The sequence below is a fragment of the Amia ocellicauda genome, chromosome 3 (genome assembly GCF_036373705.1).
Source record: "Amia ocellicauda isolate fAmiCal2 chromosome 3, fAmiCal2.hap1, whole genome shotgun sequence".
Taxonomy (NCBI): domain Eukaryota; kingdom Metazoa; phylum Chordata; class Actinopteri; order Amiiformes; family Amiidae; genus Amia; species Amia ocellicauda.
In genome coordinates this window covers 25,375,518-25,446,875 of record NC_089852.1, presented here as the reverse complement: position 1 = coordinate 25,446,875, position 71,358 = coordinate 25,375,518, and the positions used below count along the sequence as shown (strand labels likewise).

The window sequence follows — 71,358 nt, the reverse complement described above, 5'->3', positions numbered from 1 at the left end:
CGCATAAACTGTCCAGGAATGCGGAGATGTCTGTGAGAAGTGGCAGTGAAGAAGTGCATTGACCAATTTCCTCTAACCTGCTCCTCTCATTGGATATGTTACCTAAATGTGTAATCATAAGTAACTTTTTGATGCGATAGATTTCTATTTTTTCATGAAGGTTACAGATTTCAACCGGGGGAAAAAGTGGAAAATCCGGAATTTTCTTTCCCAAGGCCTGGGATTAACGATGACTAAGTAGAAGTGAGTCATACCTTCACGCACCAGAATATGTTCCAATGATCCCCACTGCTAACAGTGTGGCCACTAGAAAATCATCCAGGTGTGTGCCATGACACAGGTGTGATTCCCAGATAAGACGTGTAGGATTCTTTTAGATTGCATCAGAAGCAAGGGCCCCTGTGGCTGTAGTCTGGTCAGCCAGAGGGAGACTGTCATCAATAAAAAACATCAGATGTGTCAAATCCCCAAACCCCCACCCCCATTGTATCTGCATGGAGAAGTGTTCAGATAAATAAACCTGTAAGGTAATCATTTATAGGATGTAATTTGCCAGGATAAGGTCACAGAATCGGTCCGTACCTTTATCTGAATATTACTGGAAAACCTACTGTTGTAACAGGAGTTGGCTAATCCAGGACTCTCAAGACAGGATAGGGGGCTGGGGGAGCAGTGGAGACTAAAACAGAGCCATGATTTCTAGCTGAACTGAAATGCTGAAGATCTCACACTGGTCCAGTTATCTTCCTCTACTGAGATTATACCAAATGAGTCTAGAACTGCTACTGCATTACGATTGGGAAAATGGTGAATATGCTTTATTGCCCTTTGATCTCATATGATGTTGTCTTCTTTGCAATTGTTCAAAAGGAAAACAAACCCAAAAGTTACACACACACACACAGTGAAATCCCAGTCTTTTCCCTGCTTGCTTTCATTTTTGCTTTTCCTCCTTTCTATGCAATATAATAATTACAATCAGAATCACTTCCTTCCATTTACTCTTCTAATGAATATAGTGTTTGATCTAAAATGTCATTCAGTGAATGTTGCATAACTCTAGAAATTGAATGTTTTCCCAATATGCCAATTTCAAAGTAGCTTTCAGCCGCTTTGATTACACAGAATTTGTTTCTGATATAATTGTATTATTACTTGTTCTGGAAGGCTTAGCTTTAAAATAAATCCCATATAACTGAACCTGGAAAAGAGGCCGAAGAAGGGTGGTGGAGATGGATATGGAGATCGAAGGGTCAGTAAAGGGAGTGGAAGAAGGGATATTGCTTCAAGATGATCCAGATCCACCATACAATAACTGGTGATAACATGAGATAACTGAGGAAATTCCAGAATGAAAGGACAAAATGCAGGGATTGTTGCAAGCTGTAGAGAAGGCAAAGGTTTAGGGGTCCAAGCACTCATCCCTGGGGAACGCCTGAAGAGAAAGCATGAGGCAAAGAGAGACTTGGACCGAGTGGTCAGAGAAATAGGTGGCAAACCAGGTGAGAGCAGATTCCTGAGTGTGAGAAAGCATCTGCAGAGTTATGGGCCATATGATAGTCTATGATGTCAGAGACCCTGCCCAAATAGAGGCAAATCTGAACCCAAAATTGCATGAAAATGCCTGACTATACTCGAAAAATTGATTATGTTTTTATGTATTTATGTATTTCTTTATTATAATCCCCCTGAATAAATTCTAATTACACAAGCAGTTTTCTCAATAGTAATGACATATACATTTACAACATACACATCATTCACAATCTATCTGAATAGATGTAGTATCAGAATCAATGTGAAAATTCCCAAATGACTCAGACCGGTGTATTTCATAATAGGATCGCTTATAAATATTCAAGAAGGGTTCTCTCCTGCATTAACACTCTGTTTACTGCCTGTCGCTAACACATTTAACAGAACACCCCAAATCCAAAACTGCTGCGATCATGTACTCTGTATTCAGTAAGTGCCGTTGTTTGTTGTTTATTTATTGAATTTTCCAAACCAAACTCTGTGATTATTATTTGTTCCAATGTTTTGCTGTTGTTGATGTGTTTCTCTCTGATACCAATGTTCTGCTTTATTACTTAAGTCAATTCCGACTTCTTGCGACTTGTAAAGAACTCTCTCTACAGGGAACATTCCTGACGTTGGGCACTAGACCGTTAGATATTGGCTAAAGGAACAGCTCCCAACAACTTGCAGCAACTAGTATTAGTACTAGTAGCAGTAATAGTATATCCAATGGATTGATTTATTGATCACACGTCACACATTCATTTTTGGTGACCACTGTGCACTAAACAAGTGCCTTGGGGAAAGGGTTTTGGGAAGTGCAGTGTGTCTTGTTCTTACTGTAATGCAATGGGCTGCAAGCTCTGCTCCAAAGATTTCAGCAGTTTGCCTGTTAAAAATACGCTTTCTCTGACTGCTCTGGCATACTTTGAGTCTTAAGAGGCATTACTCCTCCTCTATCTCTCTAAGTGAGTCTGAGGAATGCTCACCTAAACTGGGATTGCCTGGCTGTGCGCTGTTCTGGCTGCGCAGACTTCAGAAGGCAACTGTTCCCAGGGATCAGTGCTAACGCCGGTGCTGAAAGGAGCCGGTGCTGCTGCGGGAGCGGCTCATCTCTGCCCGGGTGTGTGCGCGTTTCTCTGCGCTTTGGACGACCCTCAGTGACCGTGTTTCCTCCCGCAGGACTGGCCCTGCACCTCTACATGGCGCAGCTGGTCCACCTTGCTGCCCTGCCGGAGTACTCGGGGGAGGTGGGCAACTTGAAGGAAGACCCGCAGTTCCTGAAGGTGCTCAAGAGCAGCCAGAAACTGGTCAAAAAGATCTTAAATGACATCCCCCAGGTGCATGAGTCACTGGTGAGTATTGGAAAAACACATGTACATACAACTAATGAAGTGCACTTCTGTCTCTGCCGGTTTACTATGGTATATGGAGTATGTCAGGGCAGTTTTTTCAATATGACCAGGAGTCTCGTTTAAAACAGGAAACGAGAGTCTTCGATCACAGGGTTAAATCTATTTAAAAAATCCCGTTCAGCGTAGGCATTTCGAAATATGTGTTGCTTTCCGACATCTGTAGTGATGATCGGGATGGTCCTGTCCCCGTTGCTGAAATCCAGACTACATGACGACCTGCCGTCCAGCTCAGGAGCGGCGGATGTGCCAGTTTACAGCTTACTCATGATGACTGCGATGCTATGGAACATGTGCTTTTTAAAACTTTTCTTGGAGTCCCAGATACGTTCTTCGAAATTCAAGTACCTGTAGTAAACCTGTAGTAAACCTGTAGTAGCGTCTTCAGCCAGTTTATTCCACAGACATTACATTCAAGCACATTAGCAAGGCTCGGATCAGTCATTTTCATGTCGGCGTTTTTCTTTGATTATTATAAGAATAAAATATTTGCACTGGTACTGACCCATGGCCAACCGCAATGTTGATATGTGAACAAGGGGCTTTTATGTATCGCACAGTTCATTGCTGCTTTCCCCAGAAATGTAATTTTCTGTGCTAGCTATGCAAAGCTAAATTCTTTTCACTACTTTAATTGGTAATTCAACCTTTCATCTTCCTTTGTCCCTGGACTAATGGGTTGCAGCAGCGTGGAGAGGGCAGTTGAGGTGAAATACACTACATGAACTAGTGCAAAGCAACAAATGAGATGCATGTATTAACAATTACATATACTTGTGTGTGGGTGTGTGAGACTACTTCTGTATCTGATTCTGACTCCCGAGACAGAAAACCTGATCCTTTGGGGTTAAAAGCTGTATGGTAGCTCTATGTAAACAGACAAGCTTTGGCATGCAGCTGCCCAGAGTGGAGAATCTGGGCAGGCCTCTTTGCAGATAGGCATTCACAGCCTGGGGCCAAACAGAGTGCGCAGCCAGGGCAGATTGTGTGCAGCCGCATTGACATTCAGTCTGAGAGGGGGCTTCGAGAATCTGCAAAGAGTTCTTTAACTCTTTTCTCTCTGGCAGGCAGACAGGGGAGCAGCATCTCTGTTTAATGTACTGGGAGCCCGTGAGCAGGACACGGGACGTCTCTGTCAAAGCTATGCAAGCCCTGTCCACTTTTGGTGTCAATGACCAATGCAAGGATGTCGTTGGCCCCTAGTTTGTTCCATGCAGAGTTTATCCATTACTGATAATATACCAGGCTCTGATCAGGCAGGGGCGCCCAGTGAGCCAGACCCTGCAAGTTTCATTGGATTGGTCTTTCCTATCCAGCAGTCGCTAAAGACTAGGTAGAGATAGTCATAGGGTCCAATTAGAAAATATTAATATTAATATTATATTAAGCACAAGGAGGAACTAAACACAGAAGCACTGTGGCACGCAGGGACTGAACTCTGGGAAATACACTAAGGGATTGTGCCAATTGCAACTTGACATTGTGCTATATTAATTGTGGCAAACTAAATGATGTATTGGTTTACATCGTATAGAACTGTGCTCTTTTTTTCATTATTATATTCTTGATTCCGCAAATTCAGACTGCCGGCAAAATGCCTTTGTAATACATAGTCAACATTATTTCTCTACAGGGATTTTTTTTAGTTTTCCCTCCTCAGTTGCATAATCTTCCTTTTGTCTAGTCATTGTATGGTGGTTTTAGTGATGTTGGCATGAATCTAAAAATATCTGCCCTCAGTCAAAATGAGAATTTCATATTGTTTTCTGGGGATTTCGGAATGACACAGTAGATACCTCTACTCACGGGTTTCTGCTTTCCTAAAGAGCCTGCGCTGCATTCAGTGGTTTCTGTTTTGCTCAACAATTCAGAGAACTGGGCGCGCTCCCACCACAGAACAACTGTTGGCATGGAGCTAAGTTCTGACCGCACTCTTAATAGGCCTTGATAAGTATTTCCTTTTCTCCTCAGCAGCCCTGCTCTGTGGCATGTTCACATGACTGCCCTTTCTCACCCTTTCTTCCTGCCCCCACAGGCTCTCCCGAACTATCAGTCCAATGACCTCCTGTTAATGGTGGCCACACTGGAGATCCCCATGGTGCCCATCTTGACGTCCTTGTCAGCTGATTTCACTCTGGTGAGTACAAAGCCCGTAGCCGTAATGCTGTCATGTGACTGTGGCCGTGTCACATGTGGGAGTACCCATAACATCACCATGAGGGTGTGTGTGGCTGTGCATGTATGCGTGGACAAAATCGGGATGAAAACCAATTAACAAGATCTGTTATAGTGCTCAAGGATAAGGCTTTGTAGGATCTCTTATTCAAAAATAACCTTTGCAATGGAAATGGGGACCCCCCAACCCAACACTGTTCTCTGTAAAGTGGTCCTGACAGCCTCCATGTCGCTCCCCACAGGAAATGAGCCTGATCCGGATTTTAGAGGGCCTGCAGATATTCAAGGACTTGCTGTCAATCATCCGGCATCATACCACCCCTCCAGAGAAACTGGACATCCTATTGGCAGACATCAATGACCTGCTTTCCCAGATCTACAAGGTAGGGGGCGCTCTGCTACACTTTCAGTATAATCAGATGAGCGGAAAATTTGATAGTCACTCCTGGTCATGGAAAGCCACACAGTCCTGCTGCCTTCAAGGGCAACTTGGACTGGAGCCTGGAGCTCTCTGTGACCAGGAGAGTGCATGTCACTTTATTTGTATGGAGGATAATGCAAAGAATTTCAAAATAGACAGCCCCAAACCCAACAGTCTTCAGTAGTGCTGATTGTGTCTTATTGTTGGCAGATGTTTGAGCTGGTTCAGTTGGACAGCAGTGTGCGGTACACAGGCTCGGGTCTGGCATCGCGACTGGTAGGTGATTTTCAGAAGAGGGTCGCAGCCCACATCATCCTCACCAACATGCAGGACTTTGCTGAGTCCATGCACCGCAGCCTGCGCTTCATGAGAAGCTAGGAAGATCAGGACTTCACCCCCCACACACACATATCAAAGGAATGATTCACCATTGAAGTAGAATTGACCACGGCACAGGTCAGTACCGGCAGGAGCAAGCAGGTCTTGGTCCCACCTGTGCCATCATAGTTGGAGAGTGTTTCAGTAATGGGGGTTGAAAAGAGGGGGGAAATAATTGGACAATCAAAACAAAAATAAAATACAATATCCCATCCGAAGGTGCCAGTTAAGAAGTAAAATAGATACGTAAAAAAGGATGGAAAGAACAAGGGGTCCTGTGACCACGAACACTCAAAGTTTCTGCTCTCATCACAAACCTGCAAGACATCCCTTCTATTCTTCTAAAGTGAACAGGCAGGTTTGAGAAAAAAATTCCTTTGTCCAAATACTTGCTTGCATAGTGTGGAAGAAGAACAATCTTCAATCAGGTTGGAACGTTAGTTGCAATGCCTTTAATACACGCAGCGTGGAGAGGAACAGTGAATCCAGAAGATTCCAAAGTCGCTTTGCCTTCATTTTAAAAGTCACAGGCTTTTATACACAAAGATCTGCTTATAATCAGAAAGTCATTACTATATTATCTTAGAGAGTTAGCTAAGCAGACTATATATCATTATAGGACAGAGTTCATAGATCAACACATGGATTTAGGGAACAGGCACTTAAATCATCATGTTTGACATTGTCTCCATGATTCTCATCGTAAATAACAAACAGAAATCAAACTACCTTCTGGCCCAGCCCCATACGCAACAAACTGCGATGCACTGTGTGTTCTGACACCTTTCTATCAGAACCAGCATGAACTTTTTCAGCAATTTGATCTGTTGGATCGGACCACACGGGCCAGCCTTCGTTCCCCACGTGCATCAGTGAGCCTTGGCCGCCCATGACCCTGTCACCGGTTCACTGCTTTTCTTCCTTGGACCACTTTTGATAAGTACTGACCACTGCAGACCGGGAACACCCCACAAGTGCTGCAGTTTTGGAGATGCTCTGACCTAGTCGTCTAGCCATCACAATGTGGCCCTTGTCAAAGTCGCTCAGATCCTTACGCTTGCCCATTTTTCCTGCTTCTAACACAACAACTTTGAAGACAAAATGTTCACTTGCTGCCTAATATATCCCACCCACTGACAGGTGCCATGATAACGAGATTATCAGTGTTATTCACTTCACCTGTCAGTGGTCATAATGTTATGGCTGATCGGTGTGTATGTATTTATTCATTAATATTTATTTATTTTAATTTATATGTATTTATTTGTATTTATATGTAGTATTTTTATTTATATGTATGTATTTATTTATATGTATATGTATTTATTTATTTTAATATGTAATATACCAGGAAATGCATAATTCCAAACCAATGTAGTTTCCTAGGTCATAAATTCAGAGAGACCTATGAAACCTGCATTTGGAGTGTACCCCTGAATATTTGAACTGATATATATGTCTGTATTGTTTTGTTTCAATGACTCTTTAGATTGGCCAAATGTAATACTACATTAACTAAAACTCAACTGCTTGATCATTTTAGGTCAATTTTATATCTATGTATACCAAAACTATACTGTTGTGTTAATTGTAAATTGAATCAATTGAATGTTAATGTAATATTAAATTGGGCAACACAATCCAAAGTGTTGAATTTGATCAACTTTGGCTCTGATGATTCACACTTTCCTTGAAAGTGTCTGATCCCTTTGGTTTGCTCACTCTCTCACTCTTACCCTAGCTGTAACCAGGATCTGGGGAAGTATTTCCTTTGCTTTTGACTGGCCACCTGCCAGACTCTGTGACTGCAAATGTGCCACCAGTGTATGAGATATTTTAAGATCCATGAACACATCTATTGATTTCTATGGAAACCCACTTAATTTCCATTGCATAGCAATGTATATAACTGCATCAGACACAGCAACCTCTAGTGCAGCTAGATAAAATACTTGCAAGGACAAGGAGGTAGCCTGCCTACAATTCAGAATAGTGCTTAAACTTTTATTACTGTCATGTTTGAAAATAGGTTTGCCCAAAGTGCCTGCCTTATTCCATTGTGCCTGGAAGTGTCTGGATATTTTAGTGCATAGATTAGTGTGCATTTAATATAAGTGTAAAGTCCCATGGGTGTTATAACCTGTCAGTAGTATCTACTGTAGATGTATTCCAGTGTGCGGTGCCCCGAAGGCTGTAATAACCTGAAGATGTGCTGACAGATTATTTGAAACACTGTGGAATGATTATGAATGCATGTCTTTGTGTGTGAGTGCAGACAGAGAAGCAGACAGTATGAAATAATATAGGATACATACATCATGGATAATTATTTATTTTTATGTTTTTATTTATATTATTTATATTTTATGGTAATGCTGATATAGTACAAAGCATATATTTTGAAATACACCTTTGTGCTTGATTGTCCACTGTGACTACCGCTTCTAAAAAAAAAGTCCATGTATGTGTTATATATATAATGAAGAAAGTTCTGTGAAATCTTTCTATCAGTGTTGATGCTGTTTAAATGTATTATCGGGTCCATCTCAGTGTCAGTTATATGATCAGCAGTTTGTTCAGGTGCAGTATTTAAGAATCGACTATGTTCTTTTGTGTTTTTATGGTAGTATACTAACTGGAGAAACTTGAATTTTTTTTCTAATTTTGAATTGTGATTATGTTAAGTTAAATGTAAGTATTGGACTTGTCCTCTTTTTCACTGACATATCCTGATGCCCTGTACCATGTCCTAATATATATATAATGTTTTATAGTAAATAAAAAAAGAAAAACAACTCCTCTTTGTTGGATTGATTTGTGGCTCACGAGTCTGAAATTAAGAACATTTATGGTTTGGGTCACATGAACCCAACAGCAACAAATTTAAAAGCAATTAGGGCCATGATCTCAAGAAACGTGTGCTTCTCTTTAATCCCATGTGTACTCTTCAGTGTTGTGTTGTTTGCCAAGTGTTTGGTATCCCATGAAATCTACGACTCTCAGGTTTCTAACAATGTGAAGTATTATCTGATGTGAAACATTTGGTTTTTATACTCCCTTCCCACATTTACGCTACCACGTGTTTGCTTCTACTAAAATGACCATCCACATTTTGGTAGAAGCAACACACACCCGTAGAGAGCTCAAAATGTCAAGATGGAAAACAGTTTACTGTTTACAGTGTACTAATACACAACAAACATCAAATAATATATGCTGGATTAATCGTTAGTTTGTTCTGAACAAAACAAGCCTATTTGCAAGGAAATTTGATCGAAACTGAGTGATCTGTGACCGTCTGAATGAGACACCCCCCCAACCCCACACCAATCCCCCACCATATTTTTGTATTAATGGAACTCCCCATTTCTTGGTCTTCGGCTTATAGCCACTTACGTTTCCAAGGGAAGAGATGTGAATTAACAGTATTGTCTCTTAGCGGTTCTTAGCAATCCCTAAAAATGCAATCAAAAAAATTAGAAAAAGGAAAACAATTCCAATCAATTTCAGAATTTCTTCTTCTTTTGAGAATACATTGAGAAAAACAACAACATCCAAACAAGTCCAAAATAATAAGAAAAACAATATATATATATATATATATATATATATATATATATATATATACACACTCACCTAAAGGATTATTAGGAACACCATACTAATACTGTGTTTGACCCCCTTTCGCCTTCAGAACTGCCTTAATTCTACGTGGCATTGATTCAACAAGGTGCTGAAAGCATTCTTTAGAAATGTTGGCCCATATTGATAGGATAGCATCTTGCAGTTGATGGAGATTTGTGGGATGCACATCCAGGGCACGAAGCTCCCGTTCCACCACATCCCAAAGATGCTCTATTGGGTTGAGATCTGGTGACTGTGGGGGCCAGTTTAGTACAGTGAACTCATTGTCATGTTCAAGAAACCAATTTGAAATGATTCGACCTTTGTGACATGGTGCATTATCCTGCTGGAAGTAGCCATCAGAGGATGGGTACATGGTGGTCATAAAGGGATGGACATGGTCAGAAACAATGCTCAGGTAGGCCGTGGCATTTAAACGATGCCCAATTGGCACTAAGGGGCCTAAAGTGTGCCAAGAAAACATCCCCCACACCATTACACCACCACCACCAGCCTGCACAGTGGTAACAAGGCATGATGGATCCATGTTCTCATTCTGTTTACGCCAAATTCTGACTCTACCATCTGAATGTCTCAACAGAAATCGAGACTCATCAGACCAGGCAACATTTTTCCAGTCTTCAACTGTCCAATTTTGGTGAGCTTGTGCAAATTGTAGCCTCTTTTTCCTATTTGTAGTGGAGATGAGTGGTACCCGGTGGGGTCTTCTGCTGTTGTAGCCCATCCGCCTCAAGGTACGTGTTGTGGCTTCACAAATGCTTTGCTGCATACCTCGGTTGTAACGAGTGGTTATTTCAGTCAAAGTTGCTCTTCTATCAGCTTGAATCAGTCGGCCCATTCTCCTCTGACCTCTAGCATCAACAAGGCATTTTCGCCCACAGGACTGCCGCATACTGGATGTTTTTCCCTTTTCACACCATTCTTTGTAAACCCTAGAAATGGTTGTGCGTGAAAATCCCAGTAACTGAGCAGATTGTGAAATACTCAGACCGGCCCGTCTGGCACCAACAACCATGCCACGCTCAAAATGGCTTAAATCACCTTTCTTTCCCATTCAGACATTCAGTTTGGAGTTCAGGAGATTGTCTTGACCAGGACCACACCCCTAAATGCATTGAAGCAACTGCCATGTGATTGGTTGGTTAGATAATTGCATTAATGAGAAATTGAACAGGTGTTCCTAATAATCCTTTAGGTGAGTGTATATATATATATATATATATATATATATATATATATATATATTCATACAGATCATAAAAATGACAAATGAACTCCCAGAGCAACAACTTTAGCCATTTAACAAGGCTATACCTCCATAAAAACAAGTTTGTTTCTGAATTATAATGGTATTTCATGCTGTGGGATTCAGGGAGAAGGCGAAGAAGAAAATATAAATACAAAAGAAACACAGAACCTAAATTTCCCCTCCCTTTTATACACAGCAGTGTCAAACCTAAATCAATGAATTAATTAGTAACCAACCTTATATCAAGCTAAATCAATTTAGAAAATCTAAAATCACCACATTCACATCCAATAATCACATAAATCTGTAAATGAGAAGCCATTATACATTTCCATCAGTTAAAGCTATTTAACAATAAGCATAACAATTGTGGCCAGAATGTAACAATTATAATAGAGTTACATTAAGATTGAGTTATTTATCCAATGTAATGTAAATGTATTTTCAAGCTAAGATTTGAGTATTTTACTATACATATTCCCCATATACATAAGGAATTAAGCATTTTTAATAAACATATTTTTAGCAACACATTACAGGAAGCATTATTAAGTAATATGTCATAATTGATTCTAGCTTTGTATGACAGAAACTTACCTAATAAGTAATGAGAATAAAGCATTAGTCTGTACAATAAGTTAGAGGCAGAATTGCATTGGGCTGGTAAAGGAGATGTCATAGGAAAAATGTAGACAAGTCGAAACACCTGTAGTAAACTTGATCATTAATGATGTAGTTGTTCCTTCAGATTCAGTCTGATTGCATACACCTCGTAGTGCAAGGAAAATTGAGCAAATACTGGGATCGTAAGGAGGTTTAAGACCACATACATAACAATGAAAGCAGCTTTTTAAATGTAACCAAGTAAGAACATAAGAACATAAGAAAGTTTACAAATGAGAGGAGGCCATTCAACCCATTCAATTTGCCTTTTTTATTGCTTCCCCACATTGTTTGGATGGAGAAAGTGAGGAGTCCACATAGACTCCTAGGTCTTTCTCATGCGTTACTTCATCTAGATCTGTACCTCCCATTGTGTAATTATAGTGGACAGTTGTATTACCTGTATGTAATACCTTGCACTTGTCCACATTGAATTTCATCTGCCAGGTGTTGGCCCACAACTGAATATTATCCAAGTCCCTTTGAATAACCTGTGCTGCTGAGATTGTATCTGCTGAGCCACCTATTTGAGTATCATCTGCAAATTTGACAAGTTTGCTAACTATCCCAGAGTCCAGATCATTAATATAGATTAGAAAAAGCAAAGGCCCTAGTACTGATCCCTGTGGAACTCCACTAACAACCTCACTGCAGTTAGAAGCGACTCTTCTAATCAACACCCTCTCCTTCCTATACATCAACCAGTTCATAATCCATCTACTTACATTACCCTGAATGCCTACAGCTTCCAATTTGAGGATCAGTCTTTGGTGTGGAACCTTATCAAAAGCTTTTTGAAAATCTAAGTATATCATATCATATGCTTTCACGTGATCTACAGCTGCAGTTGCATGTTCAAAGAACTCTAATAGATTAGTAAGACATGATCTGCCTCGTCTAAACCCATGTTGACTATCTCCAAGAATATGGTTTTCATTAAGATGCTCCTCTATTTTCTGTCTAATCATTTTTTCCAACATTTTACAAGTGATGCAGGTGAGACTGATTGGTCTGTAATTTCCTGGCTCAGTTTTGTCCCCTTTCTTGTGGATTGGATGACATTTGCTGTCTTCAGTCAGTTGGCACATCCCCTGTTCTAAGTGTCATTTGGAATATTTGAGTTAGCGGCCTATACATAATTTCCCTCATTTCTTTAAGTACTGCTGGAAATATACCATCTGGCCCAGGTGATTTGTTTGTTTCTAATTCTGCTAGTCCCTTTAGTACTTCCTGCTCATTTATCCTGATCTCTGTTAGGGTTTGACTGGACTGATTGTTAACCTGTGGCATGTCATCTGTCTTTTCTTTTGTAAAAACCTCTGTGAAATACTCATTTAGAACATTTGCCACATCTTGTTCATTTTCCAAAAGACTCCCATGTTTGCCCTTTATCTGTTTCACTTCCTCCTTTATTGACCTCTTGCTGTTGTAGTATTGAAAAAAGCTCTTTGCATTGGTTTTAGCTCCAAGAGCTATGTTTCTTTCTATTTCCCTCTTTGCTTTCCTGATCCCTTTCTTAAGACCTCTTTGCAGCTCAACATGTTCTATGTATTTTGTTTTGTCTCCATCCCTTTTGTATGCGCTATACAACATTTTCTTTCTCTTGATATTTTGTGCATACTTCTATTAGACCATTTTGGCCAATGTTTTTTGGTCCTCAGTTTGCTAAGTTTTGGTACAAATTGCTCCTGAGTAGTATATTCTTAAAATATACCCATCCATTTTCAACTGACTCTGTATCCAATGTGCTTCAGTCTAACTCTTCTAAGCACCACCTCATACCTTCAAGGTTTGCTTTTCTAAAATCGTAGACCATTGTTTTGGACTTGGACCTTATTTTTTGAAAGAATGCCTCAAAGCTAACCATATTGTGATCACAGTTTGCCATTGGTTCTCTAACTAGTGTCCCTCTGACTCTATCCAGGTCATTTGAAAAGATCAAGTCAATGCATGCGCTCTCCCTGGTTGGTTCCCTGACAAATTGAGTTAGAAAGCAGTCATTTACCATCTCAACCATTTCTATTCCTGCTTCTGTAGTTCCAACTGGGCTTTCCCAGTCTAAGTTTGGGAATTGAAATCCCCCAGTATTCAATGTCTTTAAAAAAAATAAGGTTTATAATATTGTATTAATAACTTCAAAGGTGGTTTTAGCTTGATTTATTATAAGTTATTCTTTAGGTTGAAAGTGGCAAATCTTTTTGTTATTGTCTATGTCTTGTGTCATATACACACAGTGACCTCATGGTCTTGCATGTCTTGGGGGTTTTGTGAGATGTTTTTTCTTTCACTTTGTACTGAAAAGGGAGATTTATTTAAACAGTGAGTATCACCATGAATGGAAGAGGAGGCTGTGGTTCTGAGTTTCTAGCATGGTGTAGTCAGGTGGTAAAAGACTGAAAACATTGTGTGAGTGGGTAGACTTCTTGTTTACTCTGTATGACACTGGTTAATCATACTCACGCAAGGAGCTGTGAGGTAGATGGACAGTGAGTGACTGGAGAATAAATTGCCTTGTAAAGAAGCCCAGCGTCGTGAAAGATGGTGACTCATAGGTTGTTTAAAGGAGTGAGGTCAGGTGGCCATTGGTTATGGAGAATTAGAGAACACACAAAGGTAGGGGAATGGGAGGGGGAATACTTTAAAGACCTCATGACAATGATAAAGAAATTCCTCCTTACAGAGTTTAATCACCTGGCTATGACTCTCTAGTTCAATGGAATATGACTGAGGATGTCATTTCAAGGAACAGGACTCCATCAGGATTAATAAGTATTAATTCTAATAGATTTTGAAATTTGTTTCAAAGGTACTTCAAGCATCAGATGATAATGATGAGCCTATGTGGTTTTCCTCTTTGATGACAATGTTGACATTGTTCTCTGGAGGCACTGGGACAGGAAGTTTGTTTTTTGACTTTATTATTTATTTCTTCCCTCCAACTCTCCCATCTGGTATTTCCCCGGTCACATCCTCTCCCTTGCTGCCCAGTCACAGTTATTTCACTGGCTGGCAACTGGAAGTGGAAAAACTCTTTACATATTTCAAGTGGTGCAACAAAACCAAAAGCATGCACTTAGCTCCATGTTTAGAAGAGAAGGATATGGCAATAAACACAATGCAAGCATGAGAAAGGCCTGGCCAAGGCTGTGAACTAGAGTCATGTCCTCTTGTTGGCAGCTTATTGCACCACCACTTGAATGCAAATCAACAGAATGACACAATGACGTCATTTCCTCTGCTTTGATGTCACAGCACAACCCCCTTTGCCTGCTCTGTGAAATCGGCAAAAGCCCAGGATTTAAACATACGCAACATCCAAATAGTGAATAGGTAAATTGGGAAAAAAAAAAAAAAGTGTATTCCTTCCTTTTGTAGCAATACAAAAGAGTCCCAGATCACTGCTCGAGCTGGCCTGAACACGTCTCCGGCCCTTTCATCCAGATGTGGTTCACGCTCTCATAAGAATTCCTTGTAAAGATGCCAATTCTACAGATTCTAAATCTTGAAATACAAAGAGGGAAAAAAAAAAAAAGCTGCAGGGGCTCCTTTCTCGATTTGCTTAATCTCTTTTCCCCAAATTTATTATTAAACCATGTTATTAAGCTCTGGTACTTGCATGTCGGTTCAAATTTGTAAGCTCTTAATAAGCTTCTGCTTTGTAATTTTGAATAAACTATGGAGGCCTGCTTTAAGCTGAATATCTCACCGCATTGCTAGGGTGGAGAAAAAAAAGTCATAAAACATTAACTCCTTTTACATGAAACCCTGTTGAAATCCAAATCGAACACATTCAAATTGCAGAGTAATCAGATTCTGAAATAAGGTGATGTAAACTGCTGCAGTCAAAATGAGAAATCAGGTTTCCTTCCTTAATCAGATTTGCAGATGTGGGTTACCCAATTCAAATACTTTTCAAATCTGATCTCCCGTTTCCAGTGGGATTTTGTGACACAGCTTTACATCATGCCAAATAAACATGTGGATTCTGTTAATTAAATATTAATTTGCAGATGAGTTTCACTCAAAGCATGTGGTGGGAAGTCACAGAATTAAGCAAACCAAACAGAAGCAAATCCAGCTGTTTTTCCTGAATTAACTAACCCGAAATCAACTCCTAGTTTGGGGCCTTTATTTATTTATTGAAATCCTTTAAAGTAGGCATTCTCTCCTGATCCTAAAGAAAAACAGTCTTCTGTTCTTTGGGGTTTTGTTTTCTGCCCAAGCTTTTTTCACATGAACCGATCATGGATTTATCTGGAGTATGTGAGCACCCTTTTGAGGTCTGTAGACATCACAAATTTTCATGTACCATTGAAACCTGCACTCTCCTGAATCTGGAGCAAAACAGCTTCCGCTAGCCACACAATTATACACAATTGTCAGCACTCAACCTCTGTTGACTTTGTTCCATCTTTTTTTATATATAAAATATTTTTTTAATATAAAGTATTGATTATATAAAAAGAAACCAGCCTGAAGAAACAGTTATCAAGTGGTTTTCCAAAAAAATGTTGAGTGGCAGCTGATAGGCCTTGAGGTGAGATTCAGGGAAGAGTTTCTGCTTGTTGACATTGATGCCTTTACCCCAAGAGCTTCATATGCCAGGGCTCTGGCACAGGTTCGAGATCTGTTTCTACCCAGCTGCTGTTTGTTAAGTGTTCACAGCCCCGGAGGATCCTGCTTGTTTAAAAAGATGCTTTCAGCCCGTGCCTTTCCTGCTGCAGGCATTTATGTCCATTATAATGAAATATGCCATAATTATCTGAATGTAAATTTGCTTCCTCAGAATAAATGTTAACCTTGTAAATGTCTCAACACCCTTCTAATGAAATTCCTCAACTCAGTCTTCATTTGTTATTCTACATTGATATCTTTTTTGTTTTATGCAATTGCTTTACAATGTTTAACTCTTAACCACTCCTTGTTTATAAAGGGAGTTTATATTGCAATTCTGTCTGTATATCAGGTAGTTTAGATGGAGGCAGTCAGCCAAAGAAAACAGATATAATAATCAGAAGAACAAGAAGCACGTTCCTGATCAGACCGCAGCACAGCACACAACACTGGCACATTAAACAGGAAAAAGGAAAAAACTTGCTTTTCCAAGGGAACATTTATACAATGCCTTCTTTTATTCGTAATATTTGTGCTTTGAGGTAAAAGCAAGTCTGTACAACATAGGTGAATATTCTTCTCAATAAATGTAAAAAAAATAAAAATAAATAAAAACTTCCCTCCCTTCTTTTTCTTACAAAAATGCTGATTACCCCAGCGTGGGGCTTTTCATACCAAGACACCCAGGGTGTCACCCCCTGTAGTTCAGGCCAGGTGCCTACAGGGCAGCGATGGCCTTTGCTGCCACTCTTCTCCCCAGCGGCAGGCTGAGGTCGGTGATCGCCAATACCACCTTGGGTTTTGCCAGTGCGGGCAACTTCACCAGCTCGGCCACCTGCCAACACACAGAAAAACACCCACAGCGTCAGCAAAGGCAACACAGGAACACTTGCAAGCTAGAGCCAGATAGACAAGGGGATGGGATGGGACCCCAGCCTCACCATGGTGAAGGGCATGAACTGCAGGATGCTGCCGCGGCTGCCCTGCTCCAGACACTCCACACACTCCTCCATGAAGCTCTGCACGAACTGGGTGTGCGGCCCAGCCGTCTTCGAGCCCAGGATGGACGACACCAACAGGAATAGGTTGGCTGTGTGGAGAGAGGGAGAAAGGCAAGTGGAAAGAGCGGTGAGAACGGCATTTACTTATTTTGTGGAAATACAGACACTCATGGGCATCAATAGCGATGGAACACTCTCACCAGACTGTGACGCTGGGACATACAAACCACATGGCGAATGACCCAAAACATGCTAGACACGTGGATATGACCAAACCCCCCAACAAAAGAGCATTCAGACAGACGATGCATACCCAGCACTCGGTTGAGGGGGTCTCTCATGTTGACTGTGTGGAGCTGGGAGGCCGACAGGGAACTGCTCATGGAACGGTCACCTGCACAGACACAGAGGTCAAAGGTCATTGGAGTAAGGGGTTAGGGGGCTCCGTGAGGTGGAGTGCAAGAGGGGGGCTGGGAGTGGGGTAGTTTTATAAGAGAAAGATTCCGGATTGGTTAGGCAGAAGTAAAACAATGGGAGTGGACCACCAGTTTAGGCCTGAATGGAAACATACAGGAGAGCATAGGGACAGAATGACAAGATAATGGGGATTAAAGGTGAAAACAGTGACCTCAGACAACATCTGTCAAAATGCTTCTTTCCATTGTTGTTGGCGGAAGACTGATGGTGAGAGGGGTTATCTTGGCTCATTATTGACTTACAATTGCAGAACAAAAAAAAAACACAGTACCCCAACTTCCTCAACATTACACATTCCCTTCCCTGATAACCTCTCTCTCTCAGGGTGTGTGTGAAGACTGAAAGTATGGGCTTTTCTGAGGCCCTGCCTAGCATAATTGTGTACAATTCTTTCCAGTGTGATGCAACAAACACACAAAGCACATTTCCATTTCCTCTGTGCACCAGGTTGCTCAAGACTGCAGTGTGTAATTACGCAATTTTTCGATTGTGTATCTTTAGGTTCCATGAAATTAAGTTCAAACGGAAACACAGGACTACACCCCAATAGGTGTAGAGTAACCTTAATAATTATGCATGTATTTTTAATTTAATATTTACTTAATCTCTTGCCCCGCTGCGTGTGCAGAATGAATCAGGTAGCCACAGTGAGCATCTACACGTGTAAAAAAAAAAACACTTTTGTTCATTTGAGTTCTTAAATTAGCACTCACCTGGGCTGGACAGGATGACCGGGTCATCCTCATTGGAGCTCAGCAAACGCATCAGCTTGGAGGGTTGGGTGTCATCCAGTGGGAAAAGACTGTTATAATCCTGCAGCCAATGAGAGCAGGACTGTCAGCCATACAAATCCCATTAGAACTACAGTGAGGGAAAAAAGTATTTGATCCCCTGCTGATTTTGTACGTTTGCCACTGACAAAGAAATGATCAGTCTGTAATTTTAATGGTAGGTGTATTTTAAGTGAGAGACAGAATAACAACAAAAAAATCCAGAAAAACGCATTTCAGAAAAGTTATAAATTGATTTGCATGTTAATGAGTGAAATAAGTATTTGATCCCCTATCAATCAGCAAGATTTCTGGCTCCCAGGTGTCTTTTATACAGGTAACGAGCTGAGATTAGGAGCACTCTCTTAAAGGGAGTGCTCCTAATCTCAGCTCGTTACCTGTATAAAAGACACCTGTCCACAGAAGCAATCAATCAATCAGATTCCAAACTCTCCACCATGGCCAAGACCAAAGAGCTGTCCAAGGATGTCAGGGACAAGATTGTAGACCTACACAAGGCTGGAATGGGCTACAAGACCATCGCCAAACAGCTTGGTGAGAAGGTGACAACAGTTGGTGCGATTATTCGAGATGGAAGAAACACAAAATAACTGTCAGTCTCCCTTGGTCTGGGGCTCCATGCAAGATCTCACCTTGTGGAGTTTCAGTGATCATGAGAACGGTGAGCAATCAGCCCAGAACTACACGGGAGGATCTTGTTAATGATCTCAAGGCAGCTGGGACCATAGTCACCAAGAAAACAACTGGTAACGCACTACGCCGTGAAGGACTTAAATCCTGCAGCGCCCGCAAGGTCCCCCTGCTCAAGAAAGCACATGTACAGGCCCGTCTGAAGTTTGCCAATGAACATCTGAATGATTCAGAGGAGAACTGGGTGAAAGTGTTGTGGTCAGATGAGACCAAAATTGAGCTCTTTGGCATCAACTCATCTTTGTGTTTGGAGGAGGAGGAATGACCCCAAGAACACCATCCCCACCGTCAAACATGGAGGTGGAAACATTATGCTTTGGGGGTGTTTTTCTGCTAAGGGGACAGGACAACTGCACCGCATGAAAGGGACGATGGACGGGGACATGTACCATCAAATCTTGGGTGAGAACCTCCTTCCCTCAGCCAGGGCATTGAAAATGGGTCGTGGATGGGTATTCCAGCATGACAATGACCCAAAACACACAGCCAAGGCAACAAAGGAGTGGCTCAAGAAGAAGCACATTAAGGTCCTGGAGTGGCCTAGCCAGTCTCCAGACCATAATCCCATAGAAAATCTGTGGAGGGAGCTGAAGGTTCGAGTTGCCAAACGTCAGCCTCGAAACCTTAATGAAATGGAGAGGATCTGCAAAGAGGAGTGGGACAAAATCCCTCCTGAGATGTGTGCAAACCTGGTGGCCAACTACAAGAAACGTCTGACCTCTGTGATCGCCAACAAGGGTTTTGCCACCAAGTACTAAGTCGAAGGGGTCAAATACTTATTTCCCTCATTAACATGCAAATCAATTTATAACTTTTTTGAAATGCATTTTTCTGGATTTTTGTTGTTGTTATTCTGTCTCTCACTGTTAAAATACACCTACCATTAAAATTATAGACTGATCATTTCTTTGTCAGTGGGCAAACGTACAAAATCAGCAGGGGATCAAATACTTTTTTCCCTCACTGTACATAATAAAACACCAGCAAACCCTGAAATTTTTGGGGATGATTACAAGGCTTCCACCAAACCCCGCTTACATTTTTAAGCTGTTCTGCACAACAGATCACAATACACAATAATAAAGAAGAAGCCAGCATTTCCGGAAAGCAATAAGTTGGCGTCTAATACTGTGGGCTAGTTTTTCGGTTTCCAAACTCAGAGTCACTGTCCTCTCCCATCAGCACTGTGTGAAGGAGCATTGAGTGCAGTGTGTGTGTGTGTGTGTGTCAGGATGACTTACCTCAATGTCCTCGCGCTGTCTCTTGCGTTGGCGGGCAGAGGCCTGACCTTTGTTGTGCGAGGAGTAGGAGCTGAGCGCACACCACACAGACAGCCTGTACACAGACAGACCGAGTGAGCTACAACATGGCCGGCCCAGTCTGACTCTGGGGTACTGTATCCCAGCCCGGCACAGAACGGCTTTGCTCAATCCGTAACATTACATTCGGTTACAGTAATGGATATTGATCAATTAAGTCTATTATAGAACAACAACAAAAATACCTTAAACAATATGTCCTTTACGGTGAAAATACGTTTGATTTGGCAATTTCAATGTAGCATATTTGATAGTTGATCCTTTCTTATGTATCATTATTGCTTATGTGTTAATGATTAAGCTGTGACTTGAAACCCCAAACAAACAATAGCAGCTTTCTTAAGACTAGAAGAATATACTTTTCTACTGAGAAATATGTCCCTGTTTCTTGTGTGTCTGTGTGGACCGTGTTGCAATTTGACTGGCTGCCAGATTATGCTCAAGTGTGTGTCTGCCAGGAAATGAGCCTCTTAGCTCTTGCCTTGCCTTCTCAGGGTGTGTCTGTGCCTGCGCACGAGTGCCTGGGTCAGGGCTTACTTGGCGAGCGCCTTGCCAGGCGGGTCTGCCAGGCTGTGCCAGTGCCCCGAGTCGGTGAGCAGGTTGGGCAGGATGTGGCCAAGCAGGGTGAGGGTGATCTGTGGGGTGTCCAGGCAGAAGATGCTGTAGAGGAGCTCCACCGCGCGCTTCGCCCGCTCCTGACGCGTCTCCTTCAGCAGCTCCTAACACAAAGAATACACAAAACAAGGACACATTTCGGTATTTTGGCAAGCCTCCCTCCAGCAGCAATGAACTGCATTAGAGGCCATGTGCAATGTGGTGCTCGGCTGCAAAGGGCACAGTGTACATAAAGCAGGTTTAAGAAGAACTAACCTCATAAAACAACCAAAGTTTACGCTCCTCACTTGTTTTAAACCTTAAATGTTCCTTGCATTGAAGACAGCAGTTATATTTAGAATCAAGTTATTCCGTATTCTGGGGGGGGAGTTTCTTTAACCGGCAAATGATCTCAGCCACGACGACAACTTCTAGGCTGAGCAAGGCCCCGCCCGTGTGCCAGTGCACTGACCTTGACCAGGTTGTTGGTGAACCAGAAGACGCCTCCCATGTGCAGGAGGCTCTCAAAGAGGTGCAGGGCCTGGCTGTCCACCCAGCCGCGCTGCAGCACCGCCGCAAACTGCCGGCTCAGGGCGGTGCGGATTGGCTCACGGGTGGCCAGGAGGTTCCGGTATGGAACGGGCTCCACACCTTCCATGGGAGGGCGCAGCACCATCCCTGTCTGCTGGAACACGTCCGCACACATGTGCTCCAAGATTGAGCTCATGATCACAACGCTGGGGGGAGAGGGAGAGGGGAGGCGGAGAAGGGGCGGCAGTTTAATGGATGGATGGAAGGAAAAGACTTAAAAGCAGAGGTGAAAATTTGGGGGAGAGGAAAGAGAGGCCAAACTGCTAACCTGGAAACACAGAGAAGGGGATGGGCCAAACACACAAACATACTGGTACAGGGGGAAAGCTGGAGAGGGCAGAGGAAGTGACAAGAGATATCATGTCAGAAGTCTTCCAGAGCGACGGCACCCCCTCACCGCTCATTGTAGAACTGCAGGGTGTTCTCCCCATACAGAGGCGTCGTGAGCTGCCGGATCATGGTCTGGGGCTTCTCCCGCTCGTCCAGCCCAAGCATGCGTACGTGGGCCACCAGCCAGGCCACGGCACAGATCGCCATGCTGCACACCTTGCCCTTGATGTTGTCTGTGATCTTCTGCTCAGACAGAGAGAGAGTGACAGAAAAGGAGTGAGAACGTGTGAGAGAAAGAGTGTGTGAGAAAGAAATTCTAAGAAACACACTCCCTCCATCTCTCTCGCATACATAGCCACATATCTTGACTACCACCCTGGGTAGAGCGCTGATAAGACACGCCCCGCAGATCAGACAGGCAAGCATGGCAGTAAACACAGGCAGAGAGAGTCAGAGAGACCAGCCTGCACACTGCAGTCAAGAGTCAGGCCCACAGCAGCACAGACAGACCTGCACAGACTCCACGGTCAGCACGCCGTTCTCCCAGGCGTTCAGCACCTCCAGGATAGCGGCGGGAGTGCTCAGACAGATCTCGTGCCACTTCATCTGACTGAGAGAGGGAGAGACGTCAGAGTGATCAGCAGCCCCCAGCCCGACCACAGGGAATCACGACAGGGACAGCACACTCACACGAGCTTCATCTCGGAGGAGTTGTTGAGCAGCGCCACCAGGTTCTCCACCTTGCCCGGCTCCGGGCGGAAGCAGGGGTGGTCCGGATTCAAGATCTTCCCATCCTCGGGCATGCAGGTCTGCAGCCAGGTCTCAAAGAACGGGGTCTCTCCCGAGGGGCTGGGGTCAGACAGTATCACCTAAACGGGAGAGAGAAAGGGGAGTAGAGAGGTCAGGACTGGTCGAGACCAAGACATGAGAGACAGGCTGATATGCATTCACATGGGAGGGGGAGAGAAGCAGCAGCACTGTGGAGACTGCAAGACTGTAAACTGACAGATGGGAACTGGTAAAGGGTGACACCTGGTGGTTGCTGGATGCATTTACGCTCTTCTTCCTAGAAAGCAGTACTAATGAAATGTACTAATTATTCTTACACTGTTTTAATAAAGAAAAGCAAGACAAAAATGAGAGAGAGACAGAAAATAAAAGTGGTGTAAACGAATGGGCAGGTATTGCAGTAAGACAGGGTTCATACAGCTTTTCAAAAGTCAAATCCAAGCACTTTCATTGTCAATGCTTTTCCAGCACCTCGCAGCTTTGGTAAGCTAATCCTTCTAATCTAAAATGCACACTTTTCTGCACTGAACTAGGCACATTAAATTATAATTTCACCACACTAGATTGGATGTTATTGTGCTGTTACACCCACAATGTTTAATGAGAGCCTTCATGTACACTTGGCATTGCGTTATGTTACCTAGCCAATATAAATCAATCACGCAAACAGTCAAAATCAGTGAACAGCAGTATACAGTAACTTCAGTTTCAATTAAGTCTTTAGTGACTGGTTTTAAACATGCAAACATAAAAAGTACAAACAATACCTTACTTCCATGTACATTCAATGTGCAAATGTAAAATAGTGCATACGGTTTAAACTCTTTACTGTTAATCCATGTACATTAAATATGCTAACTTGATTCTGTCAAAACATCTTCATGTTTATTCTCTTCAAAACAAGAGTATAAGTTCACATAACCGTAGCCTAGTATAAGGTCTTTAAGTTATCGAATCTCCCTCAGCTTTTAATACTTATTAGTAGTAGTATCTGGCGGTCACTTTAAGGAATGACACATTATAATAACTGAATACCAATAGTACAAAACCATCAACATTTCCACTTACCGGGATCCTTCCACCACCCCAATCCAAATTATTATTTTTAAATACTTCGTACTGGACAATTTTTTTTGTTGGGGTTCAACGAAGACCTCATTTTGAAACTTGATTGACTGTTTTAGTTTTGTTGTGTGCGATTGTTTGGTCTTGTGACAGTGCTGAATTACACTCCTCCCATGCAAGGCTATCGGAGTCTTTTTCTTTCTCTCATTGTTGCGGTTGTTGTACCGCTATGTTTATTGCTGTGCGTGTCTCAAAGAAAGCTTATTCTATCGATTTATCATTCTAATACTTTCATTGTAATCAATAAATAGTTAGTCTAATTTACAGTGATCATTTAAATACACAATTATTATATCAAATTGGTTTTACAGAGCAAAGAGGTGCCGTATTGGCCACGGCAAAAAGCAATCAACTGGCTCTCCCGACTACTGTAGTTACATCCCAAAGTTAATTTAATCAGATGGCAGATTTTTTATGACAGTAATTAGAAAACGTAGCGAAATTACCTTAAAAATATCCAAGCACTTTCCTCAAAATTCAAACACTTTCACAACCTTGAAAATAGCACCTTCAAATTCAAGCATTTTCAGGGATTTCAAGCACCTGTAGGAACCCTGCTGAGAACACTGAGCTCAGACCTCTGTGTAACAAGGTACATTTCTGCAGCCCTGGCATAAACTGCAGGGGACAGTAAAGCGTCCTCTGGGAGGGCTGACCTCAGAGCCGTAGGTCTGGACCACGTGGCACAGCATGAGGAAGGAGATGTCAAACAGCAGGGCACGCACGGAGGCAGGCTTGGCTGAGAGAGAGAGAGAGAGAGAAAAGAGAAGGAATATATTGTATGATCTCTTGGCACACTTGCTTGTTTTCAAATACAAGAATACGGCTGTTTCAGAGTGAATACTTACATCCTTCGCCACTGATATGCTTGGGAAACTCATTCAGCCTGGAAGACAAATGCAAAGTAAAACCCACATCAGGCAATATCTCATTAAAATTCACAACAACGCTGGGTCAGAGTGACAATAAATTACCCAGAATGCAACACAGGGAAGCCAGTGACGTTATTATGATTTATATATTACTTAGGCTGATGTCCAAGGTTAGTCACAAGAAAAAATTGTTTAATTTAAAAACAAAATGTTTAAAGGAGTAGAATTGTTTAAATAGTGTCTGGTGGTGTGTTCACATTAACATTGCAGTAATGGGGTGTTGCTTTAGGATGACTGTAATGCTTTGCACAATGGTGAGCTTTTTATTTGTAAACAGTGTGCTCTCACTTAATAAATTTCCTGGCGAAGGACTTCAGTTTGCCAGTGGCAGCTGCTGCAGCCAGGAGCAGATCCAAACTTTTCCCAGACAGCATGTGGCCCAGCACTCCCAGCAGGCCCTCCGGAGACTTGGAGTGGTCAGCATCTACGGTCTGTAGAAGCAGGGAGAGGAAGAGAGGGACAGAGGGAGGACAAGGTGAGGAGGTCACAGATGGGAAAGGGTGAGAGGGAGGGAAGGAAAGGTGGGATGTGTTAACTATGCATCTCTCCTATTCCCTCACACAGGGACAGAGCTCTCGAAACAGAGAGCAGTGCAAGAACCACTTGTCCAACAGTATACTAGTCTGTGGAACAGCAGTGGGGCAGGGTGAGGGCAGCAGTACCTTGAGGATGTTGGTGACGGTGGGTTCGGCCCGCAGAATGAGGCCGGGGTTGGGCTGGATGTTGGCGTTTTCGGCAGTCTTTAACCTCGGGGCGTGCTCCCTGTCCACAGCCCTGAAGAAAAATACAGCGAGGAAAGGGACAGACAGAGAGAGGGAGAGGGAGAGGGAGGGAGCAGAGGTGTGGGGTGGAATGGGAATGTGAGGGAAAGGGAAAAGAAGGAAGGGCCCACGGTGGCATTTGTAGGAAACGGATTAGGGTAACAGTGAGGAAAGAAGTGGGTAAAAAAAGACCCAAAGTGAAAGAGAGAGGATGAAAGGGGTCAGTTCCAGACTTGGGAGGCAGGGTCTCTTGAATGGCGGAGGGCGGAGGTGCGATGCTACAAACCGTTTGGCGATGAGGTTGGCGGTGTTTGGTTCAGACAGCAGGCCCAGCTTACTACACTCCTGCAGCAACAGGCTGATACAGTCACAGCTGGAAGGGAAGAGACACAGATGTCTTACAGGACACTGCTGGGACTGGCCTTTAGCACAGATTGGGGATAGGGGCACAATTTAATTAGCTCTGCACCGCCTCATAAATATAAAGTGATATTGCATTAACATAATGTGGAACAACGTGGCACTTCAAATCTGGCAGCCACAGATGTAGTTGAAATGCGCAGTAATCTGGCAGCGTTTTAAAATATCAAAACAAGTGGGGGAACCTACCATTCCTATTTAACCTACTGCAATGAATCAGCTCAAACATTCCCCTACTCCCTCCCATGGTACCTACTTGCACCTCTGGTCAGCCTTGTCCAGCAGGGGAGTGAGCTTCAGGAGATACTCAAAGGCAATGTTCACATCCTCCGTGAAGTCCTGGAAGGGAGAGCAGACAGATACAGTGAATGAAAACACTGACAATCGGAGACACAGCTAAACTCAGGCAACAGGATCAAGGGCTCTTAGGAGACCCTGAGGTCAGACAGAGGAGTTTCATGAGACATACTGCGCACACACACACAGCCGCGGTACATACAGGAATAAAGTCAGACACACAGACAGTGTTTGTGTGAGCTACCTTCTCTCCCTGGGGGTACTTCTTCAGCCTGAGGAGGACTTGGGGGATCTGAAGAGGAAACACCAAAGGTCAGACAGGTCAGATATTTGAGGATGACACAGCACAACCAGACCAGATGTAACAGATACATTTTTTAAATCTACATTATTATTTATTTTCCTAGCCCACAATGAAGAGCTATGTGGAGTTCCCTGGGGCCAGGGCCCTGGGCTGGACTGCAGTGACCAGGTCCTAGCTGGACCCTACCTTGAGGAACGTGAAGGCGGTCCACTTCAGCTCCTCGGTACCCTCGGGAGACTCGATCAGCCCGGTGAAGCAGGCCTTCCAGATCTCCAACACGAAGAGGGGTGAGGGGATTTGCTGAGGAGACACACACACAGGACTGATTATGCTGACACTCAATATACCAATATACAGGGAGGTCGTGCTTAACAGCGTTTAATTTACCAAGGTTTCAAAACAGCACGGTAAAATAATTAAGGAACAAATTCACTGAGCACAATCAAGGTTTCAGAACAACAGTTTGTTTGCAAGAATAGTTTTAACACGGTAGATGCGTTCCTGAAAATGACCCATTTCTCCATAGGAAGACATGTTAAAAAAATATTTGTTTCAATGGAACCCAGTGAGTGAGAAATAATGGTAGATAAGTGTAGGAAAATGGAAAAAAGAAAAAAAAAAAAAAAACATATTAGCTTATATAAACTGTATGTAATGAATTATTATTACACAGCGAGTGACTTAAGCGAGATCCCCTTGTACAGGTTTCGCTCTGATATTACCAGGTACTTCTGCATATACTGTGCAGATGCAGGACTAGTCCTGGTTATACCAAGACAAAGCTCAAGTATGCTCTCTCAGCCTCCCTCACCTGCATCCTTTTGATCATCATGAGCTGCTCCACCAGGGGCTGTGTCTCGCCAGTCAGGTTCATCGTGCCCTCCAGCATGATGAGGGCGTGGACTGAGGGGAAGGAGGTTTGCTGGGGAGGGTCTGAGTGAACGGCCAGCATCAGGGGGATACTGGATAGAGAAAGGGGCAGGAATAGATACGAGGTCATCAAATCCTACTCACAGAATCACCCTAGTATTGAACTGAAACCCATACAGCAGTGACAGAAGGAGATCAACATCACAGTGCAGTATATATGGCTTCAAATACATCATTATAGTGGTATATACATGATCAACTGCCTATCCAATCAGAGGCTCTGCTCTCACCTCTTCACCAAAGCCACACAGTCCTCCAGCTTACTCCTCAGCGTCGGATTGGCCAGGCTGTTGAGGTTGTCGGACACTCTGATCACAGCCTGCTCCACATTGGCCCAGGAGGCTGTCAGAGGGAAGAGGGTTGTGAAGGACATGATCTTGGTTAAACAAATACCCCCCACCTAAACCACAGCCAAGGACAAATGAAAAAAGCGGCTGGACACAGGCCACGCCCTCACCGTGCTCCTCCAGTCTGGCGATGTGTATGAGGGCTCTGTTCTTGGTGCTCAGGAGGAGCCCCTCCAGTCTGTCCACACAGGCCCGCAGGCTGGCCTCCCCCGCCACCTCCCCGTGCTCCCGCAGCCTCTCACTGTAGTACGCGCAGCCCTGGAGCAGCCACACCGCCACCCCCAGCAGGGCCCGACACAGGCCAATACACTCCTCTGCCTTCCCATGGCAGCTGGAGAGAAGAGACAAAGCCAGGGAAATGATGGGAGAGATGGTATAATGGAAGGGTAAAAAGATAGGAAGAGATCAGGGAGGCAGAGACTTGAGAAGGGCACATAAAATGCATTTAATAAAGGTGACAGGAAGTCCAGTGAACCTTCCCTTTAATCAAACTGCCTTCCGCTATTGGCTCCTAATATTTCAGAAAGACACATTTTACAGGACACTGTCACAGTATCATCTCTGTTGCTATTCAACAGCATACCTGAGTCGATGGGAAAACATGTCCATTATCTCCAGCAGGGACTTGACACACAGCTCCCGGGAGAAATCATCAAACTAGGGAAGAGACAAGCAGAGGGGCTGAGTCCTCACCCAGTTATACGAGCACCATTACCATCCCTCCATCATCAGGTCATTCCAAAGAATTTGCTTTCACAATAAAATGTAAAAACATCTTAATGGTATTTGGATAACTGCAGTTGTCTGGATCAAATGTAAATTAATGAATTGGTATTTACAGAAGAAAAAATACATTAAAAAAATACCCACCTTACTAATAGCGGTCAGTACACTGGAATAGGACACCATCTGAGGGAGAAACACAAAATAGTATCACTTTCCCCCCCGAATTGAACAGAGACCGTCTTGACTCGCTTTCACTTTTCTCTCTCCCTCACCTGAGAGCTGATGGCATACTTCAGATAGGAGAGGATGAGGGGGTTGGGCGATGGTCCGATCATGGCCTGCTCCAGAAGAGCTTCTGCAAAGGGAGGAGAGAGAGAGAACACCAAACATTTGATTAACCTCTACATCCTATTATCATTTTGGGCTGACACATGCTAAGATACACGTTTCACGCAAGCACACGTGGCGCAGGCAGAAACAGACCAGCCAGGTTGAGGTAGTCCCAGGTTGCGCCCTTGGGGAAGTTCCTCTTGATGTTGATGGCCCATTGATAGTCACTCCAGCGCTCTTTCCATGCCTGCAGAATGGCCTGCTTCAGGTTCACCACCTTCATCCTGCCCAGGGTACTCCTCACACACACAGCACCGCTGAAAGGAGAACAGACACACAGTTCATATAATGCTCACCAAGCACCCTACAGTAGCTTGGAAAACTCCAGCCCACACTACTAGAGTGTCACGTTGAAAATGAAATGCTATAGCCTATACAATGTACGCAAAATGATTTCCTTTAACTTAGGTCTTAGGATAAACCCATGCAATTAACCACAGGTTTCTTATTTTAAAAGTCTATTCAAAGGAGAGACAATCATTTCTAGCATTACCCCATTAACTTTTAAACGTTTTTTGGCACATTTCTCTCGCTCTCTTACTCGCACCATTCAAAGACAATAAAATGGACGAATACAGAAAAAAATCGCGATTTGGGAATTTATAGTATCAGCACGATCTCGGTTTATGAATTATACTTCAAACCAATTCATATGTTCGCTTTTTTAAGAAAGATAGCCAAAACTCGTTTCTCTAGAAACCTTACTAAAAAAACCACTAAAAACAGAATAAGTAAACTTTCTTAAACCCCGCTCTGTTAATAGTTTTTGTAATACTTTAAAGTGTTTCATATGTGAATTGTTAGTCGCTATGGATAAGGCATCTGCTAAGAAATACATGGTAGTAATTAATCATTAATTAGTGCTTCTTTGCAATGAAGGATAATTCGGCCTAGTTTTCCAATACACACAGCACATCTCCGAAACACTTTCAGATGTGAACTGGACTGTTTTGAAAAGTAGATTTCCCATTATGTCACAGCACTTTTTTTTTTAAATAGAAAACCTTTCTTCTCCATTTAGTTCAGCACTCGGGTATATAGCTTTAAGGGTAAAGTGTGGAATCTGGGGGGACAACATCGATAGAAATGGGTTTCTGTCACATCAATTATTATAATAATTTAGTATCTCACCTGAAATATCCCTTCTTTCTGTATTGTGTTCTACGATAAATACAAAGATCGTAACAGAATAAACTACAACTCCTTTCTCCGCGTTTCAGTGGGCAGACGCCATCTTGCTACAAGTCCAAAAACAATAGCTCTGATTGGTTGTTGAGCCCTCTACATTCGCCTAGGAAACCAACAACGCAGCATTGTGGGAAATGTAGTTTTACAGACCTTCCGTTTACGCGAGTGTTGTGGCAGCAACAACGATATTTATTATTATTATTATTATTATTATTATTATTATTATTATTATTATTATTATTATTATTATTATTATTAGTAGTAGTAGTAGTATTAGTAGTAATTCAAAATAAACCATTAGCACAAATGAATGTAAATTGCAATGTATTATTGAAGTCCTTTATATTGTGGTATTATATAATGTAGTTAGTTTACCAAAACAGTTTAAACATTACTTGTATGGCAGTGTGTGGCGAACTGTACACAAAAGTTGTATTCATATATTATTATTATTATTATTATTAGTAGTAGTAGTAGTAGTAGTAGTAGTAGTAGTATTAATAATAATAATAATAATAATAATAATAATAATAATAATAATAATAATAATTTCTTAGCAGTCGTCCAGGGCGACATACAAAATATAAGAACAATAGTCCCCCAAAAATATGATTTTTTTTTTCTCTCTCCATGAATCCTGAATGAAAGCTAATTGGATCCGTTTTTAAATTCAATTAATTTAATAATAATTTAATGTACATATTGTAGAACTGCGTTTATTATATTTCTCTCTGACGATGTTTTTATGCTGCTGTATTCAAACGTGACGTGATATGATTAAATCAAAGTTTCTATAATTATAACCTTGCATGACGACGACGAGCTTTGCGTCACTCATTTTGGAAAAAAGCTGATATGGGCTTTATATATGTAAGTGTGCATGTATTTATGCATTTAATTAAGTCTTTGGAGAGACTCAGATTGTATAAGAGTCTTCGGCAAGAAAATCCTCAGGGCTAGGTTTTTTTTTTGTTTTTTTTTCTTTCAAAAATGTTGTTTGTGTCAATTTAAAATAATTGTTCACAGTTTTCAGGGAAAACATGCTAATTCTCAAAAACATACCAGATGCAATAATCCTTTACCGAATACACTTTTCTGTTTTTATTTTTGTCAGGTTGATGGAGTGAGACACTGACTTTGCCCACCACACCTGCTTATCAGTAATTCCTGTCCATTGTCACAAGAAGATGATGGGAAAGTACCTTAATCTGCTGGCATTTTCAATTTACTACAGTGTATATCAGGGCTAATCAAACACTGGGACATTTGTTATTGAATTTAATAACAGAAATAAATCATGTTTGGACCGTATATGTAAGGTATTATTATATTGCACTATTGATTTTCTTTTCCCAGCACCTTATAAGATCTGAATGTGTCGTCTTTTCAGTCTAGACTGGTTTAACAGTACAGAATTAAAGAAAGGCTTCTAAAACATCAAACAGAGAACAGATTACTCAGCAGAATCTGGAAAAGTAGAGTTTGAGAAAGGATGAAATACAACACTGATCTCTAATCTACACTGAGAGGCGTCACTAGGAATACACAGTAAAGCTACTCGACAATTGCATGAGCTGTATTTCAGTCAATATTGTCGCTGGCAAAGAACACATTCCTAGAAGGCAATGCTTTGCAAATAAACTTACTGTGTAAACTGATTAAGTGGAAGAAAATATCTTCACACAGCAGGGGAGATATGGAGCCAAGACCTATAAAGACATTGGAAGCCATCACACAAAATGTATGGTAAGCACAACCATTCAATCTGTTGGTTTTAAACAAGTAGGATTCTATAATTTCCTTCCCTTTCCATCAACGCACAGGAACATCAAAACATTAGAAGCCATACAGATTAAAAACAAAAAACTTGGAACTTGTAGGTCGCAGTTCTGTTAATTGTGATCTAATACTTTATATAATGACTATTGCTGAAAACATGATGTACTAAAGATTACAAGTGAATCACCAGGATAATTCAATATTAAAAAAAGCTATTTTTGTCTAGGTGAGCTGCAGTTCTTTAACTTGGCCACAAATATTGCTCTTGCAACAGTTGTTTATTGTATGCAGGTTGACTAGTGCCTAACATTTTATTAAATTATAAAAATAGGCTGAATTTTACACTTAAAGAAATCTTCAGGGACCTGACAGCCTTGTCTAGAGGCAGTCTCTACAGGCCAAGAAATCAATGCCAACAGCTTTAGTAGAGAGGTCATGTGTGTGCTGGCTGGCCCTGGGGTACTGAGGCAGCAGAATAGTCTTTAACTGGAGAACAAGAGTGTACTACAGCAGTGGGAACAACACCCACACAGCCACTGGGGCGGAAAACAAAGAAAAAGGCCTTTTGAGAAACAGTTTTCAAATACTTTACTCAAATAAGAATTCAACAAATACGTTGTATTAGTGTATTAGCCCTTGCAGTCACTGGAGATTGCTTCTGTTTTATGGATGCACGATTTTTAGTGATGATAGGTGTGACTCCCGAGAACAAAACTAGGGAAACAGGTGCATTTGTGCTGGGACGGGAGGACAGGCTGTGTGCATGCTCTCTTAACAATGTGCGAAGAAGGAGGGCATTCATGATGCTCATATTTAGGCCAACCCTACATGTTCCTGTGCGGGAGGGGGGCAGCGCTAGTTGGCAGCGTCCTGTCTGTGGATCCGGCTCGGCGGCCCCTTTAACTGCTCCCGTCTGCGGGTCCCGTGTTGCTCGTCTGCTGGTCGCCACCCCGGCGTGCGTGTCACTCCCGTCGGCGCCGACCACCTCGTTTCTACAGCTCTGCCCCAGTGTGGCTGTGAGGCTGGAGAGCTAGGCGGGTGTGTCTTGAAGAGACGGAGTGACTTGTGGGGACGTTGTTGTTTGTATGCGTGTGCACCCCCCCCTATATATAACCAAGACGACACCAGAAAGCAATGCCGCAAGACCAGAAATTGACACCCTCCCGAGTCGCACAGTAACCTGACACTTGGACGTGAGTGGAACCCAGTCCTGCCCAGATGAAGAAGAACAGCAGCCCGGCCAAGGCGCCGGCCGAAGTCAACATGTCAGACTACCAGATTTCAGTGCAGGAACTCAACGACCTGCTGTCAAACGGTAGTGGATTTTACAGCCTGCCGACTCAGCACTACAACGAGGTTTTCCCCAGGATTTACGTTGGCAACGCGTAAGTCGTTTTCCGCCTCTTGTCCGGCGCTCCGTGGCGGTGAGGCCGCCGGCTGCATCGCTCCCGTCCCCGCGGGGCCACGTCTCTAAGGACCGCGCTGTCCCTAGCAACGGCGGCCGGGGACGAGACGGGTGCAGCTGCTGCGGAGCGCGGCAATGCAAATGTCCTGAGCTCCAGGAATTCAATTGTGTATTATTACAACTACCCATTTAAATCACTCGATCCTATTTTAAATGTCTTATTTGGTAACTGGTATTTGATCTGTTCCCCTGGGATGGTTGCAATGTATCGTTTTTGTCGAATCTTTTCGCAGTGAACGAACAGTATTTTGCAAAGAAATGTCATGCTGGTGATCGTTTGGCGTTGTGATTAACTTTTGCATGCAGATCAACTTATGGCTAACACGTTTTACTTAGTCAGCAATAATAATAAATGATAATAATACAATTATTTATACATACACTTAGTATTTGGGAGGCTTAAATATTTAGTCTACAGATGTGTGCGCTTCTAGAAGGAAATGGCAACCGATTGATATCCGCGTCTTCACCGAGAAGATGCGAACCGGGGGCACGATATGCGAACTGACAACCTTGAAGCCATTACATTTTCATTAAAGCGGGTCGATAGCCGAGCTGCGACGTTTCTCCCGTCCGAAAGGTTGCGCGCTTTATTTATGCACATACAGCACGCCTGCCAGGATCGATTTATAGGAAAACCGCATCACACACCGGTGTCCTCACTGTGGACTGAAATACACAAAGGCAGGAGAAAGGGACCCAGTGAACGGGAGAGTGAAAGAAGGAAGAGCTGAGCTGGATTAGGTACATTAGCATCGTTATAGCTCATTATTTGAACAACCCCTTGATTCAGATAGTGTTTAATAAAAGGCAAAGAGCTGTACCGGATGAAAAGAGATTTTTCATTGTTCTACATTTCTTATCAGTGAAGGACGTTAATTATGGCTACCTCGGTGTCAGTCTTTCTTCTTGGCTCCGATCTGCAAGGTTTCCTCTCTGGTGAGCTGGAGACACCTGCTCTGCAGCCCCTGGCTTCCCTCAATATGGGTTCTTACCTGTCTTACAGTGATCTTATGCACAGCAAATGTTATATAGAGTTTCAGACACTGTAAAAAATGCAACAGGAACACAGACGGGCATACAGGTAGACTTTGCCTGAAAATAAGCAGAAGACAACTGCTTAAGACTGCAAAATGGTCCTGCTGGTCCAAAACTGCTATTTCCAATTTCGCTCACATGTAACTGAAACTGTAAGCTTGTGTAGCTCCATGTAGGATGCTCAACAGGCTTGTTGTGCTAATAAAGTCTTAATCTGTATACAATGTGTATTTTATAATCAATGTATTGACTTCCACTGACTCTAAAGAGAGCTAGTCCCAGGCTTGATTGTGTTAGTCAAGGTAAGCTGCTTCCAGATAAGTGATCATTTATGCTTTGTATTAACTAATTTGATCAACTTTCAAAGTTTTGCTTTTAATAAGGCATTCTCCTTTTGGATTTAAAATCTTGCAGCCTTAAAGTACAACAGTATGTTTGACAATTTTTCTATTAGTAGACCTAGATTATATAAAGAACATATCCACTCCCAAATGTGAGTCACACGGAGAGTGTGTAATTATAACATGAGTAATGGGATTTTCTATTTAGGGCATCCAGTCTTTTTTTCACGCAATGTACAATATTCTGATATTTCTGTAATAAGGACTATCTTCCTATATCTTGTGATTTTAATTCTGTTGGATATTGCGTTTTGAGGAAAATCATCATATCCTCCCAGTATGGGGGAAAAAATAAGTCTGCATTCCTTGCTTAGTGCTTGAAGGTAAAAGTGCTGCCAATGGTATTTTTTTGTGTGATGTCATTTAGTAGATTTAAACACTTGCATTTTTCCTCAATAAAGAGAGACCCAGAGAAGAGGCTAGGGGGAGTGCAGTAAGATGTATTGCTGTGTGAAAATTATTTTAGGGAAGGCTGAATGAGACCAGGTTGGCAAGAATTAAATGTATGACTTGATTTGTTTGGGTAACGGCTGCAGCAGTCATCAATCCCCCAACTACATCCTACCGAGAAATTGAACAGAAGTTTCAAACCAAAGCCAGCCAGTGTTTTAGCTTTGCACACAGGGGCATATCGACCAGTTAAATGATGATTTAGTAGACTGAAATATTCCCAGCAGTGAAAAACAATGTACATTGTAGCTGCATTATAGTACTAAAAGTATTGGGGCAAATACCAAAAGACCAGATATGCTACATGGTGTACACATATTTTATCACAATATTTGATATATTTGAGTCACAACTGTGGTGTTAAAATTAGAACCCTTTTTAATACAGCCTTAAGGTCTCTCTTCAGTAAGCTGTCACATTGGGAAAAATAAATGACAGTGCTCTGCACCTCCTCCTTAATGCCAAATGGATTTTATGCCTTTGAGGGTAGGTTCTCCTCTATCTTCCCTCTGCATCGAGCAGAGACTGGGCACCCAAACATTGTAAGCAATCTGCGGTGGCCTTTGGAAACGGGGTGTGCACATGCCTTGGTTGCCATTAAAGCGCAGCAATAAAAAATTAACAGCAGTCCATTTTCCTGGATGTGGCTTACACTGCCATGGAGAACTGCCTTTTAAATTTACTGTCTTGGCCACACAGGACTGTATTAGGGAGATTCATTTTTCCTGAGTCTTGCCTGACATCTGCAGAGTGACACAGCTCCACAACAAAGCTTTGGGGCGGGATCTCGTACACAGCCTTGTGATTCAGCTACGCTCTTGGGACTTGATCAATAAAACGCCAAAGCATTGGTCTACTATATATATATATATATATATATACACTCACCTAAAGGATTATTAGGAACACCATACTAATACTGTGTTTGACCCCCTTTCGCCTTCAGAACTGCCTTAATTCTACGTGGCATTGATTCAACAAGGTGCTGAAAGCATTCTTTAGAAATGTTGGCCCATATTGATAGGATAGCATCTTGCAGTTGATGGAGATTTGTGGGATGCACATCCAGGGCACGAAGCTCCCGTTCCACCACATCCCAAAGATGCTCTATTGGGTTGAGATCTGGTGACTGTGGGGGCCAGTTTAGTACAGTGAACTCATTGTCATGTTCAAGAAACCAATTTGAAATGATTCGACCTTTGTGACATGGTGCATTATCCTGCTGGAAGTAGCCATCAGAGGATGGGTACATGGTGGTCATAAAGGGATGGACATGGTCAGAAACAATGCTCAGGTAGGCTGTGGCATTTAAACGATGCCCAATTGGCACTAAGGGGCCTAAAGTGTGCCAAGAAAACATCCCCCACACCATTACACCACCACCACCAGCCTGCACAGTGGTAACAAGGCATGATGGATCCATGTTCTCATTCTGTTTACGCCAAATTCTGACTCTACCATCTGAATGTCTCAACAGAAATCGAGACTCATCAGACCAGGCAACATTTTTCCAGTCTTCAACTGTCCAATTTTGGTGAGCTTGTGCAAATTGTAGCCTCTTTTTCCTATTTGTAGTGGAGATGAGTGGTACCCGGTGGGGTCTTCTGCTGTTGTAGCCCATCCGCCTCAAGGTTGTACGTGTTGTGGCTTCACAAATGCTTTGCTGCATACCTCGGTTGTAACGAGTGGTTATTTCAGTCAAAGTTGCTCTTCTATCAGCTTGAATCAGTCGGCCCATTCTCCTCTGACCTCTAGCATCAACAAGGCATTTTCGCCCACAGGACTGCCGCATACTGGATGTTTTTCCCTTTTCACACCATTCTTTGTAAACCCTAGACATGGTTGTGCGTGAAAATCCCAGTAACTGAGCAGATTGTGAAATACTCAGACCGGCCCGTCTGGCACCAACAACCATGCCACGCTCAAAATTGCTTAAATCACCTTTCTTTCCCATTCAGACATTCAGTTTGGAGTTCAGGAGATTGTCTTGACCAGGACCACACCCCTAAATGCATTGAAGCAACTGCCATGTGATTGGTTGGTTAGATAATTGCATTAATGAGAAATTGAACAGGTGTTCCTAATAAAAGGTATGCATAAAAGGTATGCAGTAGCCTGGATTTAAAACACTGTCCCAGGTACTCCTGCAAGGGCCCAGAGGATATATGCATACTTGAGAACCCTGGTGCGTGACATCACTGGGCATGACATCACTGGGGGTGACATCACTGTAACAGGCTCATTGCACACAATCAGGCCTGTGAATCTCTAAGTGAAATTTTTCTCTGGCATGACTACATTGCAAATAATAATAAAAAAACAACTGTCTGATTTCCTCAAAATCCAGTTCCTTTATTACCAGAAAAACTGGATCTGTTTGTAGTTCAATACAGCTTCTACAATCCAGTCTTGCATTACAGATGTGTTATTCTGCCCTAAAGCGGGGGGATCTTAAAATACAAAGTACTTTATACCCTCATTCTGCTGTATTGTTGGACCTCTTATTAATACTGTATGGGAACTCAACTATAATGGGTAATTCTTTGATGCAAACCAAATGCACGTTGTGGTTTCAGGGGTGGGGGGTGTCTTTTTAAAAGGGTTTAAAAGGCAGCCCTTTGGGATGGCAGATAGCTGGCATATGGGAGGTTATGGGGTAAATGAGTCATCAGTACATCGCTGACATCATTCAGTGGGATCCTGGGCCCAGGCCTGGACAGAACTCACACTCCCATCATCTCAGGAATAGCTGTGCAACTGTAAGAGCGAGTCTGAGTGTCATTTGTAGTCAGAGGTGCAGTGAAGTGTTCATTTAAGCACCACTCGAGACGTCAATCTCCAGACCTCTTTTTTAAGTAATCTCACCAGTAGTCAATTGCATGAAACAGCTTAAGTATTTAATACAACATCTTTTTCCATCAGTAGTGTATTGACTTCAGTGCGCAACACCTTTAAACTCCAGCGATAGTTAAGGAGAAACTTCACTTAAGTTTGTTTTATGCCCTAACTCATAAACTCTCACGTGGCAGCTATCTTCTTAACACATTGTGCACAGATGACTTGCTGTATTTGTCCAATGTCCAGATATTATTTATTTATTTATTTATTTCTTAGCAGACACCCTTGTCCAGGGTGACTTACAAATTATAAGCACAATACAAAGTGCAGTAATACAAAGATATTCATATTAATAATACATAAAGATATTTATGTTTCCACTCAACAGGTTAACAACAAACAAATTATTGTTTTCTACTAGTCTTCAAACCACTTAAGCAATGGCAAGACAAGCCATCACTCAGTATTCTAACATCACGGAAATTGAGATTTATTTACGCGTTGTACGAGTTACCAGTGTGTCGGGGGTGTTAATGCTGTGGACGTTCTGGAAAGCAGACAAGGCCTACGCTGAAATGCTTCAACATTTGTGTACGAGAGACACGGTTCATCTGTACGCTCTCCTATGGTCCCGTGCTGGAGGTTAAGACAGACCAGCAAAGATTCATGCAGCGAGGGATTAATCTCTGCAAAGGGACAGCCCAGGAACTCAGCCACCACAGCCCCACTGATGGCTGGCTTTGTTTAGCCTCACCCGGCTGACACTCCGTCACCCAGTAAAATTAATATAAAGCAGCCACCTACTTTGCATGAGTGATTGCCATGTGTGCAGAGTAGTGGTCTAAAGTTCATTTTACCACTCTGGCTGCCGACCAGTAGCATCGTTCTGTTGCATAGCACATGAAGAATAAAGTGCAGGCACTGGGGTGGGGCAGAGGGTTGTGTGTGTGTGTTTGTGTGTGTGTGTGTGTGTGTTTGTGTGTGTGCGAGCATCTATAGCAAAAGGACGGGAAGTGGCAGGTATTATACCAAGGAGAAATGTGATTTTGTGCTGAGCTTGCTCTTCAAAAAGCCTCTCTGTGGGGTCATTTGCCCTCAGTCTCTGGCTGCTTTAAGAGCCTCTGGGCAGCAGCCAGGATTTGTGTGCTGTGTGTCCATCACTGGTCTGGAACATTCTGCCTATCCCTTGAGAGATGCTAACTTAGACATCGCGAGATCTAAAAACGGCCGGGCAGTCTTTCACAGTGATCAAATTGGGCATGTTTGCAAAGTGTCTCATGAGATAAGCCAGTCCTTGTGACAGAACAACAGGCATTATATAACTGTGTTCAATCGATTATTTGTCAGTGAGGACTCATGTAGTAAAAGCAAGTGTAACGAACCGATGGAAAAAAACCAACAGATTTTAGGGGTGGTGAAGAAAGAAAGTCTAAGCAAATACAGGGCGAAGGTTCTTCAGTGGTTTTGGCCCCACAACCAAATGTTTTGTTCCAGCAGCTGCATTCCAACAGCCAGAGAAACTGCCAGCGAAAGACTATCAAAGCTTTTTTCACCTCCTCTGATTACAGAAACCAAGTCATACATCACATGTTGGAATCTATCCCATCATGCATTTATCAACTGTAAGGGAATTTAAATAAATAAATAATAATGAAAAAGAATTGTTGCCAGGGTGAGAAAACATTTAAATCCCTGTGTTGCTGTTGTGTGTTGACGCGGGGGCGGTGACTGCGTTCCAGGTTCGTGGCTCAGAACGTGATGAGGCTGCAGCGACTTGGGGTGACGCACATCCTGAACGTGGCCGAGGGGAACTCCTTCATGCACGTCAACACCAATGCCGAGTTCTACGCCGGCACTGGCATCAGCTACCATGGCATGAAGGCCAACGACACCGAGCACTTCAACCTCAGCGCCTTCTTCGAAGAGGGGGCAGAATTCATCGACAAGGCCCTGTCTCACAAAGACGGTAAGGGTGGGCTGGCTGGTTGTTATATAAGATTGCCTGCCGGGGTGGTGGGGTTGGTTTGGTATATTTCTCACTAAGAAAATGTTTGACGTCTGTTACAGATTAAAGGCCTGACTTTCCACCTAACCCTGTTACAGCGCACAACTAATGTGGTACACGGATACTTTCAATTTTTATGAAACATTTACCTAGAGGTTTATAAAATTAATGTATCTCTCTGAATGCCTTCTTATTTTGTTATTTTTTAGCTTCATTTAATACACACTGGGCTTCAGGAATGTGTCAAAAATGATCTGAAGCAACATCATGATTTGTTTTTAATTGTCGTTGTTATGTTTTGTTGACGTGATATCAACTTCCAGATGAAAGATTGCAGAAATCTGTTCTTTAATATGTCAGAGGTGACCCCTGTTGTTCAGAATAAAGACACTGGACCTGCTAATGCGGAGTTTCCTTTTGAGCGGAAGTGTGGTGCATCATTCTCTAGAGCTGAGGCTAGAGGGATACTCGACTACAGTGATGTGTTACAATCTGCCGGTGTGTATAAGAGGAGCTGTCTGTCCAAGCTGGACACCTGTTCCCAACCCCTTTCCTGCCAACTCAGCCAGAGGACCTGCTGGGATGTGAGAATTGAAATCTGGACCGCTGGTGCTTGGAGAGGGAAACTTGGCCGTGTTGTCTGGACTGCTGCTATCAGGCTGAGCGAGGAAGCAACTTGTTAATTGTATCATTTGTGCTGTGTTAATCTTTTTTTTATATAGCTACACTGTGTTATCTAGAGTAACAGGCCTCCGTCTGCCAGGAAGCGGGCTGCCCTGAAAGTCATGTACAATGTAGAGGGCATCGGGATCCCCTTGTGTGTGTGGAGATGTTGTGGACGACAGTGTAGTGACAGAATTGGGATTGAATAGTGAGAAGTCACGCATCTACCAACGTGATAACAGCAATGCCACAAAGCTCAGCGGTGTGACACACAGATTCAAGGAGGATGCAGAAATGTCAAGGCCCCCTCAGCCTTGCATGTGCAGCACTTTTAACTAGAAATAATTTATCAAGGCAGAACAAATCAGAAAAAACCCGATAATCCGGGTGTGATGATAAAGTACAAATGCACTGTGAGGGCAGTCATTCAGCACAGAGCACAGGGACTCACACCTAATGAGACGTTGACCGATCGTTATGTCTTTAATTGGAACCGACAGAGCCCTGTATTCAAAGATTTATCTGCTTTAATTTTATGCCATCTTAGATGCAGGGGAGTAATTACAGAGCGTCTTTATGTCTGACTGTCTTGGCAGCCTGGATCAGACTCAGAAAAACAGGAATGGATTCTTCCACTCGGTGGCCCATGACTAGTGGATGCAGGAGAAAGCTATTGAACTCTGTGACCAAAAAAAAGTGTAAATGGCCAGTGAGCCACTGAAACCGTTCAGAGGTGAGGGGCTGTGGCAGGAAGCTCTGTATTGATCCTGGTATGTGCTGTCAGGATGTGTCGATGCAGTGGAGGTCATTTCAAAGGCATATGGCACTGACTGAAGCACATCCCATGGGTATTTGCTACTGTGCAAACTGTGCAGTGCAGGGTTACAGGGGAGCAGCTCCCTGGCTTAAATGAGATGGTGGCAAGGTGACTGTGAAGTTAAGTGATAAATTGTGTCAGGCAGAGAAAAAAAGATGCAGAGGAATGCAGTTATCAGGCGCCAGTAAGATGTCTCGTGGCTGATGTCACCGGCATGATGCAGATGTAAAGGTCACTAATAAGGCTCCCAGAGTGCAGCATTGCACTAACTGTACTGGTGCAGGAAAAAAAAAAAATCTGTGTGTGCAAGCATTCAAATATCCATCGTCTGGTGTCCACTCTTGTAAACCTGAGATGGATTGCACTGCACTGCACTGCACTGGGAGTCTTATCTGTGTCCCTGACAGCCTGGGCACAGTGTGAGCTTATCCCTGCTGTGTGGAGCCTTCTGTCAAGCCCTGTCCTTTCTCTGTGTCCTGCAGGCCGGGTGTACGTGCACTGCCGAGAGGGCTACAGCCGCTCGCCCACGCTGGTCATCGCGTACCTCATGCTGCGCCACAAGATGAACGTGAAGACGGCCCTGTCCATAGTCCGCCAGAAACGCGAGATCGGCCCCAACGACGGCTTCCTGCGCCAGCTGTGCCAGCTCAACGAGAAGCTGGCGAAAGAGGGCAAGATCAAAACCAAATAGAAGGGGGGAGAGGGCCACTCTCAGTAAGTCAGAGGGCCAAGCGGAGAGGTGACCAGACCGCAGCAGGTCAGTGAACAGGCAGCCACCCCCCCAGCCCCATTGCACTCTACAGGTGAACACCACGGTGCACCACAGCACATCAGAATAGACGACAGTACACCACAGCACACCACAGCACACCGCTGCTCTGACTCACTGGCCTGCCCTGCCTGGCTCAGCTCTCTTAGCTGGATAGTCATAGGAGCAGAAGGTGAGACGTCTGTGAACCAGGGTCCATTTTACAGTCTTCTCTCCCTCTTTCTCCTTCACTGTGTTTCTGAATGATCCAGATACTCTGTCCCACTGCCAGCTTTCAACAGGCCAACAGTTATTAATATTCATGAAGAGAACTGAACATCTCCCCCCCCACAACCATGAAACTCATGAGCCTTTTGATGTATTTTAGTCATTCAAACTGTACAGACTTTTTCCTTAACCCGTCTTTGAGATGTTTTGAATTTTCTGTAGTTAAAGGTACGTTTGTTACAAATACTACACCGATATTATCTGTAAAACTAAAGTTTATTAAACCGGTTGCCGTTCACCACCCAGTTTACAGTGGGATAAGAACAGGATTTCTCCTGCAGCAGAGAGCTACAATAACATGACAGAGTGCAGTAGGGTAGGCAGTGTGTACTCTTACTTGCATTTTATGTCAGTTCTTGTGTTTTTCTTGCAACCATCACATCATGATTATGAGGCAAAACAGATCAGATGTGCAGTAAACTGGCAGGAAATGTGAGTCTTTCTGTGATACCGAGTCAAATGTATCCTGAAGTTTGGTACCCATAATCTGGCTTCCACACTGTACACAACACTCTGTAATCAACTGTAATCCTGGAATAGCCATAAATATTCAACATAGTCTTCCGCCTTCAAGCATTATTAAGTGACCTCACTTAAATTCCATTTGAAAAGCTCTTTTTGTCCACCAATACCAGTCTGTAAGAGGACGTTTGTGTAGAAGCACTGTAATAGGTCCATGGTGAGAGAATTGGTAAAACTGTCCTGGGCTTTCAACACACTATGATGCTAGTGAGCAATTGACACAGTTGTGAACTTAAGGCTTATTCATTAATCTGAAATGGCTGATCACAGTAACCATGTGAAACTAAAGTTGGGGCTCCTCATCCCGCGTGTAAAGGACAGCACGTTGTTAAAGATGTGGAACAAGGCTGTGCTCCGATTGGAGAAGAGAAGCACAGACAGAGCCATTCAGAAGGGCGTGCGTGTCTGTTGTTTTTTTCTGAGGCCAGGAGCTGTGGTTGAGTTCAGCACGGTGTCATAATACTGAACTGAAGCATTAATAAGTGGTTTAAACATCAAAACCAGAGATTAAGAGCTTTGCATTACCTGTGGCCCTGTACACAGTGTACTTAGCAATCTAAACCACTGCTGAGCATCCCCTCAAATGTAATTTGCATAGAAAACAATATAAATATTGCAATGTATTTTATTGATCATCGACAAGTTAGTTTGTGATTAATTTAATTGTTGCTTTATACATGTTTTTATATTTGGATTCATAATATTGAGGAACTGCATTAGCATCAAATCCCCCCCAATTTTTCAGGATATATTAAGATTCAATTTGTTACCCCCTAACACTCACAGAATGCCTTGCGATATATTATTAGATGTATTGCCACACTAAGAAAGGTGAGCCTTTTCCTTGGTTGATGTTAACCTCTCAGAAGCATTATCCAGGGGTCTGTAGTGTTTCGTAAAAAGAGGGATAATCTTTTTCCTGTTAAGAAGAGGGCTAAACGTGGCTTTGGGATATCAGACTGCCCTCAATGAGGTTTTGTTTAATGCGTTGGTTATTTAACAAGTACAGTTTTGAAGATAGGGTTGACCAGTTCTGAGAAACGCACAGGACAACTCTCCAGGTTGCCCTCTGTTATGATCTCTGTGCCATCTGGAATGCTCTGGGCTGCTGTAACTTTGGCCAAGGAGACGTTAAGTCTGCCACTTCCACACAGATTTGCCGTGGGGGGGCAACACTCACCACGTCATCCACAAACAGGTGCCGATGCTGTCCTCAGTTAGATGTTCATAGATGACTACCAGCATTACTTCACTTAGCACTGGATAGAAGTGTATTTGTGCTTCACTGAACTACAGTATCCATCGATAGTGTCACTTTGTACTGTAGCCTAGGTCATAGCGGGAAGACTGTTCATATCTGATCAGTCCGAGTTAATATAGATGACATTATACATGTAGATATGACTTCTATAGATTTGTGTTTTTAAAAATATATATCTTTAATACCTTATACACATATATGTGTATATACCTATAGTCATATAAATATGTACACACAAATATATGAATGTATGAGAAATGTGTCTGTAATGTGTTTGTGCTTTTACATGTGTGTCAGTGCGTCTATGTGTAAACTTCACACCATTACAATTTCAATTACAACTCGAGCTTCCAGGGCCGTTTCCCTGCTCTATGTTACTGTGGTGTGTGTGTTATATATGCCTTGAAATATAAAGACACTTTTGACTTTTTTTAACTATCAAGGATCTCTGGAATCAAAGACTAGCCTAACGTCTCCTGGCTTGATTTTGGCTTTGAAAACGGCACCGTATTGCCCTGCTGAGTTTGGAGAGGCTGGGGGCCCTTGGCAGTGAGCTTCAGTGGGAGTAGGGCAATAGAAGACACTTTGCTGTTTACATTGTATTTAAGTCCTAGATTACTTGTATTTTTAAAAAGTAATTTAATGTCTGACCCGATTTCCATTGTGAAAGTGTCAAATTTGTAATAACTGTGTTAGTAACTGTGTAATAACTGTGCGTCCCGATGTATCAGCTCAACAGCCCTGTGCTTCCCATCACTTCCTGTATGATTTAGTCTGCCTGTGATTGTTGTTACCTAACTGAATGCACAAGGCAGCCGTTTTTGTATAAAAAATGAAAAAATACAATGTAAAAATGAACACTGTGTAACATTCCTGTAAGACAATTTGGTGTCCTGGGTTTTCTACCAACCCAACCTAGTCATCAAAGTCTTTGTCCCGCTTAATCGCTCATGTAATCCGCCGAGCCGGATAGCGAGTGCAGGCCCGGCCTGTGTAGTAAGTGCTCGGGGGTTATTTGCAAACCGAATAGAGATCTTTCCAAAGGCTGTTCACAGATATCTCAGTAAAAACTGTGTTTATCAAATTATGCCAAAACTATTTAGTCTGCGGATGAGCTCTCATCACTTCAACCGAGAGATTAATGCGCCGGCCAATCCCAGAACATAGATGCACTGATTATTTCTCTCTGAATAACTGACAGTATTCGAAATATAAGCCTGTGGCATTATGTGACTGGAAAGAAGAAAAAAACATACAATCAAACTAGCATTTGCCTGGGACACTCCAAGATATTTTTAATGCTTAAATATATCAAACCTGTACTGACTGAGTGACCAAATGTCCCTGTGTGAAGCCGTCTGCTTTGAACTTGTAGTATTTTGTCGTTTTTTTCTTTTCAATACTGTTGCCTATAAGGAACATCATTCTTTGACGATGAAAAGGTGTTCTATAATGATTTTGACACTGCCTATAGTAATAGATAACTGCGACAAATGACAAAGTGAGACAGTCTAACTGTACTGGGTGTACAGCAGTTGACTGAAGTTGCTTATGCTAATTTTGAGGGGAAACACTGCCACCTACTGATAGAATATAATTCTACAAGCTGCTTTTTAATTGTAAGGATTTAAGAGAAAATGGCATCGCATTTATTTTAGCTTAGATTATTATTTTAATGCTAGGAAGTATATCAAACATGTTTGTGTTTGATTTAAAAAATAATGTGGAAGAGTGTTCATGTAAACTGGAAAAGTGTTTTTTTTCTTCATAACTTAAAGCATCAGCTCATGGAGTTTGAGTGTGCATGTACATGTGGGAACTTTGCACCATTATTATATTATGATTGTGTTTGTTTCTTGGGGTTTCTTGCCCCATGCCAGAACCGATCACAAGCCAGAAGAATATTCAGGGTACAACAACAAAGTCTAAGGATTTTGTAATTGATTACCGATTCGCTGGTTGGATTTAGGCAGTCAATTCTCTAATGGGTAATCTTCACCAAACATGATTTGTTTTTCCTTTTTCTTATTTGCTCCGTTAAAGCCTTCACCGTGACTGGTTACGCAAGTGCAAGTTTGTAAAAGTATAACATTCTCACATTCAGCTGTGAGACAATATCCTGCATTGGTGATTAACTCAATTATGTTTTTCCAAAGCCTTGCGTGACTTTCCACTGTTTCTAGGGTACTGGTTGCATGCTTACTACAACAGAAGCCAAGATCCACTGGTTCAAACAGTGGAGTGCTATACCGGAGACTTGTTGCAGTGCATTCAAATGGCCGCCCGCTCACCATTCCAGCAGTACACTCTCACTGCGGTTTACCGAAACGCATTCATTAACAGTGAAGTATTCTTGGCTGCATTTGCTTTAGAAAAAATAGGCTAAATAATGCATTGCAACAGCTCTGACGCACTCCCACCACCTCCCCACTCATTTTATAGGCTGCACTGTATCTAATAAGCAGTATTTGAACTCCTTGGCTCTGCGAGATTTGACTTCTGTTGTTGTTGTTCACATGGCATGTTGAGGTGTGCTGACACCTGCCCTGAAGCCTTACACTTAAGACTATTGTATTCTATTTTTTTTATTTGTGTGATTACTTTACAAAAAAAATTAATACAAAATGAAAAATAAAGGGGGGAGGGGTGGGGGCTCTTCTCCTTTGCTGATAAAGACACAGGTTTGTTGAAGTGCACTTGATTTCAAATGTCAGTTATTTTTCTTATTCAGAAAGGTTCTTTTCTTTCCTTCTTTTGTTAAACAATAAATGGTGAAAAAAAAAAACGTGCGTGTGCATATTTCCTCTTTTGTTAATATTAACAGATAATGCGATTGTGAAGGAGGAACGGAAATAGCGCGAGCTGCTCTGTTCAGGGTGATGGCTGTGCCCTGGAGTGCAGACATCGCTGTTAGGATCTGGGCCATATCAGAGCTGTGACTGGGACTCCCGCACAGGGGCCTAAGACTGGGCTGGGGCTGCAGGGTTCAATAGCCTTGGGTTTTCATCTTCACTTCTAGTGAAAACAGCATTATTCCTCAGTACAACGTCCAAAGAACTGCTGTTTGCACTGTTGACACGTGTAAGCTATCTCCCCTTGTTATGAGCTGATTAACCATTATTTATGGTTATTCCAAATATATACACACACACACACACACACAATTACCTGACCTAAACTTTTATAAGCAGATGATGTTTACCATATGGAAATAGCTCTCAAGTTCAAAGACATAACAGAATACGCTCAGCTGCCCTTTACGCAGACCTCCTGAGAACTTCTTGTTTTGCCACAGTGTTGTGTCTTTGCACTACAACTGCCCATTATGGAAGCCTGCCACGCCCTCCGGTGGATCACGCTATCCCCTTCCGCTCGTCTCTTTTGAGAAAGGGTTCACAATTACCCAAGGGCTGAAGAATGTGCGCTCAAGTGAAAAGCCTGTTGCACACAATGGCCCTGATTATTGCTTTGGGTTGACTGACAAAAACAGGAATCTGGTATTTACAGGAAGAAAGTGACCTGTCCTGCATTTCCCCTCGCTCAGTGTTCAGCAGGACAGTGGGATTCGCTGAGTGTTCCCTGGTTAGTCTCTCTACAGGGAAATGCACCTTCTCCTGACAGGTGAGGCTTCGGGTGTCAAAAGCCTGCCAGGACTTGGACTGACTCTAGATGGAGACAAACACTGTGTTTTGACTAACTAACGCTGAGTCTTCTCTCTCCCTCTAATTTACTTGTCATTTTCTACTGCCAGGATTTAACTGAACTTCACATTGACTGGCCCTGAGATCAACCAACAAAAACACATCACCACAAACTACAGACATTAACACAGCTGTCCAGGGAGAAAAGAGCTGAAAACATGTTTGTGCATTCTCAGTCCTATAGAACACCTGTGGGATAAGCTGGATGTGAGCACAGAGGCCAGCTTCTCCTGGTGCAGAAGTGCTTTCTGGCTATCAATTAAAAATATGTCCACAGTTATTAAGACAAAGGATGGTTCCACTCCCTATTTTTTACACCGTGCATAGAAACAGAGGGGGATCGAACCCAAAACCCGGTCAATATGTATCATATATATAACAGACTGACAAGTCTTAGTAAACAACTTTGGTGAGTGTGTGTTTTCTCCTGATAAATTAACACTAACACTAATGGCTTTTACATACTTAAACAAACTGCAAGACTGATTTTTATGCAGGAAAACAAAGGTCAGACAAGACACTTACATCTTTTTTTTCTGGTTTGTTCATAGTATGGGTGAAGTTTTTTTTCTTTCTTCTCAGATACCGTTCCTTTTCATTCTCTTTATGTGCCTTGGGTTTTCTGTGGCTCAGATTCTGTTTTTCTTTGTTTCTCTGCGGTATTTTCTGCCTTGCTGTTTGCTTTGTGGAATCTGACAAATGCTACCTCCTGCAGGAACACTCAGTACGAGCCAGTCGCAGGGAGATGGTCCCTCCTGGACTGGAAGGATGATTGTCAATCAGCCGGTATCAGTGTGCGGACGGGGACTCGCTGATGTTTTTTCGGCACAGGCCTCATCTATTTTTAACAGTCCTTTTCATGTATTTTTTTCTTTTTCTAATGATTGTCAAAATCAAAAGCACATGATTCAGGCCCCCCCCATGTTTCCATGCAAAGCACAAATAAAAGAAACACACATCTGCAGCACAGCACTAATTATTGTGAAATATTGGAGAGAATTTGTTCAATTCAAGGCTTCAGATCTTCTTCCAAACTGCTGAGCCCAGGGTAGAGTTGCTCGTTTCATCTCGTCACTCTGTTGTTTTACAATTTGTGTCGTTATTGTGAGCCGTGCCAAGCGGGCTGATGTTTATTAAGAAACTGTCATGTCATGAAGATTATAAGTGGGACGCCTGGCTCTTCACTAACCCACTGAGCAATTGAGCTCCAGGGACTCTGCGTATTACAATGCTTTTTTATTATTGTTATTTTTCCCCAAGGAAAGGAGAGAGAATATCTCCCCATCTTAGTGGGGTGCTTATTATTTTTCAAGGGGCTTCAATGCCTGTTTAAAATGCAAAGTGTGGGAGCATAATATAAAAACTGACAAAGACAGCCTCATCAAGAAACCAAGAATACACACTGCAGAGATGTTCACAGTGACTGTTATAGCACTGCTTTCCTAGAGTCTAGAGAGAATATAATTGAAATTGAATCAACATCCATAGAAATTCCAGACTTTGAAGGACAGATTGTTGTTTTCCACCTGTGGAACATTTAATAAAAGGTTTCAAAGCCAGGGGCTGTGTTGAAATCTTCACAGTAGGTATCACAATGGGCAACACTACGAATACCTCAATCTCGATTTACAAAAATGCAATCGTATCCTTATTGCTAATCCACTACGGCTGCAGGATAGCAAAGTGGGACAGGCTTCCTACGCTGATGTTGGGTTCACACATTCGAATCACAGCCTGCTCTACTCCACCGATTCTTCCTCGACCCGACAGAAACAAAACACAGGCTTGTTTATCGTCAATCTGGCACAACGTCCAGAGAAATCAGCCCAGTTCAGTCCCTGCCACCCACGGGCGGACGCCAGTGGGTGTCCAGAGCGTGACTTATGGGCACTGTGAGCCTGGCACGTCGACACTTACCAACTGTAACCGTGCACCGCAGTGTGTGGGTGAGAATATCTCCACTCTCTCATGCCCAGTAGCATTTTGACAGTGACGGATTTAAAAAGGATGTATGAAAAATTACACTCAAAACCAAAAAAAAATATACATTTTGTCTTCAGGGTATTGGAGATCAAAAGTTCTTTTTCTGTGTATTTTAAATAAGGAACCCTGCCAAAAAGACTGTGTATATTTACTGTGGTAAACTGTCAAAAGGGTTGTTTTATTACACTGTGTATTTATTTCTCTTTACTTAGTAGCCAATCGCAGTTACGCTATCCACGCTGACATGTTTCAGTGATAAACCACTGGGCAGACAGCACTGTACACGATAATTAATAATGACTTTACTTAACGATTCATCATGATTTGTGTCAGTTCTAGCCACACTAACCAATACAGTCTCCGGGACTTCGTGAGTTACATCTGAATACATAACGCTGAACAGACACCACGGCGAATGACAAGAACGGGTATCTGGCCTGACAGAAAAAGGCCAATACAACAGCATCAAAGCGAATCAAAGAGCTGGATTCAAGGCAGGGGAAAGAAACTCTATCTGCATGGCTCTGCTACAACCTAATGTACAACCTTCACTTCAGATTTGATAAGCATATCCCCCCCAATAAAATAAACCAAACCTGGAGAATCACACGAACAAGCCTGCATGCTCACAGTGTCAGTAAACGAGAGTCTCTTATAAAGGCCAAGTCAAATTTCAACATTTGCAAAAACTGTATTTGGTGGGTAATTACTGTACCAGCTAAGTATAGCACCTGTGGCCTGCTGGTTATATACTGATGGTTTCAAAAGCCCTGGCGGTTAGCATATAGGCCTTTGGCTTGTGAGGTCTTCCAGTTAATCCACAGTTGAGGTTGCATCAGCCCAGATGCAAGTATAAAATGACGGCCTTGCAAGACACAGTTTCCTTACCATGCTCTGTGGTTTAGGATTGGTGTAGACATTTGGGTTTGCTGGGTAGTCTTTTTTAAACTCTTGTCTTTCTTTAAAAGTGCTGCCGCAAAATGAGAGCTGGCAACAACAGGCAGAAAAGCTGCAAAGTTTTGGCTCTCCTGTCGACAGCATCCCCCCTTGTCAACAGCTTATAAGCTGAGCTACATGTGATCACAGCAAAAGTGGGTAAATACAGACAGACAGACCCCCCTTTTGTGTGTGTGTACAAATCCACAGTCCTGCCATCTGCTGCTCAGAGATGTACTCGTGCAGAACGGCTGGCACACACCAAATAACAAAGATCAGATCCAAACTCGGACGCGGCTGCCGATCGCAAATCAGAAATGTGATCTTCGGTGTGCTGCAGCCTTCCTGGAGGGAGGGGTAAGGGGGCACATTTAAACTGATTCTATACTGCCCAATGATGCACTGTCAGTTTTTATTATATGGCTACATTTCTTTTTCCCTTTGTATATATTTATTTGTGTATGGGAGGGATTGAGTTTATATATAGCTGGTGGCAGAATCATATAGTTTACAGCTTTCTAAGTTTATTAACATGTCTAAAAACATATGCCAAATTACAGTCAGGAAAGCAAGACTGCATGAGATTCTGCAAGGTGGCCTTAAAGCTATATCTGATCGTATTTCAAGGCTTTCACACAGTGCCAGCTATGGTAGTTTATAATGGATGCCACATATGCTGCTTAAGGTTATTGCCAAACTGACTTTATCTCAGACATGCATATTTTCCTTCTTGAAAATAATTCTGTGTGCTGGTATTATTGCGTCGGCTCTGAAGGGAGGTTTTGGGTTGTTTTTGTTTAAAGAGAAAATGTATATAGTGTGCACTACATCGTCTTTTATTGTGTGGTTTAAGAGCAGTGGCATAACTGTTATCGTTATGAAGAATGAAGAATTCAATATTCAGAAGTGTTCTTAGAAGAGTATCTAGACAGTGTTTCAAGCACATCTGAAAATCAGGAAATAAACAGAGGGTACAACCAGAACATTCTGTGGTGAAGTTCGGGATCATTTTTCAAAATTGTGTTGACATGCTTGAGTGATGAAGCAGTAAGGCCCGACAACTGCACCCTCTCTCAGACCTATAATTGCGTACAATGCTATTATGACTGTGAATTACGAAAGGAGGTGCCAAATTATTATTTTGAGACTAAATTGATGCTTTTATTGGGCAATCTGACCACAGCCTAACAATAAATCGTCACATTTATCTTATTGCTCTTTATGTTCATTTGTCTCTTTCCAAAGAAAATTGCGTTATACTCCTACCTTACCAAAACAAGCACATTTGGTAAGTGTTTATATTAGTCTTTTGAGACAGTACACTGTTGTGTAAACTCTCTAAACATCTGAGGTGTCATTTACACTGCAGTTTATTTTTCCTTCTTCTTGTCTAGAAGGTCATATTTCAGACTGAATGGCACAATGTCAAGGTGGCTCTCTGTAATAATCCTACCGCAGTTTGCAATATGGATAGAGGCAGCCAGAAGGTGGGTGTGAAGTATTGTTGAAACAAAACAGCAGTGTTATATTTCAATTTCAATAAACACATTTTACCTGAAAACTGTGAACATCGCACAATTTTATTTTGATAAAAGCTGTCTCAGTATTGTTTACAAAACCTTTTTTAATTTAAAATCCATCATTTTGCATAGATGATTGCATGCAGGCACTCACCCAAATTACTTCTGTTCACAGTAAAACTAAAGATTGGGAGGGGGAGTTAATATAGAGTGGTGTTCTTATATAGAGAGGGTTTATGGGCTGATATATACTGATATACCGTATATATATATATTCCTCTAGAGGGCAGTGTTTGTATGAAGGAGGTACAGACCCTGGGAATGGAACGATGTTGTTGGTCATAAAATGACAAATGTGATTAATCGAAGAGAATGTCTGACTTATGAACTTATGTTTTCAGACTGGGCCACAGAGCTACATCAGACAGGGAGGAGGCGTTCAGGACCTGACCTGTGAACAGACACATACAGTACAAAGAGGGACATGAAACATCAGCAGCCAGCAATGCTTCCCAATAAATGGCACACCCTTCATCCCTGCTATCAATAATCACTGAGTGTAATGATGGCAGTCTGTGCTAGAGAAATAGTTACAACACTGCAGGCTGTACTGTCAACCCTAATTTAGCAATCCCTACAGAAGTGGGACAGAACTTTCATAACTATTGTTTTAAATCAGACAATTCATAGTTATACAAAATTTAAATTGTAATACTAAGCTAATACTGTAATATACTATTACAAAATACCACTGTTTATTATTCTCATCTGCTAATCTTTCAATAAACTAGTTTGAAAATACAAATATGAATGATAATGGATATCTTCAATATACATATACATATACTATGTGGCATTGCTGTTGGATTGTAACACAATCGTGTTTTTTGATCACAACACTTCTTAATCTTTCTGTTCACATGACAAAATACTGTATGGCTATTGTCTGATTCTACTACAATCCTCCGCGTACTTTGTTTCCGAGACTGACCCCTCGCATGCCTCATCAACGTCCCTTCTTGCAATGCACTTGAACCTATAGCAGTGCTGCGGTGAAAGGGCTTGAGATGACCCAACGTGTGCACAACCTCTCCCTATCCAAAGCTGTGGTTGAACAGCTCCAGAAGCGCTCTCTCCACTTCGAGAGCTGAAGAAATGACTTTTAATTTTTATTTTTTGGTGATCTTTGCACACACCTCTCTCCGCGCCCCCGCCGCCCTCCTCGTTTTCTCAATGAATTGGAAAAGTCTGAGCCCTCCCACTTGGTGTAACAGCTTAATTGTCTGGTCCTGGCGAAACCAAGGGGCACTTAAATAGCTGGAGCGTTTCAGGGCTGGGTGCGATTCTAATACCCGACTCTCGAGTGCCTCTGGAAGAGCAGCAAACCCTGGTCTTGTCCATCTCAGTGGATCCACACATCGCGATGCAGGTGTCCATGGCGCTCTGGTCTGTCCTGCTGCTGCTGCTGCTGCAAGGCTACTGCAGCGCTGCCCGGGGATGGAAGGGTCTTAAAAACGATGCAACCGAAATAATCCCAGAATACAGTGAGGACCCGCAGCCCCCGCAAGCCCCGCAGCCACCAGCCCAGTCTAACAGCACCATGAACCGGGCCAAACACGGAGGCAGGACCGCGACTGCCAACACAGAGACTTATGGTAAGGTTTTTCCCCCATTTACTTATTTATTTTTACGCACCTTCTCCTAACTGAATGTGCAACTTTAGGCTAACCGTCCAAGGAAGATATTGACATTGTATCCTCATGCGAATGTGATTTATGTATATGTATTTTAATATATGCATAGGTGGATTTTCAGCTGGATTCTTATGAGTAAAGATAGGGTAAAAAAAACAACAACAACAAAAAACTACATGCTAAGAGCAAAGATAACTTTTGTGCTGGTACGCGAATGAAGGAAAGGAATTGATTTCTTGATTGATGCTTTTGATTGACAGGTCGAGACGCGTGCAGGTGAATAGGTTACGGTATATGCACGGGAAAACCGGTTCAAATTCAGTACAGGACATAGGTAAATAAATACAATAAATTCGCAATGTTAAACCTCGGATCATGAAGAAATGGAATAAGCCTCATCAGCAAAAGCTGTGCAAATGTCTGCGAAATCAATCATCATCATCATCATCATGTTTGTGCTGTAGAAGCAATGTGTTTAAAGCATGCACTCAATGTAATTTACAACATTTGCAAAATAGAAAACAAAAATAAGTAATCTGTATATAATTGTTTTAAATGCATATGTAAGAGGGGTCTGCGAGCTGTACTGAGTGCGGGTCGTAAACGTGTGACTGTCTGTAGGAAACATATTAGTTTGGTATGTGCGATGACAGTATTCAAGCGTCGACTTCAGAGTTATGTGACAGCGGTTACATACACTAATTAATGTCTAATGAAACCATGCTGATGCATAGCGACGGCACCAGTTCGAGCTAACATTTAGAAACGCTATGAAACAATGCACTATAAGAGGTTAGGCGAGGGGAGGTGTATCATATGTGATAACCCATACATTGCATGGCAATGGGAGCTGGAGGTGTAAGGAAATGAAGAATGGATATGTATATTTGCCAATATTCCGAGATAGGGTAGCTTGAGAAGGCGGCTTCAGTTGTCTCCAGGTCCTGTAAAGAGGTTTTGGGATATGACATGGATTGGCAATGAAGGCTTTGGGCTTGAACACATGTTACACTGTAGCCTTGCCTCTACACGCTTTTACACTACCACCACACACGTTAATACTATTCGGGGGAGGGAGTCCCAATAGGTTTGTGCAGTTTAGTATATAATCACAAAAGAGAATCGGTTAGGAAATGACATGGCAGTGAATTATCCTAATTTCCAAGCAAGGTAACTGAAACTAAATTACTTAAAATGTGGTCAACACTGTATATATATATATATATATATATATATATATATATATATATATATATATATAAAAACTGTATATGGAATATGTACTGTCTCCATATATTTATAAACGCAGAGCTAGGGACAGTGACTGAATGATGCCAATGTAAAGGAAGCGCCAATAACAATATGTAAAAAGCAACACTTGCGACACTGTTCTTAATGATGTTGTAAGCTGCACCTCCCGGAGACCCCGCTATTTGTTTTTCTTTTCTTTTTTCATTCTTCAATCGGCAACACTTTGAATTCTGTGACTATGTAACTGTAAAATTCAGGTCCAGAGCAGTTGAAACTTGCCTATTCTCACAGAGGGATGGGGTGTGGGGGGCTATTTTTCTTCAGGATACAAATTACAGTTTAAATACAAGGAAAATGATTCCCACCTGTGACAACCTAAGGTAATGCAGGATTAACACAGCTGTATCTTTTTTTTTTGAGGGGGGGTGAGGTGGAAAGGGTTTTAATTTGTATAGAGATGCATTTTCTGACCACATCACTTAAGTCCCACAAATATGAACAGATACCAGACCTCTATACACCATAAAGAATCGCCCAAACATTCATTTTACTGACACTCAAATGCAACTTGGCTCAGCTTGGGGGTGGGGTGGGGGTGGGGGGGGGGGCACGATGTAGGTCTCAGTACTGTTCTCCAAATGAGCCAGCGGTTCTAGGGGGTAGAGTAATTAAAAGCGGTAATAAGGAGCTGTGGCACTTTCAACCCATATGCATTTGACAAATATATCATCAGTGCTCAGTGGGGGGCTGTCCCTGCAGAGAGGAATTACATTAAGCAATTTCATCTCAATTTGGGGCAGTGATGGCTAGTGTAAAGACAGGGTTAGTAAACCTTGAGGATTTAATAGAGAGTTGGGGCTGGGGGGGAGCTGGGCATGAATACAAAATATTCAAAATATCACAGAATTGGGAGGCCAGGAAGGGTGTACAGGGGACATTTAACGAAGAATTGTAGGAAATAAGTAGGGGAAATTGTGCACTAAAACACATACTGCAAGAGATGAACATCTAGATTTCTCCACTGTTTTCAGGTTTCAGGAGCCTGTTAAAAGCCTGTTTTTTGATCGGCAATATTTGGCATCAAAAGTCCTAATATTTTAGAGTTTATGGTGCAGATCATGACCGGACTGTTCCAATAGATACATGTGATAAAGGCCAGAGCATTACGCTGGTGTGACAGTGGGGTTTGTTAAGTGGTCAATGCTGGGTGCGGACTTCCAGCTGTCACACCCACATGACCCTCCTCCGGGGTGTTGGGAGGACAATGGGGCGATATCAAGTTCACGTGATATCAAGTTATCAAAAAAGGTCATTATAAACACAGCCTTTGTTACCTTCTGTGCAGTAACCCACAAAAGAAAAGATCCCAATAGCAGCCTGACCTTTGAGCAGTGCTGTCTTCCTATTGTATACCCAGTAGACAGGATGCAAATGATTAAGCACTGCAACTTTAGCAGTCTGGAAAAGGTGGAGGTATTTACAGCCTTTAAACAGTACATATAAGAGCAGTTACACTGGAGAACAACTCCTAGTTTTACAGTGAAATGCAACTGCTTTCAGAGGCTGAGGCTCACAGGCAAAATCCTTACCGTGTATGAGAAAAAAGTAAATAAATGGAAAAATGACTACTAATGTACTATAATTAGTTGTTAGAACAATAACAATTACTAAAAACAAAACAAGATGTGACTTGTTTTTTCTAAGAATCGTCTGTTTTTTTTTTATAATACATAGTGTAAACTTGATACTTCTGCAGCTAGTAAACTGATGGGAATTGAAAAATTGGCTCATTGGACGTGGAAACTTTGAAAGGCCTGTCTCAAATCTAAAAGAGATTTTTCACAAAGATTAGACGTCTGCTCTTAAAAAAGCACGCATTTTCCTTTTAAGATGTGCTGATGATACATTAACATGGGGCGTCTCCTGTGTGCTTTCTTCAGCTTTCTGTTACCAGATTACTCTTTATAACTTAGTATGCTGATTGTGCAATGGGATCACATTCACAATCCACGTTTTTCTAACCATAAAAAACAAAAGACCTGGCTCCAGTGCGTTTTTCGAGGGATGTCATTTGTGCTTTTTATTATTTTTGGTGTTTTTATACTGTATAAATTAAATTGTGTGTGGATCAGGTTGATTTTCATTTTTTATAAAGCCATGCATGATTTGACTAGACCATGTAAGTGTTTCTACTAGTCTGTCAATCTCTGGATACGGGAAAGAAAATAAGAGACCCACATACAACATAAAGAACTGTAACACATTTGTAATGCTGACGCTCAGTCTGCTGCTCCCTGGTATCAGTTTTGTAACCCTTCCTTTCTCTCTTCAAACCCCGCAGCTGCATCAGAGCTGAGTTGCAGAGAGCTGCGCTCCACGCGCTACATCACTGATGGGCCGTGCCGCAGTGCCAAGCCAGTGAAGGAGCTGGTGTGTTCTGGGCAGTGCGTGCCTTCACATCTGCTGCCCAACTCCATCTTGCGCGGGAAGTGGTGGCGGCACAGTGCCACTGACTACCGCTGCATCCCTGCGCACTCCCGCACCCAGCGTGTGCAGCTGCACTGCCCCCACGGCCACAACAGGACTTACAAAATCCGCGTGGTGACCTCCTGCAAGTGCAAGCGCTACAGCCGCCACCACAACCAGTCCGAGGTCAAGGAGGCCTCCCCCAAGCCGAGACGGAACAAGAAGCGCTCCCGGCTCCCCCAGGACAGGAGCAAGACCAACACCCCCGAGATGGGCAACTCCTACTAGGTTGCCATCACATCACCCACGCCCCTCTCGTTGTTTTGCGAGTGGACAGAAGCAATGACACACAAACACACACAAGCACGCATGCACACAAACTCACACACACACGTACACAAAATGAAAAGGGACCGGGGAGCAGTGTGTGAGACTTCTGGGCTGTGCATCTTGTTCAAGGTGCACTAGAACTTTCCCCAATGTTCTCCAGACGTTTATTTGCATGATCTGTTGAGTCCTTGTCATTTTTACCAGAGAATGGGACAGAGTGAGCATTCAGGAGGGGTACACTCTGGAAAGAGATAGCTTCCCCACGTCAAGAAGAGCTAGTAAGCAAGCCTGCTCTTAGTGTCACAGAGAAGGTGCAGTTTAGACTATAGAATTTCTATCTTCATGCAGCTGAAAGGACGTAAAAAGGAAAGAAAGATAGTTTTACTTTTGAAAGCAGAAATGTGCTTCCATAAAGCAGACCGTAACCCTGAACCAAAGTGTTAACATCTGTCGTCGTTTCAATGGTGACTGTGTTGTGACACAAGCCCTCCCAGCTTGGCCTTGCTCACTTCTTAAGTAGAAGCAATTCCTGTTGCATTTTAAAATCCACAGTTCAGCTGGCCACAAAGGCTGGCCTGCCTAACTGCTTGCCTGGACGTGGCTCCCATATGTGCTTTCCTGCTGCAGGGTGGAGCCCCTCTCAACATCTCTGAGTGGAGAGTGAGAGCGGAGTCTCCCTCGTGCCTTCACACCATGGGACTGTCTGAGTGGAGCTGTCTGTCTGTCAGCAGTCAGACTTGTGCCAGTGCAACCACTGTGGAATCAACAGCCTTGAAGAAAAGGGCGGGCAGTGGAAGGGCGGGCAGTGGGAGGGTGGGTTGGGGGGTAGAAAGTGAACCATCAAACACAGGGAAAATGAGAAATAGGCCTCACAGAAGGCAGCTGTGCAATAAGTATCGCATATGAACTGTGACTTGTTCTAATTACTAAATGATCCCATTCCTGTTTTTAGGATGTGAGTCATCAAAAGCCATTCCCTCTAGCTATACTGAGTTCCTGTTTGTCACCAAAAAAAGCATCTGCATGGTGAATTCCATCTACAAACCAAAAATGATTAAACGTTCTCCCACGTGTTAATTGTAGAGTTACTGAAAAGTGGGCTCAGTTCGGTCTGATTTGAAACCTGCAGTGTGAAGACTTTTACAGCAGTGGTTTCCAACCCTAGTCCTGGGGACACAGTGTTCTGGTACCAAGATCTCAATTACTTAACTGAACAAATACTTTCCCTAATCGGTGCCAATTAATTATTTTAAACAGAGTGAATTCTCCCACTTTTTGCAAGTTTAACAATTTTAAGAGGCAGATTATTGGTTCAATTAAGGTACCAATTGACTAAGTCAGAAGTTGGTTGGAACTAGATCCAGTAGGACTGTGGGTCCCCTTGCCCAGGGTTGGGAACCACTGCTTTACAGGGTTAGTGGCAGACTCAGTTGGAACTTCCCACAGAACAATGTAGCATTCCTTCCAAAGCATATCTCAAAACCCATTTTATTATAATCCATGTTTACACTGTATGTTAATGAAAGACCAGGGAGTAAACCGAAGAGATGTTCAGCTAAACACAAGAACTTACTTGCATAGTTTTTGCTTTGTTTGTTTTAATACACAGAGCCTCCTCGCGTGGTGAACCCCACTGCTTACGTTCGGTCTCTTGATATAGTGAATGTAAACGAAGCAACGACTTTGATTAGGCCAGGAACCACCAAATGGAAAGATAGTCATTATTTTCAGTGATGATGGATTGAAATAACAGTCTTCATGAAACAAAAAAGTTTTACATACAATGCCGGTGATAAAATGCCACGGCATGGTCCTGCCTTTACACAGTGATTTGGGCTTTTCCCAGGCCATGAAGAATTTTAGAAAATTTCCTGACTTTGTTTGAACAATTTTGTTGCTTTTTATTTCAACTTCCTATTCTCCATTTTGCAAACATGTGCAGCAATTGTGTTTTTTGTTTTGTTTATTTTTTCCCCCCTCCTCAATTGTTTAATCTCAATGGTATTTTTCTCCTGTCAACCAAGTTGCAATGTAAAATGCTGATTGTTCGTCATAACTATGTATAGCTAAATTGTACATACTGTCCTGTTGTGGCTGTTTCTGTGTGCTGTGAAAGCAGCTGATGTTGGTGTTAACCTCACCCTGCTGGAGGACTGAAAGGGATACAGTCTAAAGCAGAGAGGAATTGATGTTACAAAGAATGAACTGCATATTTATTGTTTTTCTTCATTTAAATTATTTATGCAACCTTTTTTTGTAGTTACATGATGACTATTATTGCCATATAAAGTATTAGTGAATTCCAAATGTAAAAAAAACAAGACATGAATAAAGTAGTGAAAAATATATTTGGAAAAAAAGAAATCAATTTCCCTTGTCATTATTTTTCCTCTTACAATCTTACAGGTGGCTGTTTTCATTTTATTTTATTTTTAAAAGCAGAAATGTCCTTCAATAAAGCAGTCCATAACCCTCAACCCAAGTGTTTATAACAGTTGTTGTCTTAAGCATTAATATGTGACACACCCTCCCTGACACACCTAGTGAGTCTCTCACTGTGTCTCTATGGACAATAGGGAGCAGTCAAGTGCTTAAGGTTCTGCTGTGCTGGGGAATGATCGTTCACAAAAGCCAAACAGAACCACTCTGAAAAAGCGGGGGTTTACGGCAAGGAATTCCCAAAATGTGAACAGTTGAGACCGGCTGTCGCCACAGCAACCCCAGTCAAACGTTCTCTTTGTTGTTTGTCAAGGCGCTGTTCATTCATAACCTCAGTGCTGAGGTCTCAATACTGTACATCCCCGCAACTGTGTTAATCTCAGCTTCCAGTGTGCCATGAGATTATAAGGCTTGCTTGCTCTTTTCCTTTCATACAGCATCTGTCTCTCTCAGTTCACTTTACAGCAAGCACAGACTCCTGCCACATTTTGCTCCCTGACAAGGCCTTGAAGTGGGATTTCCAAATTTTGTGCTTTCTTTCTACTCTGGTGTCTGTTCTGTATTCTTCTCTGCTCTCCGCACACTACTTCTTGCCCATGGTGTAAATGTCAGCCATGTGCATCACTTTAAAAGCCAGACCCTGCATTAGGCACAAGGCCAAGCTGTACCCGCCAGCACTGTGTCTGTGTGCACTCCATTTTGGGCTTGGTGGTGTGGTCTACTTCACCTTCTCTGTCTGGCCAGGTTGCGCGTTTTAATCTGGAAGGGCTCCGAACAGGCTGAGCAACCAACAGCCAGCTTAAAACCCCCCTGTAAAGGAACGCCAGCAGTAGGGTACCACAGGAGATGTTTAAATCTAATTTTATTAGGAAATGCATCACCTCCTGTTTTCAAAACAAAATTTCCATCCTTTCCCAGTTCCACTTCAGTTGTTCCAAAGTACAAAAAAAAAAAAAAGAAAATCAGTATATAGTCAAGTCAAAACAGAAATCAAGGCTTAATGTTCTTTATTAATTGTTACCATGTCTAACGATGAATATTTAATTTCACACTGCCTTCCAAAAAAGCCATTTTCAATATTCAAGACAGTTGAAATGGCATGCTTCCCCCACAGACACTGTTGGCATCAGAGGATTTTCCCAGTAATTCAATAACAACTGTTTAAGAACAAAGCATGAACAGTACCTTGAGAAATTGATGCTGACAAAGCATCTGCCCTTCGTTATTTAGTTAGAACTCTGGAAACGACCTGTTGAGGGCTTCCACTATCAAGGGAAATACAATTAAATTTTTCAATAAAAAAAAACACACAAAAAAACGGAATGACCTTAGCTCACGAACAAAGCACAGCACAATACAATGGCTGCAGTAGATTTTAAGACACAAATTGCAAATGCCTGAAAGTGTGAATGTAAAATAAATAAGCAGAATGGATTCTAATGAAGGCTGATATTAAAAAAGCAAGGTTCACTTACATAGACTTCTAGTGGCTCCGACACAGCAAGGTTGCGTGCAACTATTGTGCAAATGCTAGCAGGAGGAAATCGATGTTTCACACACCTCAATTGTGTTGTGCAAAACTTGGAAATAATTGTATTCATACTGTATAAATGTTTTTATGTTCAACAATATATACTCTTTTTTTTTACTTTCAAAAGATTTCTAGATATTAAAACTTAACTTTGTATGAAAGCATCTTAAAGAAAAATACAACATATAAACCTATATATAAGCAGTTCAGTTTTGTTGTGCTTCAGTTGTTTGTTCTATCATTAAAAAAGGTAAAGATTAATTTCAACAGTGTACATGATTATTATGTAAAGTGCGAGACAGAAGCCCTCTCAGTAAAGACTGTCACTCATCTCTGAAGTCCGAAGAAGCTGTCAACGCACAGCACACTGAAGCCCTGCCAAACACAAATGCAAGTGTTTAATAAAATAGATCATGTATCACCATTAAAGCTGCTTACAGGATTTATATGTCAACTGTTTAGCTGTGTGTCTATCAGTGGAACGCCAGATCCCAGTTGGTCGTGATTACTGTGCAATTAGAACTAAGGAGGACTGGCAGACTGTGTTGTACAGTTCATTTCCTTTCTATCTGAAGAGTAAGGTAGGGTTGGAAACACATGTACCAGTCCTTTCAAAACACTCCTTACAAATTAACATTTCTCACAGATGGTTTGCCAGCGTGTTGCAAAATAAACTGCACTCGGTCCAACAGTTTTTAAATGAAGACAAAAAAGAGAGATGTATTTACTACATGATATCATTAAAGGATTATCTATCTTTCTATCAATCAATTTCTGGCAACTGAGCAGACACAGACCACAGCAGTTTCAGAGTAATACAAGCATACTCATATTATGTTTTTGTGCACTGTGGAGAGGACTACAACACTGCAGACCTCCCGGGGCTGAGACTTGGAAAACACTATATTACCACACACTCAGGGACCACTGACTACATAGAAAAGATCTTGATATGCACAATGTATTTAATAGTGGCTTTCGCTCAGCCTCCACTACATGGAAAGGGGGAAATTATTTCAGCCACAATATCATTCCTAGTGCAGGAGAGTGCTATCAGCTAACTGGCTGCAATGGGCTACAGCTAATAAGTTTGGTTTGAACTGGGCTTTTTAAACTGGAACATGAAAAAAGGGTGAAGCATTGGGAGATAGAAATGAATCTACAATGTGACACCTATGGCAGGGAAAACAAAACTAGAAAAATACCCCTGCAGGATTACATTGTAAATGGACTAGGAGTGGACTATTATTACTAGTAATAATAAATACATGGAATTAAGAGTAATCAGATTGAGATGAGTGCATACATGGCATGCAGGCCAGCACATTTCCAGAGGAGTGTTTGTACTACGGTGGAGCTGCCAGCAGGGTGGGGAAGCTGGGCTGGGTGGACAAGAGTTTATTTGCTTTACAGATCACAAGAGGTCCAAGATAAACAGCCACCTTTATCAGGTTCTGCGTGCCTGCAAACACACGAGTTGCCACAGAGCAGCGCGTCCCATTCTGGAGCAAGCAAGGCGCCTTGGTAAACACATGATGTCACCTGACCTGGGTGAGTCGGCTCCGGCCGTGGGCTGGGGGGAGAGTGGCGAGGACACACTGACTTACAAGGGCTATTTACATCTGTGTTTCTTTAATCCATACTTCCTTCCTACCTAACCCCCCCCCACCCCCACCCCCACCACCTCTCCCCTCTCCACACACACACCTTCCCTCTCAGAGATACAAAGCAATCAGACACTATTATCTTCTTGTGGTGTTTTGATTGACACAATGTGTGCTGGGTTATTTTTTTAAATAAGATAATTTGAGATAATTGCTGTACACAGATTTAAGAAAAGAACATGTAAAAGAAAACATCCTGAAGCAAAACTGTTTTTTTCTGTTTTTCTTTCTCCCCCCACCCCCCAACAAATAAAGGTTATTCTTGGTCAGGGCGGTGCACAGCCGAACGAACTGGGAGGCATGCGAGGAGATCGGGTTGAGGAATTAGCAGAGATTGCAGTGCAGCACCAACCAATCATTAGGTTGCGGGGACACAGGGAAGGTAGGCAGGAACATGACGCAGGGCTCAGACTTCTGGGTGAAGAGAAGTTTTTATAGTGCTCGTCTCAAATACCATTGACCACAGTTCAATATGGTTTTAGGCAAGGCTGGCGCCAACCCCAACAATGGTCTGACAATTAATTTGGAAGCGTTAGGGAGTCCGGTCAAAAATCAATCTTTTGGGCTTCACCACTGTTTCGCCACTGTTAAAATAATTGTTTAAGAACCTGCAACTTCATTTTCATATTATGGATGTTTTTGTTCTTGTTCCCCCAAGTAACTTCAGACGGGAATATCATTACTGTATGCAGGTGGTATTTAAAAACACAATGACCAATCACACACCTCTGGGTTGATAATGATTGGCCATGATTGGGTGAAAGACTGCAAAGGCCCACTTTTCTTCTTGCAGTAGAGACTGCTGCAGGAGGAATGACACAATTCTCTATCAAAAGGACTTTTCAGGCCAACGGTGGCTCTATACTACACTCTATTAAAACTGTGAACAACTGTGTATTGAAATTAATTTGCTGTCTGAATATTTTTCTTGACATAGCATATCAGCGGTTTCTAAGTTATCCAGCATTCACTTATTTCTGACTCCCAAATGTAGGTTGAGAGAGGTGAAAGTCTTAAATCTTCAGCAGGTAGTCTCTCATCTTTCCCACTGTGCATGGTGAAGGAAAACATGCAGAGACACCAAGTGCCAAATCATAGACCAATTAAAATGTTCTCCTTTTACAATTTTCTCTCAGTTTCAGCATTCACCCAGCCCCAACTGACTGCTGCAATCACTTTTTATGGGGATCACAGATGATTTTGATCATAGAAAAAATTGTCTGGATCTGTGAACACATGACAACACACTTTTATCTTGGATTTTAATAAGCCTCTTTCGCATTACCTCATCACTCGGCGCATTGGCAGTTCAGAACCGCGGCTCCGGGAGTGTTAGCGATCCTTGTTACAGCAAACGCAGGACCGTGGTTCCAGAACCAGCCAGCTACAGAAATGACATCATGCAGCACAAGCAGCAAGCAAACTCTAAGGACACTGCCACTCCAAAATCAGTCAAACCAGTGAGCAATGGATTACAAACTTAATATTACACCACCCAACCCCCCACTGACACGCACAACAATAATTATTTGGAGATCATCATGACCGAACACTATCATGATGATCTAACTGATATCAAGAACAGTCATCTACTTATTGGTAATCTTTCCCTGTTGAAATTTAGAGGATAGATTTTTAACCCAGACAAAATTCTTAAAAGCAGATCTTTGCTACTGTTTGTCAGCTGCAACTTTTAGTATTGGTCCCTCGTTTAAACTGCAGAATATGATTTTCATGTTTTTTTTTTTTTTTTTTTTAATGAATGTGATTTAGAAAACAACAACTACTCAATTTATATAAATGTGTCCCCACTATGTAATACTAGTGCAGGGTGTGGCGACAGGATGTGTTAAACTCATCCTCTCAGTTTGCTATGGAGACACAGATCTTTGTGTAAAAAAATAGAAAAAGAAAAGAAAAACTAATTCTTTCCACTGCTATTTAAAGATGCTCCCATTATTTTGGACTGAGCTCTTCCTTACCGATTACACAAGACAACAGACAGAGAGCAAGAGAGAGAGAGAGAGCGGGGGGGGAGGGTGGCAGCAACGCTGGGGAACTGGCATACAGCTTACTTCTGTGCCATTTGCAATTGTGATAAAGCTGTCCACCGATATAGCCCAGGGCGGAAAATGTAACGAGGCAAGGTTTCTGTCATTAAAAGAGAATTATCTGTGTTATGACAGCTATGCTTAATTGTTAATAAAACTCCTTTCATGTGGAGACTCTTTAGTACTATGTCATTATTATTCTGCCAGTCAAATGTGCCTCCGTTTCCACTGTGCGATGAGTCTGCCATCGTTCGGAGACATCTGTGCCTCTGGCTCCCCTTCTTTCCCTTTTATAGTCCCTGAGATTATGGCAGGCTTAGTCCACTTCTTGTTTTTCCACAGAGAAGAAAAAAAAGATTTGAGAAAAATATGGTTGCTTGAACCACAGTGTAAGTGAGAGGAAAAACACATTCTGATCTCCACAGTTTACAGTCAGAAGCTAAGTTAGGAAGAGATGTTTAATTTTTAGTCTGATACAGATAACTTTGTATGGTGCAGTATGGTAAACATCAGCCTGGTAGGACAGAACACGTCATGCTTTTTTGTTGTTGTTAGTTCTTGCAAGTGACTGGACTTCTGACTTCTGCTGAAGAAAAAAAATGTTATTGTCAAACTATTTAAGAAAACCAAAAGCAGTAGTCATCCCTTTTGAAGAAGAGTAAACAGGTGTGACAAAGATTAATACATGTCTGTCACGTTTACAATAAACCCACATTACTCTGGTCATAAACACGTACCTCTCCGATTCCAAGTTGGAAGATTCCTTTACTTTAAAATCTTTTGGATCCTCAGTGACAATCCAATCTAAATAAACACACACTTCAGGTCTGAATTCCAACACATGCAGAGCACACTGTATGTCTTTTTGTTCGTACAGCTTTACAATTTCTATCTGTACTGAATAGTGCGTGTGTGTGTGTGTGTGTGTGCGTGGATGAGAGTGTGTTAGTGTGTGTGTGTGCCATTGGATGAGCACATGCGTGTGTTTTTAAATAATGAAAAGCACAATCTAGGACAAGCTTCCATATCAGGGATTAAAGTAAAACTCTAAGGATCAGACTTGCCGGGGGCTTCTGAATCAGAGCGGGTTAGAATACCAGTGACTTCCATAACAGTTTGAGGGAATATTAATGATTCATCCTACCATTCTTTTTTCCTTTACAAAAAGTGGAATTTTCTGCAAAACTGGCAAGCTGGGTGAAACATTGGCTGGACGTATGGCACATTTAAGTGTCAGCTGCATGCAGATCTCCACCCATAATCACTGGCTACCGGTGCTGATGATCACACACCACAGATAGCTAGATTACCAGGAAATCCAGTGACACACATGGTTCTGATAATCTTCAAATGAAAAGGAGAGAGATGTTGGGATTTAGATGGCGCAGGCCTTTCGTTTGAGTGGAATCTACGAAAGCAATGAGGGTGCAACACAATTTTTATAGGGGGGTTGACTGATTGACAGATCTCCCCTACCGAAGCCACTCAAGAACAGACATCAATGTTTTTAAACCTGTTCCCTGACAGGTAGACCAGGTGTGATAGAATACATGCTGAGTTTATTTTCTTCTCCTGTCCTTGCCTTCAGGTTGAGGTCATCAGCTCAGTTATTATTTCCAAACTTAGAATTTAACAAATTTAAATCTGCAAGCATTACACTGTCTGGTCCTTTTGCAGTACTGCTACATGCCTCTTTTAGCCTGGTTTGGTTTTGTGTTGCTCCGTTTATACGGTTTCATATTGCACTCATTGCATTTTGACACATTCAGGGCTCTCCCACTGGTATGGGAGAGAGCCGTCCTTGGCTGCTTTGTGGGGCTTCTAGACATGAACCACCAGGCTGTCTTGAGCATTTTAAGGCTCTATTGTCATTAGCAAAAGCCTAGCAACGGTGAAAACGCAGCAACCCACTCTGATGAATATTAAATATCAGGAGGTCTGTAAAAACACAGGGCCAAGATCTCAGGGGTGCGACCCTCCCGTCATTCCAATGGTATTTGAGCCGTTTAATGAAGGGATTGTGTTTTATTGGGTAGTGCAGGTGTTTTGCTCACTTTTGAGGACAACAATATAGCACTTAGGCTTCAATTCCCACATCTGGCTCATAAAGAGGAGACACAAGTGTATTTTTTTATGTTTTTTTTGCTTTTATTTCAAGCAACACATGACTGAAGGTCTTAGAAACGTTAAGTGAGTTGTTATTCCTCTAACTTTATCAACACTTAATTACAAACACAACACAACACAAATGATCTGGCATCTCTTGGTTTGAAACAATTTACTCCCCAGGCCAACCTTGTTCAGGCCGATTATTGCTCAATGCAAAAAATGGAGCTGGATGATATGAGAGCATGTCAATTCCAGCAGGATCATTCCCATCCCTAGTGATCGGCCTATGATCGGACCAGTGGGTTGCTACACTTTTCTGATTAGGCAAGACTGAGGAAGAAATGCATTACTCTCTGATTTAAACTCACAACTATACTTGAAATCATCACCTTGACAGAGGCTGTGACTAACATTTAACAAATGCTGACCAAATCAATACAGCAATACATCACTTAGCTGCTGGGGGTTCTTGGCTCCATACACAGCTGACATGCAGGTGGTGAAATTTAAGTCTCCCCTGAGGAATCCATCTTTACAGCGAAGAACCCAGTTCCCCCAACACAAGACTAAGGATACAGGCATGTTTGGAGGGGACTGCCTAACATCTCCGGCTCATGGGGCCACCACACAACATTGTTTGAGCTTTAGCTCCCGGGCCCATTGTGGAAGCACTGTGGCATGCCCACCCTGGACTAGAGCAGTAATTTCCTGCTGTTCAAGCGAAGGTAAAAACAACAGTGACCTTATAACCCACGCACTCCTGTTCTTCAGTTTCAATCAATCTGAAACGGTCCTCAGAAACAGACAAGATGTGCGTGACAGCACGGAGAATTGCCAGGCCTGGTGTTCCTCAAAACGCAGCCTGAACCGAGATGAACTGCTCAACTAGCCGGAGAGTCCCGGGATACATCCCAGAGCCAGACCCAAGCGTGACATGTCTTCACTGTCCTGACAACTTCTATAACCTTAAGGAGATGCAGAACACCTCTTGTCTATTGAAGGCGTCTCGTTTCTTCTTTTCCAGGGGCATCCACTTTGTACTTCTCCTGTTGTAGAAACTCAGGACACTTGTTTTTTCATAATGGACGCTAACTCATTCCAGCTTTCTATATAGGACAGGATACAAATGTGTGTCTCCCAGGTTAAAGAGTGACCCACCCCACACATTTCTGCACATCCAGTATATTATCTAATTGTCAGAATAAGTTCCATTACTTTTCAGAACGCAACGCAGTTTTTCCATGTTGGCAGATACTGCCAAACAAGAGAACGGCCATTTATACCAAACAGTTTATTTTAACGCTTGGCTTTCATATGCATTTCTGCAGGAGTGTTGTTTTATTTATTGAATAGAGGCGGGTTTATTGGTTCACGATTAGCTGCACCACAACTTTACGTTGGTATAAGGAATAAACCGAATCCCCCAAACACTCACTGAGCCACTTGACAGCAGTTGTGGATGGAAGCAAAGAATGACATGACACAAGTGCAACACCAAACCCTGAACAGGCCCACGCAGACACACAGAAAAAAAACTCTCTACAACAGCCGCAGATTGTTTAAAAGCTGAACGATGAAAGACGCTCTTTAAGAAGGCAGGTTTGCTGAAGAGCGCAGTAGATTATTTTAAGTGTCTGTTTGTCTCCTTCTCCTGCAGTCGTTTACTTAGTCAGCTACACCACAGAAATAAATCCCCAGAAACCAGCTCTCCTTCTCTTTAAGCTCTGACTAATGCAAAAAGGAGGACCGATAATGGTAAACAAGTCTCTCAACCAGATCCCACCTTGTACTGGCATTTGTGTTGTTAAGTCTGTGGTGGAAACTGCAGCTGTCGAAGCTTGAAGGTGTTTGTTGTAAAATTGGTTAGGCCGAAATAAATTGATCTGTCGGAAGAATAACAGTATGCCTATTGGAAAAAACAACAACAACAATAAAACAATAATGTTGTTTCCAACTAAAAGCAAATCAAATGGTTGCTAGGCTGTGAAAATAATCGGAGCTGCCTGGAAACACAAAAACATGAGAAGTCAAGTGGATAAATGGGATGCTGACAATCTGTCTGAAGGGATGGTTGGAATATGGGGAGGGGGGAAGAATAATAGTTAGAAAAAAAACAAAAACCAACAACAACCAATAAGTGAGCCAACAATTTGTGTTACCACACACCAGCAATACATTTGTGGCCGGGGAGGCAGCTGGTGCATCCAAAGTGGGCCTGCACGGGCTGCCAGGCCTGGGGCTGACGGAAGCGGACAGAACCCGAGTAGAAATTAGCACTGTGTGTTCACTGCGCTTCGAGGATGGCCCTGCTCCAGCTGACTTATGGTGGATTTCCTCAAAATTAGAGGAATGCTTGTGGGCAAAGCCACCTGTGTGTCATTACAAAACAACTGGCTGATCATACAGGCATGGCACAGGATACAGAAAAGCAGTCTTGCCAGCACGTGAAGAATCTCCCTTTCTTTCAGCCTGCTTGTTTTCTTCAGGGAAATAGCCTATTTATTTTGTATACTTGGCTGGTAATTTTTCTGTTTTTAAGCTTGCGTATAAAATGCGTCCAATTTCCTACTCAGGGGAACGGTAATTCAACACTGCCTCAGGAAATGTCTTCAATAACTAGACACGCTTGCTCTCCAGAAGGCGTATTTGCTTGAAAATCGAGGAATTAAAACAGCATAAGGAAACACATCTTAAATCCCAAATCCCTCTTAAGGCATTCGGTAGCAAGAAATAAACAAAGAATAGTACACAACAATATGATCATAATATTTTCTAGTGTGCTGACACCTTTCAGCACTTCTCTGTGAATCACTGCATTTCACTGCGAGCTTTGAGACGAGGCATTTTCCTAGTGGTTTTGTTCACTGTAATGAGGAGATAATTTTTTATAGTTTTGTTGTTACACTTGTCATATTGTGCGCGTGTATTAACATCATTGTTAAACCATGTAAATCATATGGAACAAAAGCACCAGCTGAATTACTACTAATAAAAATGATTTATTCTGTGGTAATACTATATTCTCTGGTACAATCCATTAAAGTTTAAAACAAATACAACCCATTAGTACTTTGATACACTGCATAATCTTCAGTGCGGGTTGCCATACGACTAAGTGCTCTAAGAAAAAACAAAAAAACAAAACAAAAAACATGTTTTTCCAAGTTCAGCAAGGGAACACAATGCCAAAATTACACCATAAACAGTTCATTGATGTTCAAGCCACTTAAAACAGTTCCCTTGAAGCACTGGCCAGCAGAACACTATGTAACCCACAGTGAAGGATAGCTGAAATATTATAGCTCTGGTCACTGTGGGAGCACAATCCCAA

General features: G+C 42.3%; 4 protein-coding genes across 5 annotated transcripts; 3 read left to right on the top strand and 1 right to left on the bottom strand.

Annotated features, from left to right (window-relative positions):
• The first annotated feature begins 2,454 nt into the window (after positions 1-2,454).
• Positions 2,455-7,187, top strand: csf3a (colony stimulating factor 3 (granulocyte) a). Its single transcript, XM_066700221.1, has 4 exons — positions 2,455-2,873; positions 4,966-5,067; positions 5,348-5,488; positions 5,737-7,187. The coding sequence occupies exons 1-4, from the start codon at positions 2,721-2,723 to the stop codon at positions 5,902-5,904; spliced, it is 564 nt and encodes a 187-aa protein (XP_066556318.1). The 5' UTR covers positions 2,455-2,720; the 3' UTR covers positions 5,905-7,187.
• Positions 7,188-16,555: 9,368 nt separating this feature from the next.
• med24 (mediator complex subunit 24) lies at positions 16,556-30,137 on the bottom strand. Of its 2 annotated transcripts, none has more exons than XM_066698669.1 (26): positions 30,021-30,137; positions 28,983-29,146; positions 28,772-28,854; positions 28,644-28,682; positions 28,357-28,430; positions 27,884-28,104; positions 27,657-27,768; positions 27,308-27,458; positions 26,683-26,796; positions 26,437-26,484; positions 26,152-26,234; positions 25,762-25,848; positions 25,377-25,488; positions 25,003-25,145; positions 24,631-24,668; positions 24,439-24,521; positions 22,559-22,737; positions 22,379-22,478; positions 21,936-22,111; positions 21,420-21,684; positions 20,891-21,072; positions 20,276-20,369; positions 18,267-18,366; positions 17,390-17,470; positions 17,017-17,165; positions 16,556-16,910 (listed from the first exon to the last, which is right to left on the bottom strand). In XM_066698669.1, the coding sequence occupies exons 2-26, from the start codon at positions 29,110-29,112 to the stop codon at positions 16,794-16,796; spliced, it is 2,961 nt and encodes a 986-aa protein (XP_066554766.1). In that variant the 5' UTR covers positions 29,113-29,146; positions 30,021-30,137; the 3' UTR covers positions 16,556-16,793. The 2 variants fall into 2 exon arrangements, with proteins under 2 accessions (XP_066554766.1, XP_066554767.1); XM_066698670.1 differs by having other exon boundaries at positions 25,377-25,476.
• Positions 30,138-32,575: 2,438 nt separating this feature from the next.
• On the top strand, positions 32,576-47,128 carry dusp3a (dual specificity phosphatase 3a). The gene is made up of 3 exons (XM_066698668.1): positions 32,576-33,241; positions 39,788-40,014; positions 42,016-47,128. Exons 1-3 carry the CDS (start codon positions 33,075-33,077, stop codon positions 42,222-42,224), a joined length of 603 nt encoding a protein of 200 aa, XP_066554765.1. The 5' UTR covers positions 32,576-33,074; the 3' UTR covers positions 42,225-47,128.
• A 6,468-nt stretch (positions 47,129-53,596) lies between these two features.
• sost (sclerostin) lies at positions 53,597-60,597 on the top strand. The gene is made up of 2 exons (XM_066698667.1): positions 53,597-54,147; positions 57,779-60,597. Exons 1-2 carry the CDS (start codon positions 53,916-53,918, stop codon positions 58,189-58,191), a joined length of 645 nt encoding a protein of 214 aa, XP_066554764.1. The 5' UTR covers positions 53,597-53,915; the 3' UTR covers positions 58,192-60,597.
• The last annotated feature ends 10,761 nt before the right edge of the window (positions 60,598-71,358 follow it).

What these genes read in the sequence shown, in the direction of transcription:
- med24 (XM_066698669.1), bottom strand. Translation starts at nt 29,112, where the DNA reads ATGAAGGTGGTGAACCTGAAGCAGGCCATTCTGCAGGCATGGAAAGAG. An exon ending in TGATGATCAAAAGGATGCAG is followed by an intron (nt 26,797 to 27,307) that starts GTGAGGGAGGCT and finishes GTGTCTCCTCAG; the next exon opens with CAAATCCCCTCACCCCTCTT. An exon ending in CCTGGCAAGGCGCTCGCCAA is followed by an intron (nt 20,370 to 20,890) that starts GTAAGCCCTGAC and finishes GTCTGTGTACAG; the next exon opens with GCTGTCTGTGTGGTGTGCGC.
- sost (XM_066698667.1), top strand. Translation starts at nt 53,916, where the DNA reads ATGCAGGTGTCCATGGCGCTCTGGTCTGTCCTGCTGCTGCTGCTGCTG. An exon ending in TGCCAACACAGAGACTTATG is followed by an intron (nt 54,148 to 57,778) that starts GTAAGGTTTTTC and finishes CAAACCCCGCAG; the next exon opens with CTGCATCAGAGCTGAGTTGC.
- dusp3a (XM_066698668.1), top strand. Translation starts at nt 33,075, where the DNA reads ATGAAGAAGAACAGCAGCCCGGCCAAGGCGCCGGCCGAAGTCAACATG. An exon ending in AGGATTTACGTTGGCAACGC is followed by an intron (nt 33,242 to 39,787) that starts GTAAGTCGTTTT and finishes ACTGCGTTCCAG; the next exon opens with GTTCGTGGCTCAGAACGTGA. An exon ending in GGCCCTGTCTCACAAAGACG is followed by an intron (nt 40,015 to 42,015) that starts GTAAGGGTGGGC and finishes TGTGTCCTGCAG; the next exon opens with GCCGGGTGTACGTGCACTGC.
- csf3a (XM_066700221.1), top strand. Translation starts at nt 2,721, where the DNA reads ATGGCGCAGCTGGTCCACCTTGCTGCCCTGCCGGAGTACTCGGGGGAG. An exon ending in CCCAGGTGCATGAGTCACTG is followed by an intron (nt 2,874 to 4,965) that starts GTGAGTATTGGA and finishes CTGCCCCCACAG; the next exon opens with GCTCTCCCGAACTATCAGTC. An exon ending in TGCTTTCCCAGATCTACAAG is followed by an intron (nt 5,489 to 5,736) that starts GTAGGGGGCGCT and finishes TATTGTTGGCAG; the next exon opens with ATGTTTGAGCTGGTTCAGTT.